The sequence below is a fragment of the Pagrus pagrus genome, assembly GCF_965226575.1.
Source record: "Pagrus pagrus genome assembly, chromosome: 2".
Taxonomy (NCBI): domain Eukaryota; kingdom Metazoa; phylum Chordata; class Actinopteri; order Spariformes; family Sparidae; genus Pagrus; species Pagrus pagrus.
Window position 1 is genome coordinate 11248265 of NC_140186.1, and position 72089 is coordinate 11320353.

The 72089-nt window shown below is 42.7% G+C and overlaps 1 protein-coding gene across 1 annotated transcript; it reads right to left on the reverse strand.

The window, feature by feature from the left end:
- Window positions 1-10036: 10036 nt before the first annotated feature.
- hhip (hedgehog interacting protein) lies at window positions 10037-44635 on the reverse strand. The gene is made up of 13 exons (XM_084366581.1): window positions 44328-44635; window positions 40151-40343; window positions 34728-34875; window positions 33036-33237; window positions 26655-26806; window positions 25155-25328; window positions 24889-25032; window positions 24503-24621; window positions 23130-23253; window positions 22179-22324; window positions 20959-21040; window positions 12020-12168; window positions 10037-11862 (listed from the first exon to the last, which is right to left on the reverse strand). The coding sequence occupies exons 1-13, from the start codon at window positions 44610-44612 to the stop codon at window positions 11666-11668; spliced, it is 2115 nt and encodes a 704-aa protein (XP_084222707.1). The 5' UTR covers window positions 44613-44635; the 3' UTR covers window positions 10037-11665.
- Window positions 44636-72089: the final 27454 nt, after the last annotated feature.

Genomic DNA, 72089 nt, shown 5'->3' on the forward strand with positions numbered 1-72089 from the left:
ACTGACTCGATTTATTTATGATTCATTTTGTAGAGTGCGCTCTGAAGCTGGACTTGGAGTTATGGGGATGCATTTGTATGATTGTGTGTGGCTTTGACGGACTGTTGCAATTTGTTGTTATACCAGAGCCATAAACAATCAGGTTTTTTTTGTTTACAAAGCGTGGCTTTGCCTTTTTTGTTGCTGATTCATTAGACAAGTTAAGAGGGGGGTTTTTTATTCTTGTTTTGACTGTTGACTCATTAAAAAGCTTTAATTAATCAAGCTTCAAATCTTGAAGGACTGGTTCTACATTTTGAGAAATGAAGTATTTGCTTTCTTGCAGAGAGTTTGTTTCTTGGCAGTTTCTCATGCTTGAAGGCTACATTAAAAATGCAGGTGGTTAACTTATATTAGCATAACGACTGGAAGTGGAGCGAGCCTGGCTTTGTTAAATGTATCTCCACCAACAGTGTTTACAGGTCTTGGGGAGTACTACTACATATCTGAAAAAAGTAGTATAAAGGCTTTTATGGCTCCAGATGAAGCTCCATGAAATCTGATAAATCTTTTTCGTTCATGGAGACATTACAGAGAAAAGAGGGGGGAGAAGAGATAGAACTGGAGTCTCTGGTGAGTGCCAAATAGTGAGAGTTTACCTGAATTTAAACATACACACACTCAGTGTGTGCTGTAGCTGGCCAAAGTTAGCTGACAGCTAAAAAAATAGAGAGAAGTTAAAAATGTAGAGAAGTTAAAGTGGTTGATTTGCATATACAGTGGGATGATTGTCCTGGAAGATCTGAACGAGAGGTGTGTGTTCGTCTCCAAGTGTCAGATTTACAAAAATAGGGCCAAAATGCAGAAGCAGGCAGATTCACCACAAAAAGTGAAAGCTGAAAACCAGTCTAAATAATCCAAGATCCAAAAGGAGATAAGCAAAAGGCAGGTAAAAAAAAAAAGCTGGCAAATGAAAAGAATCCAGACAACAGTAAAACAAAAACGGAGAACAACCATAAATCCAAGGGGAAAACACAGGAATTCAGGATAAAGGAAAGATGAGAACAGGAGTGACGTGAGGACAAGAACTAGACTGACAGACGAACAAAGAGTGAGGAAACAACACAGACTTATATACAAACTAGACTGAGGAGGGAATGAGGTGCAGGTGGAGTGAGGCGGAGGAACACAGTTGAGGGAAATAAACGGAAAAACACTAGAAACAGGGAAAAGGGGATGATAGGCTTCAAAAAGCTGGAAAAACACTGGACGAAGGGAAGGGCTAATGGGGAAGATGCAGTGCAGGTGTGGAGGGAGAGCAGACTGGGAAGAACTCAGGTAACAGGGCGGGGCTAATTAAACAGATACAAGCCAAGTGTGGAGGGAAAATAAGGCTGGTGAGGAGCACAAGAAAACTGAGCACTGGAAAAAAGGGCAAAAGACACCACAAAACTCAGAAATGATTTAAAACACACATACCATGAAACTGAAATGACAGGACCATGAAATCCATGCATGTGTGTTCAAACACGATCCACTCTCAAAGTGTGCGTGTCTGTGTGTCTGCTATCACTTGTGCAAGACCCCAACCTCTTTGCTAGTGGTGTGTGATAAACTGTTTGGCCCACACAGCGCAGCAGAACGGGCCGTGCCTGTACAGATAACAAGGCGGCAGGCATCTGGCAGAATTCACTGGCCTGGACACACAGACACACGGACAGAGGGCTGATGCAAGCTATGGCCCCACTTCAGTCAGAGGAAACCACATCTTTGCAAGCACAGAAAACCAACTGTACTTTACTTTCTTTTCCTTTCGCTGTTCTTTTTTCTCTTTCTCGCAGGGCAGGAAAGTTCTGGAGGGTGGTCAGTGTTTGAAGAGCAAATATGTCCGAGGACATGGTCGTCAGACACAGAGGTTATAATAGTTTTCTATGCTGCCGTAGTCAGGTGCCTGTGAACATCAGTGGACACTTAAAGTCAACTTTCTAGACCTTTTTTGGCTGTGCTTGGTCTCTTTGGTTGACACACACTCTGGCAGGGACACACACAAACACACACACACTGTTTGACCCCGGTGTTAGCCCGAGTGTTAGCAGTAAGGCTGCGGCGGATGTCCCACTGTTGACTCTGAATGATGTAAGCTCGAGATGAGCCCAGCAGATTAAGAGTGAAGGCAAACAAAAGACCCTGCCAAGATGAGCCACAGTGTATACAGATTAATATAACAATACAGCCACACGAGCGCTGCCGTAAACCATTTGCATAACTCTTTTTAATGTGTTTCGGAAAATTTCCTTGCTTTGCTTTGAGGGGATACCCCCACATGGAAACTTATACCTAGGTGGTCCATTCCAGCCGACATCAGTTGTTTACCTAGCCCGGCCGAGGATCACAGAGAGGGGAAGCAGACAAAGAGCGATGTGTTGTCTTTGACAGCCGCATGAACATTCATTATAGATCACACACACACACACACACACACACACAGTGATATATGCAAAGTTGCACATGCACTCTAAGGACCTTCATGCTACTGTACATACACTCACAGTAGCACATTTCACTCATACTCATATCCTCATATTTTTGTTTTGTTTTTGCTTTTACCCTCAATCAGGATACTTTGTTTCGGTGGCTGTCAACACTCTGAAGAGGCAGCTGTAAGCTGAACAAATCAGATTCACGATAATTTGGTCACAATAAACAAATGTGATTGCTTTCCGGCTATTACCACTATAAAGATTCAGGTTGACAAAATGTATTCAGAAGGCAAAATATGCATGTTAAGTACAAGATGAACACATAAGAAAAAGAAGTGACGCTCAGAGAGACGGAGCACAATTAAGTCCCACCCAGAAGACAAGGACAAAGAAGACAAATGTGGAAACCGTGAATAGGCATCAGCAGGAAGAACACCTGCTACAATGCATTTTGTATATTTTAGGTCGCACTTTACTCTAGGGTACACTAATAAAATGTAACAAGCCGAACTTTACAGAACAGTTTTTTTTTTGTTGTAATCTGTTGCAAATTAACCGTCTTTACTTCCTACCTGTCAGACTCTTATTAGTCTTTGCATTACAACAAAACTGTACCACAAAATAAAATGAAAAACATCTTTATTTAATACCTGTTAGACACCCTACTTTGGGTACAGCCGTGTTTGTTTATTGTCTAATAAAGAACATATTATTTCTCGTTTTTGTCTAATTTGTCGGCTTATTACATCTTACTAGTGTGCTAATATAATATTAATGTGCTGCGTCTCTTGAGCAAACTCATCAAGCAGATCCAAAATATGAAGACGCCTGTCTTCCTCTTGAGTTCACTGTTAATATTGGGGCAGAGCCTTGTATCTTTTTAGTCTGTAACAGTTCAGACAGCTTGGTCAAGGTTGAGCAATTGACAATTACACAACACTAATGGACTGATTAAAAACATGAATCAAAAGAAACATCCAGTACATAAGATACTGTTATCTAATACTTGTTTTATTGCTGGTGTCAGTTCCTCACACACACATAAACACACATACCTCAGGTTTTCTTTCCTAATCCTCTCCCGTCAGTGTTGTGTGGTTACATTTTGCTTCTTCTGCGGTTACAAGACATCACACTCCCCTCATTTTTATACCACCACTACCCCTCACCCCCGTCAGTCTTACCTGTCGCCCAACACTCAGTGCTGCTCTCAGCCCTCTGTGGGGGTTTAGCATGTGTTAACATGACAGATTGAGCCCCAGTGGGATCCTTAATTGCATCATTTCATGGATGCGAGTCAGTGCTGTGGTCCGGGAGAGTAAACAAGCTCTGAATCCAGGAGCAAAGAGAGAGGAAGGAGAGGGGGAGTGATGGAATGAAGAGTGAATGGAGAGATGGAATACAGGAAGAAAAGAGGAAGTGCTTCAGGATGGGATATTGGTGTAAATAACTGAGGTATTGAGATGAAATGAACAAGTGTGAAATATGAGATAGTGGAGGTGTGAGGACGGCAAAAAAAAGTCTCTTACAAAGCTGACAAAAATCAACAGCCTCGCATAAAACCACCCAAACTCCTCTAAGGTGGTCGGCGAGGGAGGTTTGTTTTGTTATGTGATAAGCTGAGAGTTAACTGAGGCACAGGGAGAAGGCAGCAGCAGCAGCAGCAGCAGCAGCAGGAGGCTGGTTGGAAAGTGTGTCTTCATTAGTAAGTGATTGGGGCCAGGGAATATGAGATTTCAGCTGCCTCGGCCGTGCGTTTCAGTAGTGCTCACTGAGTCAGCCTGGAGTAAACACATGAGGTCACAGAATACACTAAGCAATTAGGGGTGTGACAAAACCAGATAAACAACTGTGGTATTGACATGCACACAGGAAAAAAACACAGGTACAGACTCGCTGAAACAGCCACCACACATGTTTACACAGTCTAGATCCAATATTCTCACATAAATCAATATGTTGGGTCCTGAGGGGGCACATTTTATATTCAAGAGACTGTTTCCAATGTGGAAAAAGGCCAATGTTAATGCGAAACATGAATCAGTGTTACTCCCCAGCTAGGATCCTTCCCTGACAAGACATCATGACTTCATCCCACTCAGCCAAATGTACAACATACTGTACATTCAACAGTGATGTCCACAGTTTTGTGGTATGGTGGTGAAGTGGTAATGTACGGTTAGATCACAGTGGAAACAGTTATTCATGATGCATGGAGTGTCAAACAAGACTTCAAGGGATATCACAGTCACAGTGAATATCAGCAGATGTTTCCAGAAAAGTGTCATGGATGGACATGGGTGGTTTGAGAAAAAATGAGAGTTGACAGTTAGAATAATGAATTGTATTGTGGGTTTGATGAAGGAGCAGTGCCAAAAAAAACAGGCCAATTGAGAAAAAAGTAGCCTGTCCTCATCAGAAAAACAACCATATAGGCTGACTATGAAAGCAGCTTATTACAACCTATATTTATGTTTTTTGTTAGGCGGTGTCCTCTAGTGGCTGTAAAGGAGGAAGTGAGGGGAAGTCGTATAAAGAGCAAAAAGTCCATATAGAGAAGAGGTTGGGGATGGACAATCAGGTCAGGACTTTGATTCAGGAGACTGCTGTTTGTGTCCAGAAGTCAACGGTGAGTTATTTTAGCTGAAGTAGTGAAGGTCATGTATAAAATGTACTGTAGGTATGTTTGTCCTGAAGTAACAGACGTGACATAATTATTTGAACCCAAACCACAATGTTTTCCTGAACCTAACCAAGTTTTTTTCTGCCTAAACCTAACCTAGTAGGTTTTTTTGCCCAAACCTAACCAAACTGCGAGCGTGCAGCAATGTTTTCCTAAACCTAACCAAGAAGCTTTAGTGCCTAAACCTAACCAAACTGGGAGTGTACAACAATGTTTTCTTAAACCTAACCAAGAAGCTTTAGTGCCTAAACCTAACCAAACTGGGAGTGTACAACAATGTTTTCTTAAACCTAGCCAAGAGGCTTTAGTGCCTAAAGCTAACCAAACTGTAAGCATATGACAAACACCTGAAACGCCTGTCACGGTAAACTGCTACGATCATGTTGTTTGGGGAACGGTGATATATGTAATTTTTGGAGACACTGGCAACTGACCTATTCTGTCATTTTGGTATAATGATGTGTTGGAAAAACGACTTATTTGTATGTGTAGTTAGAGAAAGCAGTTGACAACATGATGGTCTGCATTTTAACGTCACTTTGTTCTATCAGCTTTATTAAAGGGACCAGTCCTTTTAGTGCAAATGGAAATTTGTTTATATGCAAACCTTGAAAATGCTAATAAGCAATTAGATCATTAAAGCACATTTCTCACAGCAACTCCAGACCTTTCAAGTTTCCATGTACGGCTGGTTAGAATAATATATGTTTTTTCCACTGCATAAGTCGTCATACTGTACCTGCACTGGCACTGTGTTATGTTTTGCCTCCACGTGCACACTGTAGTTTGTACTTATAAAACTCACAGTCACGAGGGAACCTAAATATTCACTTAATGCTTATTTTTAGAGAATGCTGGTGAGTTTACAGTCCTCTCCTACACACAGTGCTGAACCCGGACAGGACTGCCATGAAAAAAAAAGGGTGCGGATACTGGTGGCTACAACATCAAGTCAGCAAAATGTAGTGAAAATGTAAAACACCTCATGATAGCCACGTTTAAAGTAAAAGGAGTCCTTAAAGAAAATCTGTGTTTCATAACTTGGGTCTGATTTTTATGATTTTATGATCCTAATTGTAATGACTGTTTGCACTAACAACTTAATTACTGAGAAAATATGTTTGTTTGTTTTTATTTAAAGAAAGAGAGTAGTACAAACCTGCGTGCGTAGATGAGAAGTTAGCTATGACTCCCATGATGGATTTAGGTAAATGTAGAAAACTGAAGTATCTGTCACTTACAGTATTCTGTGCAGATATTTGACTTCACCGACATCACTGATACTCTGTAGATGGGTACCAATGATGTTTTGGACAGTTTTAGTCACTCGCTGCAGATGTTTCCTGTCCTGGGCCAAGTTTCTATTGCAACAGAATTTAGCTTTATTAAGTTTCGTCAGGAAGTAGAGCCTTTTCTGTGTTTGTTTTTTTAATTTAATTATAAAAAAATAATGTGATGTGAGATGACGATAATAGGTTGTCTGTGCTGCTGATTCCCAGGAGCTTAAAATGTTTATGCGACTGACGATGATGTTGTCATCCACATACTTCACAATAGAGCTCTCTTAATGTCAGGGAGTGCAGTCATGAGTGTACAGTGTGAACAGGAGGGGGCTGAGCACACAGCCCTGGGGGGCTTAGTTTTGCACTAAAGTAGAGGAGGTGTGACTGCCAATCCCAGCAGTCTGGGGTCTGTTTGTGAGTAGGTCCAATATCCAATTGCAGAGTGTTGTACTCAAGCCCAGAGAGTGAAGTTTCCCAATCAGCTTCATGGATTATATTGTATTGAATGCTGAGCTGAAGTCAACAAACAGCCCCTGATGTAGCTGTTTTTATCGTCAAGGTGTGTGAAGACTGAGCGGGGGGCAGTGGATATGGCATCCTCTGTGGATCTGTTGGTTCTGAATGCATACTGGTGAGGCAAGGGTCCAGGCTGCCAAGTATGTTATCTTTGACGTGTTGGAGAACCAGTTTCTCAGGATAGAGTTGAGTGCCACGGGGCGATAGTCGTTAAGACAAGACATGGCAGAGACTTCTTACGTACATGGAAGGATGGTGTCTGTCTTGAAGCTGGTTTAAACAGTCTCCTGTGAGAGTGAGATGTTAAAAATGTCAGTAATAACGTCACTTGTAAAAAATGTTCGCATGTAGAAATGTGAAATTTTGATTCCACATTTCACAAAGGCACATTTTCGTAAGGGTCAGTCATTGTATAAACCCTCCAATCACGTATGTCACAACCTATATCTTACAATAAGCCATCAACATAAACAGTTGGCACTGCAGTCAATAATTAAAACATTGATGTGAGCATCAGACATCATTTCTAAAGCACGAGGCGGTGATAGCCCCACAGGACATAATAAATTACCACAGAATAGAAACACAAGTAAATGCAGCATAATGAATTGTTCACTTTCTTCTGGATGAGGAGAAAAGGAATGACGTATTTCTTAATCACGGGGCTATTGTTTCTTCCTGTTTTGTCCTGTCTCCTCCTGTTACCCTATAAGTATTGCTTGTGCTGACTCTTTCACTCATGTATACAATATTATAGCATGCACTTCCAGCCATCTCAGTCCTACAAATATTTGGTATACAGGCTCCTCATGTTTATTCAAAGTACTGGGTTACACTGTTTGGGAAAGATAGCCAGACAAGGGCCCTTTGGGAAGGAAAAAGAAAACTATTCCAAATGAAAAGTAATGATTCATGCCACAGATAGTGTATAAACTCAAATATACGCTGGACCTCGCAGCACTATTGGACAGTTCCACTTTATGCAATTTTGATTGGATCCGAGCAGTGCATAGACAACTTAGTATTGCATTACTCTAAATATGGCAGTGTGTGCACTTGTGTGTATGTGTGAGTGAGACCAGAGTGAGGTGGGTGGTCTCCACTCACTATCATTATACAACACAAAGCTTCATTGGTATTTTGAGAAGGAAATTAATATTGCCATCAGCAGTGGCTCTTGCGTGTGTGCCTCCATGCATGGACGTGTTTGTGTACTTCCGAAAAACAGAGTGGAGAATTTCCACTTCAAATGAGGAATTTTCAGGCTGAACTTTGGCATTGCTCAAAGTGACGCTGCGTGACGACATAGCAGCCATCTCCGCTCTCTCCTCACCGTCAACTCTGCGGGCAGCTTTTCCATTCGAGCAGGAGTGAAGGGAAAACCCTGGGCCTCTAGCCACATTGGCCCAAGTTTAACTTAAACATTTTCTCAACATCCTTCTCTTTACTCTTTTTACCTGGCCAGAGGTCAAACCATCGGTGGAAATGTTGCAGCTGACTTACCAGAAATGAGACAATTCCCAGCATGGGGCCCTTACCAGAGACAAGGTTCTAATACATTTAATTGCCATTGGATTAAAAAAATAATAATGTTGTTACTAAAATCTTGTAGTAGAGAAATGTAAGTATCTTTTCTGTCTTTTTGCAATTTCTATACTGTCATTCTAATAGTGAGAATATGCAGTAGGAACAGACAAAACACATGTAGAGAAAGAGATGTGTCCAACAACTGAACCTGGCTGGAAAAATTTAACATTTAGATTTTATTGGAGGCGTCTCAAAAGAGTAGTTTGACATTTTGGGAAATATACTTCAACGGCTTTCTTGCAGAGACTTAGAGGAGGGGACCAACACCACTCTCACATCTGTATGACAAGTATGAAGCTACAGATAGAAGCCAGTTCACAAATTAATAGGTTATATTACATAGTGTACTATTATTTGTAAAATAAAAAGGGTGTTTATGAGCCAGAAGAGCATCCCCCATTTAGTCTTCATGCTAAACTAACTGTCTGCTGGCTGAACAGTAGCCTCATGTTTAACAGAAGCATAGAGGAATGGTATCAATCTCTGCGAGAAATAGTGAAGTATTCCTTTATGGACTTATTTTTATTGTTGACTTTAAAGTCGAGTTCATTCTTCACCTTGAAAACAGCAACTGAGAAAACGATCTCACCATTTGCTGTTCTGGTGTTTAGATCATATCGTGTGATCTTCCTCAGTAGACGTACCTCCTCCAGCCAACGATCGCCAACATGAACAGGTGCATTTCCACGACAACTGGGAAACCTGATACGCTAACAGAAATTTCTCTTTCCAATAATAACAATTAATCCGGTACTTATAGTACACTGAAAACCTCCAAACTTCATTAGGTGATCTAAAGTGTTTTCATATATTACTGACTACCAAAAACAAAAGGGAAACAAATAGTTCAGACATGCTATAAATTTTAATAGACATATTGATATTTCTGTAGAGAAACAAAGTTATCCCTAGTTTTATTTACAATACAGGAATAAAAAAAAATTGTCACATACAGTACAATGGTAAAAACAACATAGAGAACTTAAATAATTATTTTATTTGTGTAACTACTTAAATAATGAAAATGGTTATTCTATTCACACCACGCCGTCTCAGCAGCTACAATGCAACTTTCACATTAAGTGCTAAAAAAAAATTATAATTTTCCATTTTACAGCATGAATTCCATTTTGACCAGGTAGAGTTGATTTATTTCAGCAAACACAAGCGAGGCGGGAGATGAACAACAACTACATCTTTACGGACACTGGACTTCAATCAACCATGATACGTGGAGACGTGTTTTTTCAAAATAAAAGTTGGGGAGAGAGCAAAACTGCAACCGTTTGCTTTTGAAACTGTTCAGCACAATGACTGATGGTTCTGTCAAGACTCAATTTATTTGAGGAAAATTTAAATGGGAAAAGATGTAATGAGGAATTCTCAAGAAGGTATTAGTTTCAGAGAATATGGTCATGCTTGTATGTGAGCTGCATCTGTCTGTCTGGCATCTGAAAAGACAAAATACATTAATGCGACTCCAGACATTCCCGGTCTGTGTTTGGCTGTTTTCCGACTACATGTAGGAGTCAGATGCTTATTAGAGTGTAACACTCAATCTTATCTCCATTAGACAGATCTTTAGGTTAATCTTAAGTCTGCTCTCCACAGATAAGATCTGCCTCTGACTGTGAACTGCTTCCACAGTGACTTGGTGGCCTGACGGGGATCTTTGATCATCTCACAACAGAGACACATTTCTGACAGTCGTAATGAAACCACATGTCAGGGGGGAAAAGAATTAGAAGGACTGCTCCGAATTACTCTATGCAGGCACAGGCATGCATTACTTTTATGCACCTCGCGTCTTTCTTAACAGAGGAAAAAGCTGCATATATATAAGTACAAGAACATGAAATGACATGAACTGACAAGCTTAGTGTAAAACTGCTTTCTATAAACACCATTCTCTCCCATATATTATTACGCTTAAAAAAATAAACCCTCCTCTATGATAACAATAGTATGCTATAGTTTTTTTTGTTTTTTGCAATGCTAAGTAGTACTTAGGTAAGCTCTATTGGAAATATACATCACCGCTTCGCAATCTCTTCCCTTTGTAGTTTTTGAGTTCAGGTTCAGTGTGTGACGCAATGAAAGGAGTTTGTTAGACCATACCTGTGGTAGCGTGGTATGTACTGTATGTGTGAGTGTGAAACTACTCTCATTGCGATTTTTTTAAAGACAAATTCATTTTGAATAATAAAGTGAATGAAACAAAAAATGAATACAGTGCATGGGAGCCGATAACTCCGTTCAGATTGTATGAAAAACTGGCTTTGAATGTTCTCACTCGGTCGTTCTGTTGTCGATCCATTCTGTACATTGGTAGCAAGTGAGTGTTGCAAAACAAAGTATACATACCGTATACTGTTATAGTTTTTTTATGACAATGTGCCCACAAACTAAATACAACATCATAAGTGAGACGACATCTCTCTTGTATTAGTGCCTTTAGAATAGAATAGCACAAAGCACTGCAGGCTCTATGTGACTCTCATTGACTTCTCAGCTTTTGATAACCGAGGCAGAGGTGCAGAGTGTTCCTTCAAAGTCTGTGTGTAGACAATTATTTAGCTGGATCTTGAGCCACTCCACTCTTTACAATTTTGAATCCTTAAAGAACCCCTGTACGATCAATTGTCTCCGCTGAGATGCCTCAAACTCCATTTTTGAGGGGTCTTGAGTAAGGCGACAGATGGCCCCTGAAAAGATCCAAAGTCTTGAGTTAATATGGTCTGTTCCTGTGGAGTTCCTGTTCCTGCGGAGTGTGCGAGTCTTTTTTCTGAACTTCAGAGAAAATGTCTTAGTGGAACTTCCATAACTTGGCCATGCTTGTCAATCATCTCGCTGCTGTCTGCAGGTCAGTGAACACGGCTTGGATGCCAGGCCTGGTGCTCAAGAGCAAGTAGCTTATAGGCGAAAGAGGAAGAGTTTGTTGATGAGGATGATAAGCAGTCTGACGGGATCCTGTGTGTGTATTGTACGTGTGTGTGTATGTATGTACATGCCTGCGTGGGTGTGAGGGAGATTAAGAGGCCATATTAAGGACACCTCGTTAGAGTCTGCTGGTGGTGGTAGGTAGATTTGTGTCAACTTGAGGATGACAGCGGGGAGCAGCCCCCCTCTGCGCACCCCTATACGATATAGCTGGTCAGGTCCAGGAGGTACGAGGTCATGTCAATGATGTGGTCCAGTATGCCGTCTTTCTCCTGGTCGTTGGGCATACCCCCCTCGCTCTTCTCACACTGGGCCCCAGAGTAGCCGTTCTTACACAGGCACTTGTTGGGCTCCATACACACTCCTCCGTTGCGGCAGGCTGGTTCACATTTGGCTGCAGAGGAGAGGAGAGAGAAAAAAAATGATGTCAAAAGTAGTAACAAGAAAAGACAGGACACAGGAGATCAAATACGTTTTTGATGACATTTCTGGAAAGGAAAAACACATTTTGTCCAGGTGATAATACTGAAAATCTTCTAAACGTCACTCACCAACTCGGCAGAGGGGTCCCTCCCAGCCGGGGCTGCAGCAGCACTTGCCAGTAGGAGTGCAGTGTCCGTTCTTACAGTGTCTGGAACAAGCTGTCATCAGCAGCTCCGGAGGCTCCACCTGACGCTGGCACTCCTTAGGGGCATGAGGCCTGCAACAGATGTCAGAAAGAGGGAAAGTCAATATGTGGGGGACACAAGCATCACATGGCATGCTAGCAAATAACAGAAAGTCAGGCTAAGCATTTACTTATGTGAATGTTCGCCTCGTGTCATCCAAAGTCACACCCCAAGTTCGGAAAAACATTTTGAAAATATCAGTTTTAGAACTTTGTTTGACAGTTTCATTGACATGATTTTAAATACTGGCAGTAACACACAAAATAGTTGGGATATAATTAATGTAAATAAATCTGGAGGTGGTTATCTGTTGTAAAATATGTCTATGGTCATAGGGTTAAAGGTGTAATATGTAGAACAAGGTCAGACTTTGAAGGTAGTACCAAAAACATAGGGGGCAGCATATCTTCAGAGCACCTGACAACTGCTGCTCTTCACTAGCTATGCCGGGCTGTAGCTAGCTATCGTTAGCTAATTATGGCACAGTTAGCCATGGAGCCAGTGGCCCTAGAGTTTGGACGGGGACCTCAGATCACAGGGGGAGTCACCATGGGGGACGGGGCCCAGCTCAACTGGATTTGGCCGCCTGATGTGAGAGTGATCATCACGGCTGGACACCGGATTGGACCGAACACAGCCCCTGAGGCCGTTGAGGGTCAGTTTGAAAACAGGCTATATCTATATCTTACAAATTGCTCCTTTAAGTCGTGCCCTCGTTGTTTTAAATTGTGTTACATATTGAGCTAACATCCAATAATAATGACAGAGTAATACAAGTTGGACCCTGTGTCATGCCACTCCTTGCTGTTTTGAATCTTAAAGAACAATCACCTCTCTCTTTTATGAGCAACCGATGATAATAACAACTGTACGGAAATAGTTATAGATGTAAACAAGGTCGCATTGGTTATGTAAAGGTGTGTAGTTATACTGCAAATCAATGTTTGGATGATTTCATGCCACGAGACTAGATTTGTTTAACTTCTACCTACTTTCCAGAGTTTTGGCGTGTTACACTGCACAGCTAATCAGCTCTGTATTTGTTCTGTGTCTCAGCTGCTGTGCCAAGTGGAGAAATTAGCAGGGTTGGTCCGCAGGTTGTTTGATTGGAAAAGAAATGGATGTGTTCCTTCATCTGTCTGTGTTTAGGCACACTACGTTAAATGTTTAGAAGTTGGAGCCCTTTGAGTGAGAAGTCACACCCACCAACACACATCAGCTGCTGCGTGCCAGATCAAAGTTTCCACTAGGTTTCGTGCAAAAATCCATTCATAACTTTTAAAAAATATCGTGCTCACAGGCAAACAGAAAGAAAGGACAGGGCAAAAACAAAACACTTGTCCAACTCTTATTGGCCAAGGTACACGGTAATACTATACTATGATTTGTGGATGTACTGTATGACACAAACACTTCATTTTGATTTACCATGATAGCTGAAGCCATTTGTTTAGTGGAAAACAAGAAGTATCAACAAATCTGCCCTCAGATGTTGTGTCTATGATGTCGACCGGTGATTTTTCTTTGGCATTTTTCTGTATATTGTCGATTCAAAGCGGGTCCACTTTGAATCTACTCTCTAAGATGGATTTTACTGCATGGCAGAGACAATTACTGCGTCAAGTGTGGCGCCTTTATTGTTTTGATTTATGTTTTTCCTTAAATTCTCCACACTTGAAGAGCAAAACAACATTAAGGGTTAACACGGGGCTCCCGCAGATACAAACACGATTTGGAAAAATGCAGACACACACAAACACAAACATCTCCACACCATATGCGTGAAGTCTGAACACCACAGAAACATATTGTGAGCGTTCCATATTAAGACAAACATCCAGACACGCACATCAGCAAATGGGCTGAAACAGAATTATTTCATATCACGCTCAACAAATCTGGAAATAATACAGCGAGTGCGTAATCAAGTTCAAATGTGAAGCGTCTGTTAGCGTCTGTTGCCCACTGGCCCACACACACACTAATACACATTTGTCTGTGTGTGCTTTTGTGAAAGAGAGAGAGAGAGAAAGGGAGAAATGTAGATGTGTAAACAGAGAGGTAAAAAGCTACTGAGACAACACTATTTGCTGGACACTGAAGGCCACGCACACGCACACTTTAACACGCAGGCACGTTAAGTGGACCCCTGTGGACTGACGCTGGTATGAGCGCTGAGAGGATCGAGTAGTGAGGTCAGAGTGTGTGTATGTTCTGCTCGGTCCATGAGAGAACAGGCCTCATCAATCATGACTGGAGAGCAAATGGTCAAACAGCAGTACAAACCAAAACTAGATGGAGTTCAGGACCTTTAAAGCCCCCCCTCCAGTCAGTGTTTCTTCCTGTCTAATGGTCGACCGTCCTCCTCGAACAGAGAATGGGGGCGTGGTTAACAGCCATACGTAGTTATTACCATCGCAACCACACTGACGTTCTAGCAAGATCGATATCACTGACGATAGCATTGACATTAGCGTCGCTGTCAACAGAAGTTCTTCTTGTGTATTGAGGAGCTACAGAGTTTATTCATGGTCAAACTGTAACTGTACATTTACAACCACTAGTCACCTTCTCTGCCAAACACCGATCTGCTCTCAACACAGTCACATAGCTATCTCTTCTTCTCTTGCTCGACCACTCACACACTACGCACTGCCCTGTTTCTTAAAGGAGCCACGCTGCTTTTATAGCCCCTATCGAAGGAGGACGTATGACTCCCAGATTCTACTGTAGTTATATAACATTATTCCCTATGAGCAACAGCTGGAATAAGTTATTATTTGTTAGTGTGGCACATCAACATTGCCAGGAAAAATATGAAATATGAAATATAAAAAGGTTGCTACCCTCAGGGGTCGGATTTACTAATCGATTAAACGTTTTTATTATAACTTTATTCATTTAAACATTATGTATTGACATAATTTGCATTGAAATGTCACGCCAAATGTTACTTTATAAAAGACAAGCGACCGTTACTAACAGGCTAACTGTCTAGTCTAAGATGTAATATACGCAATATTTTGCAATTATTCTGCAAAATTTGGATTGATTTTGATTGTTATCTGAGTGTTTTCTTACTTTTAGATTAGTCGATGAATCTCAAATTAAACTTCGGTTTAACTGACAGGGAAATGACTCTTTAGGAAGATCACTGCTGTGCATTTCCTCGTACAACTGTTGCTATGAGGAAACGTTGAGTCTCACCTGTTCCGACCTTCACTTGTCAGGTAGCTATTACATTTTGTTGACTGTACAGGACTGAGTGTGTGGGAAGATACGCGAGTAAAAATCTGCCAGTTAGTGGATAAATGACTGCAACTACAATGTTGTGTGAAGATAATTGTATTTATTTGACTGTGCGAGTGTTTACTCAGCAGTGTGAAAAATGTGTTGCAAATGTTCTGACAGACACACTGACTGATGGCAGTGTGCAGTGACAATACTGTGACTGTGTGTGTGTGCGCGCGCGTTAAAGTTGCTTTAAATTTGGAGGATGGAGGGCAGGGGGGGTTGATTCCCATGCTCCCATCAGCACCCAACTCCAGACTCCATCCGCACTGGCTTTTGTTGTCGCAGGCTGCATGTAGTTAAAAAAGAGCGAAGGAGGGAAGCAAACAGAAAGAGAGGGAGAGAGAGAAAGAGTAAGAGTCCCTGGAGGATTGGGGGGGGGTCTGTAGCTAACACTGTTAATAGCAGGCAGGGGTCAGCAGCGCTACTAAACAGTCTGTACGACTGCCAGGGTGGCTGTGAAAACAGCACCTGCTGGTAGCGCCACTTGACAAAGGCAGCTGGGTCAACAGCCACTGTGGGAATTTATCAACTTTGGGAGGGGTGGTGTATGTGTGAGAGCGAGTGAGCGAGTGGGAGAAGGGCGACAGTGCTCACACATGAGGTGGTTACATGGAGAGAGAGAGAGAGATGATGATGATGATGATGATGACAACGAAAATCAGAACGCATAAAACACAGATCGGGTCATAAATAAAATGAAAATGGAGTGGAAAGAGAGCAAGATGTGCTCGCTGCTGCAAAGATAATGCAGAGAAGAAGCCAGATGAATGCAGGTTAAGACTGTGGTTTTGTGTCCTTACACCAGGGGAAGCTGAACATTAACATATCTTAACACTGACATCCATTCAGGTCTGCGCCATCAGAGCCGTGTGGATGCTCTGCCTCAGATTTGTTCCTGATCTGTTTGATTATTATGTTTGCCAGTGTGTGTGTGTGTGTGTGTGTGTGTGTGTGTGTGTGTGTGTGTGTTTAGCTTGTTGGCTCGCAGGGCCTGTTTGATTGACACGAGGTATATGTGAGAAAAGGGCTGTGGAGTGGTGTACATTGTGCGCCCTAACAATGGCTTAATCAAACGGCCCAGTGTGGTCTCTTTTGCTGTTTTGTCATCCGACTCCATTGTTTGGGGGCTTCTTTTGTAGCTTCATTCCTTGTTTTAATTGTGCAAGAAATTTACTGTGTATTGTAGGAGCCAGGGCTATTCAGTGCGACTGGCAAGCAGCTTTGTCAAGGGGAGGACCATAGCAGAGATGTAGGAAGATTTAGGAGGGATAGGAAAATAAAGAAAAGGCTTCTTTTTGCAGCGTGCTGGGAGCTAGCGTACACCACACGCTCACACAGGCTCACAGATGTGCATGTTCGCGTGTACCCACCACCCACACAGTTTATATCTGTACATACAAAACACAGAGAGGCACACATAAGGATAAATATATCCACAAACGAGCACCCGCAGTCTCCCTCCCCTGTACATGCAGTGATTTGTGACTTCCATGGCTAATGCAGTTCATAAAGGAGGTCCCAGGACCCTATTTGAAGTTCACTGTGTCTTTTTAAGGTCTCTGCTCGCTGTAATTCAATCAGTCCAGCCTGCAGCTGACAAAACCTGAACGTGTGAAAAGTCCTCCGGAGTATTGCTTTCCCTTCTCCTCTGTGCAGGAACGGAGGCAAATTGCATTTTACACCAGAAATCAGCAGGAGGTCTGGCTCTATATGTTTCAATTAAGCTGTTGCCAGTGGCAAACTTTAAGAGCGAGGTCGATTCTGTCCAAGTTCATGGTTGGAGCACAACATGTCCCTATTGAATTATGATATAATAAACATGTAAATTTACAGTACAACTCCCATGGCGTATTGTATATACACAGAGGGGCTGAAACAAATCCCTGTCTTGTGCTGTATCGTAATATCTTTGTTTGTTAGTATGTTTCATTTCTCAAAAAGAAAAGGGGTCTGTCTAGTATTATTTGTTCCTGGCACAAATATAATGCTCTCTCTGTGTAAATAATTATGTTATCAAATGCAGACTCAGTGGGACTGAGAAGTAGCCAAACTTGCCCATGAATACCTGCCTACAGTATATATGTGCATAGTAAAGCCCAGCAAAATGAAATTTCACTCAGTGAAAGGGCTGCAGCTTTGATTTGATTGTTGTCGAGCAAAATAAAACACAAAAACTTCATTATTATAGTTTGCCTCGATCAGATGTGACATTATGTACATTTTTAATCATTTAAAATCATATTTATATAAGATGTAATAAAAAAAGTCGATTTTTTAAAATAATTCCTAAATCAATTCTTTGATTCCTGAATCAGTAACAATTGCTTAGTCCCTTAGCTCATTGCTAACATATAATCAGAATTACCATTAACATGCTAAGAAAATTAGCATAGCGTTCGTAATTATTATATCCTAACAAGTGATCCATTTTACTTGACATGCTGAACATGAAACGTCATGTGTGCTCATGCTTGCAGGCTTATACAGTATTTCACACTGACCAACTACAGCAACCTCAAAAGGGTTAAAACTCATATTCAAAAATCTCAATGGATTTAAAAATACAGCTACTAGTAGGTAAGTAGGAAGAGACATTGCATGCCACGAGAGGGCGGCACAAATACAGTTTATATATTCGCATATTCTATGTTATTTATTATTCTTAAAGCACTAGCTTAATGAGAAGAAATGTAAATGTAGCAGTTCACTTCATCTTCATCAGTTCACTTTTATATGCAGTATAGCAATGATGCTGCTGCAATAAAAGACTGACTGATGTGTGACTTGTTTTTGGAAATATGACTCAAGATATACAGTCTGTAGAAGTATGTGATTAAACTTTTTCCTATGGCCTAGTGTCAAAATAAACAAACACAAATCACAATAAGTCCTAAAATTGATTTGCAATACTTAAGAATCAGCACCCATGTTTCACGATATCATATCATCCTGGCCCTAATTTATATGCGTCTAGTTTCTTTTTTAGCTTGTTTCAAAAAGGACCCAAGTTTATTTAGTGGCATCTATCGGTGAGATCACAGATTGCAACCTGTGCTTGGTTTGTCCGTTCTGGGCTACTGTAGAAACATGGCGGGCTCAAGAGGACCTGCTCCCCCTACAAACATAAAATGCTCATTTTAAGGTAACAAAAACACAAAAATGCTTAGTTTCAGGTAATTATAATCTAGAATGTCAACATAATCATTAATATTATATTCCATTTCTGCCAATAGATCCCCCCAAATCCTACACACTGCACCTTTAACACCTTTTTTTAAGTCTTACGTAAGGTAGTTTGAATTACGAGACAAATAAACTTGTCTTTTCTTGCTTTTGTTAAAATCTAAGTGCATTGATGCCCATTCTTATGATGTACAGTTCTCCACTTAAAGGATTTCAACTGGAGACAGATAGTGTATATGATTGAAAGTATTTCTATCTGGCTGCTATACCACAAACAAGCCATGCCGTTCCCTATGTCTGTCCGTCTCTCTCACTCACATACACCCTCACACCACACACATTCAGCATGTTTCAAAATGCATGGTGGCCTATTTATTATTGGAGGGGTACTCCAACTGACAAACAAATACCTAGAAATGAAGTCATCTGGCCAGGACATGTTTACACAAACACTGCTGAGGGATTTTATGGCTGATGTTTCCCTGTAAGCCTTCACCGCTCTCCCTAACAGTTCCTCTTTTCCCCCCTCTATGTTCCCAAACACACAGTTGATCAAAACACAGCAAGTAGATGCTATACTGGACCACAGAAACCACCATACTCTAAAACAAACCTCTAAATGTGAGGGCTTTAGGGTCCAGATGTCTTTGCAGTATGGAAAAGAAAAAAAGGGGGGGGGCGGGGGACCACCGGACTTGATAACGCGTTGAGGTCAGACACGTTAGCTACCCCATTTACTCCCCCCGTCACCCCCTCTCCATCCTCCCTGAAACAAGATCATAATAACGAAGGCAGAGTGTATTAGGAGTCTGGACTCCAACACCACAGGGTCCACGCAGACTAAACAAGTCCACTTGACGGTGGAAAGAATTGTTCTTTGGGAGAAATGCATCCAGCGGCCACGCCAGAAAACATAAATAAGGAGCAAGCCACCAGGGCCCCTTTGAAACATCTGTGTTGTAATTAATTGCACTAATGCCTGGGTGGCACTGTCGTCACCCAGGAATAATCAGCTGCGGATATGTTTCTATTGCGATTCTGAGGCATGCAAATTCTCTCTGTCTGCCTCTCTTACTTTATCTGCCTCTCTTAATCAAATCTGACTTTGCCTAAAGAAATATTATTCGTTTGGGACTTTTCCTGTGCGTTCAGTTCGTTTACGGTTGGACACGATACACTTACGGACCTGAGCAGATGGGCCTAACCCTGCAGGATCTCAGTCTCTCGACTTCCTGCACAAGTCCTGATAAGACGATAGGTAAAAACACGGTGCGGTTCAGCTTGAGACTCAATATGCAATTGGTTTGAATTACAAAGTCTGCTTATGTTTGCAGTTATTTCCTAACTGCCAGCGTGATACATCAGACGCAAATGCTTACACATCTGTATCATCCGTATCATGAGGGATGCTTTCATGCCCTGTCTGCATATTTTCTCGTCTCGAGTGACAAATGTTTATCGCATGTACTCGGCTTTGCGGGAACAGTTTATAGATCCGTCCTGATCGGAACAATTTCTGATACTGTGTTGCATATGGTAGGGATTAAGAGACAGTGACACGCACACACATTTGAATTATGAAGTCGTACTCACGCGCATGTTCCCAACACATTCCAGTTGTTTAACATCAACTAATTAAGCATCAGACTGCACGGAAATGGACTGGACGGAACCGCTCACAGTGAAGTTCATGTGAATGATGAATAAAATGTGCGCGGGGTTGTATGCACAAACACGTGTGCTTAAAAAAGTATGTAGAGGTTTCTGAGCATGACAACAGGTGCCTTTGTGTTTTCCTTGCTCTCAGCAGAATAATCCCTGCTGTCAAATGCTCTGAGAATAACCAGCAGGCAACAACACAGCCAGCTAGTCAGTGCCGCTGTTAGCAATACTTTACACTAACATTTTGAAATGCAGTGATTATTCTCCAGTTACTGCTCTGCATTTGTTTTGGCCAAGGCAGGCGGTCATGATGTGACATGATGTGAAGTTCTATTCGCTGTGATAATTGTTAATTGTGTGTGTAGGGGACGTGTATGAGTGTCGAAGATTTGAGGAGGAAAATGAGCGAGAAAAGACGTCACTGCAGTGAAATGTGGTTAACTATAGATCCGTGGTTTCATGAGTCGGTTGCTGGATCTTGTTTGATATACTCTATGTGGAAAAACAAAAACCAGCATGCAATTAGGGATTGTGGGCTTGTTTGTCCCGTTAGATGGCATGTAAAAGTACAGAGGGATCACTTGCTTATTGAACCGAGACCTGACTGTATGCCACCCAAGTCTACAAACATATGACGGCTAAAAAGAGGCTCAGTGAAAAAGAAATGTGCTTCATATTTGTACCTTTTGGGGTCTACCAGCTTGTAGAGTTTTCCACTGTGTGACTGCGCCATGCTTTTACTGCTTGCCAGGATGTAGACCTCACCTGCAAAAGAGGAACAGTCAGATGAAATTGGCCATCTACACTATTTGCATGACATACTTTATATATGCAGCAAAAGTCCCAATGCTTCGCAAAAATAAGAAGAGGAGACAAGCAGACAAGAGAGGATGAGAGGAGAAGACACGAGGAGATGAAGACAATGAGTGTAGCTAAAGCTTCTGCATTGCCGCACTTGCCAAAGGACTTTAAGAAAGAGTTTAACGGGACAATTGGATACTCATGACTGGGAACCAGGCGGATAATTTAATGAGGAACAAGCCCGCAAGAAAATTCCATAAGGGGACAAATTGTAAACATGTGTCTGTGGGGCCCATAGTTTGGGACACAAGCCCACCCCCCTCTATGATTCTTGCACCACTTGCAAATCATGATCAAATGCAGGAATCTTTAAATACCTCGTCAAATAATAACTCCAAGACCTGGCAAGAGCCGTGATCAAACATTTCTGATGCGATCGCGTCCTCGTTTTAATCAGAAACACCAGAGCTGACAGCTAATAATTCCGAGAGTCTGGTGGGGGTCCAACTGGTAAAAATGTTCTGTATCATATTAGTCTGCTCACCTCAGCTCACCCTCCCCTTATCTTTACGCTGCAGTCCCCCAGGTAAACAGTAACACATCTCCCCACTCATGCAAAACATCGCCTAGTAGGTGGCCCAATACATAGCTCATAAGTGGGTCTTTGGAGTATCATTGCTATCTTATGGAAATGACAATTAATCCAGGAGGAAGCACGCACTATTTAATATCCTGTTGGGAGTGAGCCATGGAGGTAGAGTAAGTGGGGTATTACTTGCCCTGTAGTTTAGAGTTTTACTTCTTGTTGGCTGGGTGTTGCAATATTCCCAGATTTTCAGTCGTGTTTTTATTCATTACCATGTGTGCACGCAAAAAATTAAGTTTTCCATAGTTTTGACATCCGTCATTTGAAATCAACAAGCATTTATGCGTTCATGTAAAACCCTAAAGTGATTTCAGAAAGATATGAAGACGTGTGAAACATAGCTGTCATTCATGCGGATATAGAGAGGAAGAACAAAACAAAGGGAGGGAGAAAAGAAAGCTAGATTGAATGGCAGCAGAACAGTGTTGGTTTCTTATCATTCATTGCTCTACTAACCCAGTTCATCCTCTCCAAAACCCAAGATGTGCCCCACAAGCATAGAGCCACAGGAGCCAGCTGAGCCAAGACACAGAGCTTTCTCCTGCCACTGTTCACCACTTCCTGATGTTGACAATGTAGATTTCTGGAGGATCCGCAGGTTGCTGAGACAAACATAGCACACAGAGTAGGTCAGTTACTACAGTCATGTAGACTTTTACGATACTGCGCATAATAAAAAACAATGCAACTCATTTGCAGCCGTTGAGATCTGGAAACAGCTTTTACTCCTAGTAATATAGTTCAATGACCCATCTTCCTTTTCCACCCAGCGTCTCACATGGTGTCATTTAAGACCTCGGCTTTTAGTTTCAAAACAAACATCATGCCGGAGCCTTCACTTAGCCACAACAGTGTGCCCTCAAATTGTAATGAGGCACAGAATTAACCGACCACACATTGTTTTAAACACAGTGCCAACTCCTGATAGTGTACTCCCCCCCCGCTATTTACTTCCTTTGTTTACTCAAGCGTCAGTGTTTGACATCAGCAAAGTGGGATAAATTACAAACCAAAGAAAAGTGTGTGTGAACAGTACAGGGCAGGATGTCTAATCTCAGTTTACACTGAATGGGCCGTGCTGTAGTGGTGACAGTAACATGAAACTTGTTTTCCCCCATGTGGAAGGAACTTTGTGTTTACTTTGGCACATAACGCAAGGTGCATCATGTGCCAATGCAAGGGACAGATTGTCAGTGTGAGAATAGACAAAGAGTTATGTTGATCCACATCAGACTGAAGATGTTTCTGCCAGCTCATCCATCAACAGGGTAAAGCCACTACATAGTCCTTCAAATAAGAATGTCTGTCATCGAGTCTGCAGGGAGTCGATCGAGATCTCAACATGTGGCAGCTTCATTTTTCAGTTTGATTGAGATCAGAAGTCTTCAAGTCCTTTGTCATGCTTACCCATTTTTATCTCCAAACACATAACTGCCATAAAGTCTTCTAGACTGGCAGCCTCTGTAGATGAAGCCCCCCACGGGTGGTGCTCCTCCACTGGTCTGCAGGTCATACACAGAGGGCTCATTTTCTATGGAGGAGAGAGGAGGCAAAGGTCTGATTTAGGCACCGCTGCCTGCATGCATCACCGGTAAACAATCAGTCAGCATTCACAAATTCAATCTGCATCCTTCAGTGGTTATAATCTATTGAGTTATTCAATGAATTGTTACAATTCATGCTTGGAATAAGTGCTATTTTGTTTGGGCTGAAAGACGAACCATGCTTGCTTAATTCTGTCTGTTAGATATAATAGTAATGTGGTTCCTTCTAGGGAAACCCGCTTCCATGAGAAAAAAGAGCAAAGGGTGAATCCTGATTTAAGTTGGACAGCAATATATTGGAATTTCCTTCGGCAGCCACTTCAGACTTTAATGTGTCTTTATCAAAACTGGAAGAGAATGTATTAATCTTTTATTCATAAGTGTGGTGTTGAGGCAACATGGCATGTTTTCTGGATTACAGTTGTCTTGGCAAAGGGAAATATGAATGGAGGTTTGCTGCCTTTAAAAATTTATGATCCGAGACCTGGTGTGCTCATTTCCAAGCTGCAATCACTTTAGAGGTTGGCTGAAGTGGCTAAATCAGGCACCTAGCCAGGTGAGAGCTGGTCTGTGACAAGAACTGGCACTTTGAATTGGAGTGAGAGATACAAGGTTGAAGGATTAATTTGTGCTGCCAAAGCATCACCAGTCCAATGCAGTTTGGAACAATTCAGTCATTTGTTTTGTTGTGAACAGAAGAAAGCTGAGCATTGTCAAGGTGCTGCTGTTATTGATTATTTTCTCGATGTGAGAAGAACTAGGCTCCTCTCTGCTTGTTTTCAGCTATGTCGAACCATCATCTCGACGGTTATTGTTGGTGACAGCTTTAAATCTTACTTGTGGAAACAACTTCACATTCACTTGGCAAATCTACACTCCACAAGGGATGAATCTTTGTAGACCACATCATTTTTACATTTAACCTTCACTGTCTCTCCACTCACCCTAGTGTGTTTTCTGAACTCGTTGCCAAAACACCGTGCTCTTACAAAATGAAAGACATTCGTAAAAACAGATGTAATTTTCAGCAGAATAAATATGAAAGGTTATCCAAGAGGTTAAGGTATTTTCATGTCTTTCTCCAGACGTAATGCCATCTAACAAAACTCGGGCAAAGGTTGCGCTTAGTTGTTTTTATCGAGGGCTCTATTAACATTGCAAAATGATGAACTCCAAAGTTCAAAAAGGTAAATATCCTGAACATCTTTGGAAATTCTCATGGAAATTGTAGCTCACCGTAATCTTTCCCCTTCGTAATCTCCAGTATTCTTCCTGCTGATGCATTTTTGCCACTGGCATCTGTACAGAGGATCAGGAAACTCCCATTGTCCATCTGAAGCCGATCCACTGCACACCTAAAGTTAGAAAAACCAGATGAGTTCAGGAGAAACAGAAATAATGTCTTGACCCAAACCAACTACAAGGTGGTAAACTGGTATAAGAACAGTAAGAATTTCTTAAACTCTTAAACAGCAGTAATAAAACAGCACATGTGAAAAATTGCATCATTTCTTGACTGAACAAAAAAACTTTGAATCAGCCGAGTTTTGAGCAGGGGACCTCTCTTGCCAGGAACATCTCTTAAGTTCTTCAGTATGATTCTCATCTAGTGTTTCACTCACCTGCCTGGGTCATGTAATCCATGGGCAAAGATTTCAGGTGGCTGGTTGGTGCTGTTGAAGTAAGGGTTGTTCCGCGGTATGGAATAAGGTGATGTGCAGCAGTCCGTGTCCACATCTACCCTCAGGACAGACCCTGTGAAATCACTGCATTCAAACACACAAACAAAATACACCTTCACGATGGTAGGAGCTAGGAAAGGATTCAATCTTGGGACACACATGCCAGCACTCGATCATTTGTACTATTCTAGGACCTCGGATCTCACCTTAGTCCATCCATCTCCTCCATATCATCCAGGGTGATCATGCCGTCCCCCAGGATGATGTGCAACAGACCGTCGGGGCTAAAGAGAAGCTGACCGCCAAGGTGCTTCCTGTGCAGCTCTGCCACTTCCATCAGGACCCTCACAGTCCGGGTGTCCACCTGGTTTGGGTTTTTTCTAAAGAGAAACATAACATTTTTATACCTACATGCTTCCCTGGAGTCTCATATATATATATTTAAAACTCCACATTGTATTAGGGTCTTGGTGGTGGTGGTGATTTATTTTGAAACATGCTGCGTAAGACATGATTTTGTAAATGAGTGCGCACTCTGATTGTGTCCAATTACTTGGGAGAATAATTGCGTTGGTGGCCGAAATGATACAAAGACATGGATAAGAGACGCTGAAAGTTGACAAGCCAAACAAAATTCAACATTGAATGACCTTAAATTGTTTGCTGTCTGGAGACATTTAGTCAAAATCTAATGCATTGTCTCATTCAGGCGAAGACAGTGGGTGGAGATGAAACACAGACTTCAAAATGTTGCACAATTTCTAGTGCAAAGTGAAGATTTGGCTTCACAGTATCAGCAACAAATATTTCATGATGTGCTATTTTGGGTAGTCCTGCAATTTTTAAAAAGCAGCTTGCCAGAGAAAAAAAAAAATGACTCTCTTACACAACCATCAAATACTTTAACCGTCATTTCTCTATTGGACCCTCAAATTAAGGACTATACGCCGCAGTCACCAAGACTGCACGCCAAGACTATAATTAAGATTAGATCATTAAGTCAAACATACAACTGTGATTATGCAAATTAAAATGTAACACTTAAACGCAGTCGTGAGAGAAGATCGTTGTCTTAATCACAGGTGTGTGATTAAGAATGTTGCAAATGAACGCCCAATCATATATTCAGCAAAACACAGCAGGCATTAGGTGGGACGTTTGACCTACTTTCTAAATCCCCATGAGACAGAAATACTTAATTTTTTAATTGCACCTTTAGAAAAATTACCCTGTGCGCCCTTGAAGCTTTCGTACTTACCGTGGTTGCAATGGTGTCTGACAAAAATGTGTCGAATCAGTATTGTTAGCCACTTTTATCCTCCAGTGTTTGGTGATCAGGACTCTTTCATAACATTCATAACAACATAATAGGTTTCAATTTTGTGCTTTTCTAACACTTACTAGCTTACCATTTTTACAAATCTTCATCATCGTGAAATAAACTGAGAGCGTGTACTGACAAGCAGATTGTGGGAATATTCATCAACTGTTGTATATCACCTTTTTCAGTCTTCATGCCTTGAAATATTTAAGGTTAAATAGGCCGATGGAAAATGCATGTTCAGGTTATATTGATCCTCATTTGGTGACGGATGAGTCGGTTTAATATTGTGTGTAGACTGTGAGGCAGCTCAGGTTTTCGGTTTCCTTTCAGACACTGAATGACCCATATTTAAGGTAGATTTGGCACACACTTCTCCCATTACCTCGAAACGGTGTATTCAACCACACGGAGAATGTGGTCGTGTGGTCCGATGGCCCAGCGCTCTTGGTTGGTGGTGTAGGAGACGTAGAGCTTGCCATTCTTCTTGTAATTGGGGTGGAATGCCAGGCTTAGCAGGCCCCTTTCATCTCCACCCTGCAGTCAGATGAGAAACACAAAAGATCCAGGAGTTAATTATGTCCCTCCTTGGCTTCTGCTCGGCTGTGTGGGGTTGGAATCACCCCCCTCGGCCATCTTCATCATCACCAAGACCACGACATGCAACCCCTGCAACCCATCACTCCCCCCCCAGCTCCTTTAATTCTTCAACCTCTCTAATCCCCTTTTTTATTTATCCATCACATTCCCTTTCACACCCCTGCTATTCTCCCATTCTCTCTTTTTCTACCCTCGCCTGTTTCACTTCACACCTTCACCAACCTCCTTGAATATACCATTACCAACCATTATAAAGCATTTGACTCTGGGTAGAGCTGCACCTCCTCTACAACCCCCCGCCTTCGCCCAGTCTTCTCTGCAGCCTGGTTATGTGCGCTCGTCCACAGGGTCGGGGGGCCCCTGTGACGCCCAGGCCCTCCCGGTGGCCTCCATTGTGCAGTGATTTGTGTGTGTAATCTATGGGGGATATCCGTGAATGCTACGCTGAGTGGCTGAAAGAATTTATTAGCTCACTCACAGTTCATAGAGAGCACAAAAGTGCAGAGTGCTTCAGTCCTTGCTTTTTGCTCCCCGTCCTCCCGCTCCTTCCCGGTTTACAAAGTCCATGCAAAATTCGAGGCTTGGGGGGGGATGGGGTGGGGGGGGGGCAGAGAGCTGCCAACTCCCACTGTCTTGGCAACATGTTTAGAAAACATCCAAATTGCTTGTGTAATATGTAAACCTTTGTCTCACCCCGGAGGCAGCTACATCAGTTGTCACTACCCTGGTGGTCCTCCCATCATAGTTAGCTGTAATAATCAGCTACAGTGTTTCATTCCCCAGGCAAGGCAAGCCAGGTCGGCCTTTTTTTTTTTTTTTATGTTGTACTCTCCCTCACTATTTCTCCTTGACAAAAGAATGAACAGAATGCTAGGCTTAGGTGTGAAGAATGTTTATAAAGTGGTCCCTGTGTGATTGTATCCCTCTGAAACAGCTTGATTCTTTTGTCTTTCACTGAGAAATAAAAAAACAAAAAATGGCAAAAGTGAGCATCATGCAGAGACGTTGTCCTACTCATGGCAAACAAGCAAGTATTTTGTCTACAGTTAACACAGCTGTCTCATTCTTAAGATATTGCTACACAAAATAGTACAAGAAAATAGGAATTCAGGAGGAAATATATGTCTTGGTTTGGACATAAGTGGCAGGCTCTGGATAGGTGTAATCTTTGTCAGGGCCAAGGAACACACATCATAAATTGGTGTACTGGATCCCGTAGTTCTGTTTGGACGGCATTAGACCCGGCCCAGTCAAACACAGCAGTGACACAGGCCACATGCGAATGCAAAAGAGATGACTCTTTGCAAAGGAATGTACTTGGAGTACCACTGAGCAACAACAGAGACCCACATGATAAGCCACAAGGGTTCAATCAATCTGAATATAAAGTGAAATGTTGTGAAAGTTGACAAATAAATCTCCACCCAAAAAGGCAGAGTTCCTCCGCAAAAAAATTTATGAGCACTACTAAATGTCAGATCATTGAAGTCAAATAAAAAAGGAGTTATGTGGGAGTGGATGCAGCACACTGTACAGCTGGATGTTAGTCGGACCAGAGGTGAATGCACTTTTGCCAAAGAATGTCAAAAAGTTGCATCTTGGGGAAGGAAATTCTTGACCTCACCTTGAAAAAGCTGGATCCATATGTTGGACCCAGGGATGCGTTGAACCGCATCCCGAAAATAAACTCACCATAGGGAGCGGGTCAAAGACCACAAATCCAAAGAGGTCTAGATCCGGAGCCAAAGGGGGACCACCAAGATACACAGTGGTTAAATGGGCTGAAATATTAGCTCCCTTGCTAATGACTAGCTCCTTCAGCAGCAGGCGAACAGCAGTGCTGGCACCAGAGCCATAAGAAACAAACACTGCATTAGAAAGCCTTTCACTGCAGAGCCAATCCAAGGAGACAACTTGATTAAAAGAAGACAGAGTGCCAACCTGTGGCTCCTGGGCATTGATCACGGTAAAACTGCTGCCAGAGCTGCAGTAGGTAAGATACTCTTGGCACGGCTCAAAAACTAATATACTGTACAAACAAGCTCATTTAGAGGACGTACAAACTGTGGGTTTCACATATTGTCAGCTGCAAAGGGAATTTTCAGGTGGTTTGGGTTTTTACATCGTGGGTTTAAAAGCTATACTTAGACTGAGGAATTTTGCTCTGCCTTGTGTCATAGTAGTGTTGTACTGTAGTACTCGAGATCGGCATTCGACAGAATTTTTACTCTCAGACACAGAGGACTCTTTTATTTCAAGACGAGTCGAGACCACAAATGTGGGGACGTTACTAGACACCAACTCCAAGACAGTGAACACAGGAGACAGGAGAAGAAGCTGTGGCTGTCTGGGAGGAGATGTCAGCCAAATCTTCTGTTATGAAATTTGGCTACCTAAACCACGAGGATGTTCATCTGCAAAACAGCGTTGAAAAAAGAAAACGCACAGCGGCATTTGAATTCTTCAACGTAACGCTTACTGAGATGACTGGGACGACATCGAACTATAACGGGACCTTGCAAAGGAAGCATAAAGAAAGGTAAGCTTAAGTGAAGCTAGCTAGGTCTTGCCTCGGTCTCGACACCCTGTGGTCTTGGTCGCAAACTCTTAACTTCACATAAATAGTAATTAATAGTAATTTACTGTCGTAACTTCTTAACACCGGATGTTACTGCTGCTGATTACAAAGCCTGCCATCGCCAAGCCCCTTTCAAATTATTCAAATGACTCTGCAGTGTCAACTTGAAACACATTCCCTCCATTTTTCCCTTGAACATCTTTGTGCTTTTTATGACTGCCATCATTCTTCCACAGCCAGGCAGGGGGTTCTGATTGAATCTCTCATGAGGAATTATCTCTTCATTTTTCACAAACACCTGCCTCTGCATTCCTCTTTTCCCTCCAATTCTCCTCTCTGGGGGCTCCGGCTTTGGCACTGTCAGAGTGTTGGCGTCATTCCACAGAAAGCTGGGAAAGTGAGGTGCAGGGATGAGGAGCGGTTGTTATCTCACATCTCACGGTGCATTACATGGAATGCTGGTCCTGTCTGAGCGGCGGAGGCAGCGACACACACAACGCTACGATTCCCAATTCTGCAGGGGCAGCTGTCTTTGAGTACGAGTGACGCACGTGTTGGCTCATGCATTGTTACCCCGGACCTTTTGATCCTTCCTCGCCGGCTCGTGGGCATTCCTCCACCGAAAGACATTCCACATGAGTTGATTGGAGCAAAACAATGTCTACGCCCTTCACTCAAAGACTACCTGATGCATCTACACTCCCTCCTCCCTCCGTCCCTCCCTCACACAGACACTTCCTGGTAGTATTCTCTGCTTTTCTCTTGTGCAGCGAGAATCTAATCTCCTCTGCAACTCCTCCACCTGTTGATACATAAATCCTGACAAGCGCACAGAAATCCCATGATACATTAATCCTCCCACCAACCAAGAATAAGATATCATCCATCATGTGGGCCATAAAGCTCATAGAATAGAGCATTTTTTTTGTCTGACTGCTCTACTTGTTAACATACATCTTTCACTAGAAGGCATCCCACTGTTTGAGGATAATTGTGAGATCAGTATGAGTTTGACCCTGCCTTTGCTTCTAGTCAGAGTAAATAGTGAAGATGAGGCCACTTATTCTAGTCTGTATGAGAGCAGCCCCGAGCCTCCAATGGCCGCTGAGAATAGAGCAGCTGTCAGCGGAGCAGGGACAGAAAGAATAACATGCTGTGACTTATTTGTTTTAACAGTGAAATATTTTATTGCAGCCCCCCTCGCCCCTGTTACACAGGCTAATGCATGTCAGTGGACTGTCAAGCTCTGGGTTGCTGCTCACAGATGTCTTCATTTATAAAACTCACTGTCACTAACACACACACACACACACACACACACACACACACACACACACTCTCAATTGCCCTTTCTGAAGCTTTGCTCAATTGTAGTTGTTCTTATGTTAAATTGTATCATCATTTTTTCATTTATGTCATTCTTGAAAGCTCAAGTCACAAAAAATAATATTGTGATTATGTTGACATATGATTCACGATTAGTGGGAATGATCATGATTTTGATAGATACTTGGGGTCAATGAAACATTTTGATTATTTTTCGATTAGCTGTGCAGAATGAAAATGGTGGTGCTACCGTGTCCTCAAACATTTTGGGTGGCTCAAATTATCCTTAAATTGGCTATTTACACAGGAACTCCTGGGCCGGAGTGACCGGGCAGGCTACAGAAACTAGGAGTACGGCGGAGATGATTGCGTCATAAGCACGTTGACAGTGTTTGTGTAATTTCTCTCGCCGCCTGAAGGGGAAGACAAACGTTGCAAACTGCAGGTTTAAATCTCAAGTGTCCGAGTCAAAAAACAGCTACATGCACCAATTCCGTACCACATCCTGTAACAGGGCCCTGTCCAATCAGGAGGTTTGTCCACAATTCACTATAATGCTAGAGGTGTGTGAATGTGAGCTAATTGTGGAGAGACCACTGCGACGATGACATGTGTAGTGTGTGGGTGAATGTGTGTGTGTGTGGTAGGTGGGTGATTGGGGGGCTGCTGGAGTATAGAGATTGAATTTCAGGAGAAGAACACCCACGGCGCAGCTAGGAGCCCACACCACCACAGCACAGCATTGTTTCTGTGCAGTTCAGCTTAATTGGCACCGGGGGGATCCATGGAAGGAGGGGGATAGAAGACCAGAAGGAAGCACAGAACATTACAATCAAAGCATGTGCGTGGAGCTGATGATAAACCCGTTATCTGCCGTGTCTCCTGGGGGCCTGGGTTCCTCTCTCTGTATAAAGGCACCTTCATCCTGTTGATGCTGCCAGTAAACACCTTAGCCCTCCCCTGGTTCTGTTCACCCTGTGTGGCTGGGAGCCCGTTCTGGCAGCTAACATCACAGAATAGGACTCCTGGGGTCTGCGGGGGATCGAGCCACGTCTAATTGTCATAATGATCACTTTATCCACAACCAGTTTGGATTGAATGATGATAAGGAGGCACAGCAGAGCGGTGACAGTATCCCGTAGGGGGCAGTTGCATATTCAATTGCTATGCTCTGTTTGACTCCTTATAAGCAAAGGGTCTTGTCAGTGGAGGAGCGGGAGGCATGCATGATAGATAAACTTCCTGTCTGGGAGTGTGCCCCCACAAACATCCCAGCATCCCCATCTCGTGCGATCGAAACAATTCCTGAACAATTCTCAAATTCAAAATCTGAGATGCAGTGAGGATTACGGATAAAAAAAACAAATATCAGGACACGAGAGACATTACTCTGAAGATAAGTGTCTTTGCAAATGAGATGGAGAAATTTTAAAACTACAGTATAGATCGTCTTGCAAACAATTTATGTCTAAGTCTTGCAATACTTCCAATGCAACACAGCACCATACCACAACACACAAATTGTTGAAGTCTGCAAAAGTTTTATTCATGTGCACCTTAATTTATTTTTTCCCGACTTGCCTGCGTTTACTTTCCTCAGACAAGGCGCAAAGCCAAACAGAAGTAGAACACATGTTAACTTGCCCCGTGACACCCCGATATCCTATCATGTCCCCTCTTGGCAGCAAGCAACAAGATATCACAGACATCTGATAAAGACGAAGTTGATAAAGAATGCTGACAAGGCTACAAGAGTTGTTTAACCAATCGCCATATACAGTATTGGGTAAATCACCATGTGGGATATTACAACCCTTATAGAAACAATATGGGAGAGATTATGAAAGCCATTAACTCATCTTGTGAGAATTGGCAGAAAATTAGCAGTGAGCACAATGTGTGCTGTATGTACAGTTAATTAGCAGATAATAGTGTAATGATTAGCCCCGATCACATTTGATGAATGACTGCTTGTTTGGTGTAATTATATAATTAAATACTAATAGTGAGCAGGCAGCGCTTTCAAGGGATTTATCTTGGCCGGAGACGTTCCTCACACGTTTACATAGGTGCAAACAGTTGTGTTGGAAAGAACTGTGTTAAAGCTCTACCACATTACTCCCATACTCTGGAACTGTAGCAGGCAATATTTCATACTCCATTAGCCAAGTTCCTTCTCATTTTCTCTGTCCCGTTTGCATCTGTGTTACCTCTGTAATCCTTCCAACACTGTTAGCACTATGAAGGCAGGCTCACTCATACCTTCAGGCCACTCTGCACCAGCTTGTGGATGTCCAGGAAAGGCTCCTTGATTAACTCGAGGTCATGGTTGAGTATCCTGACAATCCCCTCCCTTTCCAGGACAAAGAGCCGCTGGGATCCATCCCCGCAGTGCACCACGGCCACCGGCTGCCTGAGACCACTCAACACCTCCTGGGCGCAGTAGCAGTTGTGTTTGTGTTTCCTGGGTAACAGGGGAGATACAAAAGGTCAGAGGCTGATGGTGGCGGTGAATAATCCAGTTAGAGGGTAGAGGGGGCATGATAGACTTTAAAGTATTTGGAAGGCATGACAATAGTTTCACCTAGAATGATTTTTATGACATTCACAATTATTTGGTGGAGAATTTTGTATGTTTTGTGAATGCTTTACTTGTTATTTTACTTTCATTATACATTTTTAAGCAAGAGACACAATACAATGTGCAGCAAAAATCCAGTTTTATCACTGTGTGTAACAACTACTGTGCGGTATGAAGACTTCCTGTTGTATGACTCCTTCTACAGCCATCTGAGGCAGCAGGTACACAGTGATTTCAATCTGCAGTCTCTGATTTGAGTAACAAAGTCAGACTTCATACCCCGCATCCACCAGTTCTCTTGATCAAAGCTTACGCAAAGTGATGGTTTATGACATGAACGTCATCATCAGGGTTGCAAATTATGATATTTTAAAGATGCGGTGGACACATATCTGATTCAAAGCCATAACATATGGGAGCTAATACTTCTTTCTCCCTTCTACATCACTGAACTCCCTCACAACCATCTTTCCCCACCAATCCTCTCTCTTGGTTTTTACTTCTTAAGTCAAAAACACCACTAACTAACACACTAACACGCCAACTCTCCCACACACCCACTGGTAATGTATAATGATGGATTATTTATTGTTCTATCCTGTTTTCTATGTGCTCCAATGGTGAGCTGCATGCCACTGGCCATGAAAATACCACAGAGTGTACCAGCACTCCCTAAGCATTGCATGAGGAACAGAGGAGCATTTGAGCTCCACAGCTTGACTCCCCAGACAAAGGCAATAATGTTAGCCAACAACTGTAACATTTTGGCCCATTCTCCCGGCCTCTAACGTAAGAGAGTCCTGCTCACTGTCATTTATCTGATAACTATCAGAGGATAAGGAGCAGGAGCGACAAATGAGACCCCGAAGTTATTTGACTGAATGTTGGTTGCTGTAATTCAGGTGCACATGCTGCTTGGCCTTCTTGCCTCAGGGAAAACAGAGATGAAAGGCATCCCCCCATGGACAAAAGGGCAAAGCCCTCTGTGATGTACAGACCTTTGCAGTGAGGGAGGCAACCAGAATGACGCAGGATAAGCATTTTCATTATGTGAGCAAAGCTGAGCAAATGCAGTCTGGACAAACTTTAGGATTAGAGGAGAGATGGCATAGCATTTCTGTCTGAGAGTATGGTCCATGTCAAAATGGACTAGTGAACCCAGAACATGTGACCGAGGCTACGCCTGTTTCAATTACGACATAAAAATCACAGCTGAATGTCATGAATCTGAAGTTCTAATGAAGCCTGAAAAGAAAAGTTCACTTGGCTGAAACACATTAAGAAGAAGCCAAAGCTTATTCAAAACAATACGTACATCTTCCATAATGTCATTCAAATGGATGAAAAACCATGGTAAAAGTCAAGCTACAAACCTAGTGCTGATATCTTCAATTTTTTCATCTCCCAAGTAGTTGGAATCTTGCCCTTGTGGTTGCCTTCGTTGAAAATCTGGAAAGCACAGACTGGCATCTCTCCTCCCATAGTATTGGCAGAACTCATCCACATCGGCTTGGAACAGTTCTAGCAAACACGACAGATACAGAGAAAGGGTCAAGCACTTACTGTAGTTACTTCACGACTTCATTCCCTGGGCTCATGTAGACGTCTAAACCGAGAAAATCCAAAGAACTTTCTCCTAACATTGCGTTTCACTTTTTAAGTTTTGTGTGTGCGCACATGTCTGTAATGTATGTGGCTTTACCATATGTGTATACATGCATGAGTATGTGCAGGACAAGACAAAACAGTAAGAGAGAAAGAGAGAAAGGATGTGATGTGCTCGTGTGCTGGGGAGGGTTGGAGTTATGCTTGATGAGCCAAACCAAATCCTGGCTAGACTGGGCTGAAATGAACAAGTGAAGAGAAACTGGGCCAAACCAAATGGATCACAGATTAGACAGAGTTCTGCAGTGAACTATACCTCCTCCACAGAGCAAAAAGACTGCATTCTCAATTTAAGTTTACACTGTCATTTTCTTTTATTTGAGGAATTATGTTTTGTGCAAAAGCCTTAATGGATTCCTATAGAAAAGGGCTGAGTGTTGTTTAAGTATGATCAGTAGCACAGTAATCAATGACAATAAAGAATTTGGAATACACCCAATACAAGATCAGGTGTCATCAGGGCAGTAATATTCTCTCTATGGCACAAAGATATCTTCCATCAGCTTGCTCGTTGGTGATTTAGGGTTGGCTAGGGTTGTTTAGTGGCATCCCCAAAGAAGTGCTCTTGAGAAAGATGCTATACCAAAAAAAAAATTACACATATGTTACCCTAGAATATAAGCTCAACAGTCAGTTTCAACAGAGATGTTAGATACAAAGCAATGGGTGTCTTCTGTACTATTACTCAAAGTATTGAACTCAATATCTTGTTCAAAATCTTGTCAAACCTTAGTGTTCGGTAAAGAAATGTATTGCCAGGCAGTCTTTTTAAAATTCTGATTAACAACGTATGCAAAGAAAAAACTTGCCACATAGCAAACTTAGCATAGCATACAATAATTTAAAAAGTAACAGACCCCCCTGTCGCAGCATCACAAAAATCACAGACACTGACCTCTAAAATAAAGTTATATTCAGCTCATCCAGCTGTTCCAGAAGCTCTGCACACACAACCTTAACAAACCCAGACACAATCCCAACCAAACTATCAACAAAAACACTACATTGCTTATCAGAAAAAAGGAAACAATTGGTCAAACACTGAAGCAGAAAGACAAAACTGTGAATATTAATTTAAAAGAACAGGTCACAAAAGAACCAAGTCTCTGCAGTAGACGATACACAATATCAGAACTCAGCATGTGGAAAGATTTGTCCCCGTACAAAACTATGTTCATCTAATGAATTGCCGCTATTGTAAGTCCTGCAATTCTTGGGGATCTTCTTTAATGACCTGAGCACTTGTTTTTCCTTTCAAACAGGTGTGATTGGTTTGTATTAGTGGGCAACACATGGGCACAGCATGAGAAATGAAACAAATATGGCATGCAATACCAGATAAACAAAAATGTTTTCAGGTAGAGAGATATTCTTGGCTTGCATTTCAAAACAAAGACAGGATGTTCACGACATGCTTACCGAGTTGTGTGATGGCAACTTTCGGCCACAAATCTGACCAAAACCTTTCAATTTGTTTTCAGATTCCATCTCAACGCTTCTATTACTAGATATCGGTGCGGATTTGGTCACTGTATTCTAATAGAGAAGCTGGGAGATCAATTTGCCGTCTCCGGCCTGGCTCTCGAATGGTTTAAGTCTGATTAAAATTATGGAGTACCTCAGGGCTCTGTTTGTGACCTTCTGCATTTCTCTTAAAGTTCACCTCTTGGCAAAAACATAGGCAGTAATGGAATGGTTTTTCCACTGTTACGCTGATGATACTCAGCTGTGTGTGCCTGTAAAAGATGATCGCACCCGATTTATTAACACAGTTCTGAACTCGAAGCCTGCTTGTCAGCTGTGAATAACTGGATGTCACTTCATTTCCAGCTCCTAAATACTGATAACACTAGCATGCTGGGCACTGGTCCCGCTGGACATAGACAACACTGACTCTTACTCGAGACGATCAGACAGTCTGACTCTGTTGAGGCCTTTAAATCTGAACCCACAAATCTTGCCGTTTTAACTTCCAGTTAGTTGCAGTTTTTTTTATTACTCAGCCCCAATGAATCTATTAAGCCGAGTACTAAACGTCCATGTCCCTCTGTTGTTTGTTGTCCCCTATCATTTGTTGTAAGTAAAATTGAGTTGACTTTGCTCGACTTACTGATTGTATTCTTCTAATCTAGTTTATGGATTAAAAGGTTAATCTATCATATTCCTTATTTCCCTGGCCTGCTGGTTTACCTAAAAGGTTTCAGTGCCAGAGCAAAAAGTGATCTGCATGAAGTAACACACATCTACGCTTCCAGCCTGAGCAGTCACAACATTATTCCCAGCAAAAAGCAAAGTGTGCAGTCGGTCTCAGAGGCCCTTCGCGACCTAAAAACAATCTTGCCAATATTGTTTCCTTTAGGCAATCCCTCCGAGGACGGAGGAGAACAAATACACCAGTGATAAAAACACAAACAGGACTCTCCCTGTCCCTGCTTTCATCTCCCTCTCCTGCCACACACCGACCACAAGCGCTGACCGCACCAAATACTGGAGGTGATAGGATATCCCCTGAAACATCTAAACACAACATGAAGATCAAACACGTAGAAACACACTCACACACACACAGTTCTGGCAATACCACCCACCCACTTGTGTCTGCAGTTATCTTAACCATGCTGGTTGCGGACCTCGGCTGCAGGGTGGGGGGATGAGTGAAGAGGGGAGGAAGTTAGAAGAGAAGAGGAGTACGGGGAAGGTGGGAGGCATCCAGGCAGAAGTGAGAGTCGAGGCAGTAAATGTCTTTATGGAAAAATGGGGGCTAAGTACACAGCCTAATCAAGGGGCGGCAGGAAATTTCATGGGAGAGAGATGACAGTTATGGATGCTGTAAAGGCTACCGTTTCATTTTAATACCTTAGCAAAACTTAAGGGCATATCATATTGTCCGGTCATGTTTGTGGTTATATTCACTGTTACTGCCTCGCATAATACAATTCAGAGCCACAATACTCAAAAATATTATAAAATACCAACAAAGTGTTTGTCAAAGCAATGCAGTTAACTTTCTGGAAGCAATAGCATTCAATCTAATTCATCTTTTTTTTCGTAGTAGGTTGTGAATTTTTATTGTAAGACATTTCCAAATCTGGAAATGATTGAAAAAAAGAATGAACTAAGTAAAAGAGAAGAGGAAGCGCATATGAGAGAAATAAGACAAGAGAGAAAGAGAGAGAGAGGGGGAGAGAGAAAAGGGGGATAAAGATAGAGGGAGAGAAAGAGAGAGAGAAAGCAAGAGACAGAACTCTGTCCATATTCCCGGCTCCCCAGCGCTAAAGTTATACTTCCATCTGGTTATCTTCCAAGGCAACCTGGGTGGCCCACCCCAAGTACTTGACATCTTGATGCACTTCAGCAGTTTTACATACACACAACCTTTGTAGAAAAATAAATGTGTCATTCGTCACCACATATGCTGATCTGTGGAGGGCTGGGGGGGGGAGGCAAGCGGGGAGGAGTGCAACGGTGGACGCAGGGAGGGGGGATTCTTGTCTGGATTCCTCTCTCGTGCTTTTTTGGTTTGACTCTCTGAGCCCATATGTCTGTCAGCTCGTGTGCAGGTGATATACCTCCAGACAAGTCCTCTTCTTCGCTCCTGGCTCTATGCTCTGTGGAGCCCCACTCGCCAACCTCAATCGTAGTTCAAGTGTTGTACAAGATACGCCAGCAGGCCATTAGATGCAGACGAGGATGGACCCAGATGGAATGTATGTGTTTGATATTTGACTTGAGCTGCAGCGTATCATGTGGGTGGGTTGCAGACAAGTGTGTTTGAAACTGTTCTCTGTTTGCAAATCTCAGCAGATCTAATCAGTTTGTGGCGACAGAGATTGGAAGAAGACTTGGCTGGAGGAGTAAAGACAGTCAAAAAGTGTTTGATCATGTTTGGTATGCACTCTGAAGGCACAGGTACCTGTGATCTTGCATCCCTTCAAAGGAAATTCTTCTGAAGACCAAATGCTTTCAGGGGGCAGAAGGGTTCCTATCATTTAGCATTACCGTATCCACGAGGAAAACTGTTGTATCAATGAGTTTTTTCCCTGTCCTGTGGTTTTGGCCATCTTGTAGTAGAGCTCATGGACAGAACTGACAGAGGCCGGTAAAGACACACTTGAACTATGTTTAGATTTATGTGATGTGAACTTACTACTCAAATGAAAACATCCTGGTGGCAGAGCATGACACAGAGGATTATAAGTGGCAGTTTATGTCTGAGGAAGGCAAGGTGCCGGGCAGTCATGTCTAGACCACAGCTAGGGTGCTTATGCATCCCGAATACAGAATCAACCCCGGGAGTCGAGTCTGGTAAGCAGAATCCAGGAACGGGTCATAAAATAGTTCATTTTGTTCCAGCCCTGTTTTCTGGTACACTGGTCAGGCTGAACTTGCTTTTGTCAGTCCATGTGAGATATTTGTTTTCACACCCACCTTTGCGAATCAAATATTTTCCATTCACATGTCAGGAAATGCCTTCAAATCTGTGTATTGTTACTACGCTCGAGATCTTCAAAAAGTCATTTTTTTGTAAACGTAAAATAAACATGCATGATCGATATGAACCAAACACAGACAAGAGAACAAAACATTACGCAGCAATGTTATAATATTGTCATATATTAATATAATATTGCTCTGCTCTTTGTAAGACCAAATGTGCAAGATCAGTCTGCAGACTAATCAGCAAACTGCTGTATATATTGTGCGTGGCAAGTAATTTTACTGATGCATTAAAGTGCAACAGTAAAGAAAGGAGGGAGGCAGCGAGCGAGCAAACGGGTGAGACAAGCTCAGCAACAAATGGAGGTGAGGTCAGATGAGGTAAGAGCTGGATAAATAAATATTCACAGACCAGACTACTGACGCACCACTTCTTGCATAAGTCCAAAAATCTGCCAGTTCTACATGTGCAGCCCGAGTCTCAATGAGAAATGAGGCCTGCTGTGAATTTTAATTCATCACAATCACACGTGTCCGTTTGCTTTCAAATGTACGGGAGACTGAACTGAGCAAGCAAAACACATGCGTACATCACTTACTCTGTTCATGTGTTTGCTTGGGTATCACCAGGTAACCACACACACGGGCTGTAATTCAAGTCACACTCATGGTCATTATTATCTGCGTAAATTACCTGGTATGTGCCCCCTGCAGGTGTAGTAGAACTCGCGGCAGAAGTCCTGGCAGAGCCGTGGCAGGTCTGGCTCCCTGTGTGGCATCTTATCCATGTCCAAGGAGTGGAACAACACCTGGGCATTGGGGGAGCAGCGAGCACACTTGATCTCCTCCAGGAGACGTCCACATTCTGTGTTGTTGGTGGAGAAAATCTGGAGACCACACGCAACAAGAGCCAATGATTAAAAATGGTGGGCTGTAAACTTTTACTTCTTTCTTCACTTTGCACTGGCGAGCCACCTTGTAGCTTAGGATAAGCTGGACGTTTGGTGATATAACATCATAAACACTACGCTACGGAGCAGGGAAAGTTTAGATTGCAGGGTGCATTTTTAAATCTTCGTTATCGTAAATTCTTGACAACTTAAGACGCTGTCTGAAATTATCAACAACTAACTATACGAGATGATTTGTTGGCAAATGATCTCGTGAGTCCAGATTGCCTTTTTAAGGCAAATACTAGCCTGTTAAAGTTTTTAACAAACTTTTGTTTCCTTACTTTGTTAGACGTACATACATCACCCCATGTAACGTGTGAAATTGAGAAAATGAAAAGTGGTTTTGATTAAATGTTTAAATCATTCCTATAATAAAACACAGACATGTCTAAGCACTTTCCAGCCCTCAACAGACCTTCCCATTAAACAACCCTAAATTAGATAATCTTACCCCAGTTACCACACGCAAAGTCAGTGATCTCTACTTCACACAAATGCTCTAAAGCTACAACTTACTTACAAGTTATAACTGTATGTTAACATCTTCCTCCCATATGACACAGCGGGATACTCTGTCAACAGCATGAAGCAATACAAGATGTCATAAATCCATTACCTCACATGCCACATCATGCGTTAAATGTCATTGTCATCATGGAGTCTGTTTATATTCTACATGATGTGCAGATCTGACATGTGGTTAGTTTGGATAGTTATGGTTCGGGCTGGTATCATGCTGACAAAGCTTGCACACACAGTAATTTAATTTTTTTCAAAGCATCATCTGTAGAATGAAGAATGAGGAGGGAGACAGACGGTCACTTGCATAGTGTGAAAGTCTGCAGCATCTCTACCACGATCTGCATGAACGTTCACACCATTCACGCTGCAAAGACACTCCAAATTCTCACTGGTACCGGTGGTATAGCCTCTTTCCTCGTCTTCCCACTGAAACGTTTCTTTTTGTTTACAATCTCATGTACTCAAACTGAATTGGGAATCCTAAAGCTGCATTACACTGGTGTTTTCACATTTCTATCCTATCCTCGCAACATTTTCTGTGACATCCACTTCTGTAGCCTTCGAGAACAATTTGTTAAACATTGAGGTTGGAACACCCTGTCTGTTTGGAGAAATAAACAGAGAAATCATCTCATTCACTGCCTACTTACCCAAGTTCATAAACAGTTAAAGTCAAATTACAATTCCCATGTCTGACAGATCTCGGGGGCATGAAATGAATGAAGTCAAATAAGAGCCTCAAAGCCTGACTTTAGGGTCATTACGCAAAAGTACACAAAGAGTTAATCCAAAAGAAATTAGCAGGATTATTTACATAACAAATTAGCTGTAATAAAACACAATGTAATCTGTTTTAGGTCAAGAGCCGTGCTGCTTGGGCAGTCAGGCAGGCAGGCAGGCAGGCAGGCAGGCTGGTAGTGCTTTGCTCTGTGTGAGGTCCATGTGTAAACACCAATTTAGAGATAGACAGGCACATCATTCCCACTCTGGTATCAACAAATTAGCAGTCTGTCGAAGTCAATTAGAGCAGCAGACCCAAGGCCAACATATGGATGCCTTACACTTCGCTCGGACTGCAGAACAAACTGCAACGGAGGGAAAGATTTTCTATTCAGTTATTCAGAGCTGTGTTTGCACAACAGGTGGCAAAACCTTGACGGTCTACCTGAAAAATGTTCGGCGAATCTCTCACGGCAAAGGGCAGTACAGACGAACTGAGGAGGGAAAATAAATCCTAGCCTGTTGGAGGGTCCATAGAAGAACTCTGATCTGAATCCCCCTTTTGTTCTATATATTATCTAATTTCCTAATTGACGTTTTCCCCAAAAAGGGAGCTCCAGGCTGGCTATGACCCTGTATGTGTGGTGTGTTCCTCTGTCTCCGTGCCCTGTTCACTCATGCCATGTAGTATTGTGGGCATGCCTGCCCTCCTGCTCTAAATTGCCCATTGATTCTGTGTGCCATGGGCTGGCACGAGGTCCACGGAGAGTAGCATTTGTGTGCTCTCAGCCATGCCCTGTGTCCATATGTTGCTGGGACGGGCTCCAAAGTTGCCATCATCCAAACCAGAACAAGTGGACCTTTGTTTGTTGTCTTTTGCTGAATCTCAGCGAGTACGTTCCTCAAAAGCAGGGAGAAAATGGCAATGAGGCTCAGCTGTTGCACTTTTGCTGAGGACACGCTAAAGCAGGTCAAGAACAGAGCCATAATAAGCAAACACGGCGCTATAATAGCTAAGAAAATAAAATTGTCATTAATGCATCCCCTGGCTATTTCAGACGTTCACATTTCATTTTGTGAAGTTGGCATCCCACCAAGCTGCGATGCACTGCTTCATATGGGAGAACAGCTGTTACAGGATTACTTCTTTCAACGATAGGCATCAGCATAATGGCCTTTGCCAATGAAATTGCCGGAACAAACATGTTAATATACAATGCCACACTTGGAAAGGGGGAAAAAAAAAATCACTCGTCTTCAGTGACACTCTGCAAACCTCATATGGTTGGAGACACCGAGAGAGCACTGATGTAGGCAACACTAAGCTTAAAGAAAACACTCGTCCCACTGGGAATAGGTGTAAGTTGGTTGGCAGGGGGGTATGGTGAAGGACACACACCCTCTCAAAGGCATTAACACTTGGACTGGGCCGACGATTGGGGGGGGAGAGTGATGTTCTCCAGCTTCTCCCATTAGCGAAACCAACAAACACAATGGTGTTGTTGTTATTCTTTTGCCATAATCAGAAAGGGCTCCGTGTGTGGGCAGTGTAGTGGGGAGGAGGAGAAGTCGAGTTCGTCCTATTCACTCCCCCCCCCCCCCCCCCCCCCCCACACCCCTCTTATTTGCATGACTTGAGCAAATTAAATGATGCAATATGGCTTTTTGTCGCAACACAAAGTGAGATACCACCCAGCCACTGAATGATTCGAGGAGTGGTTTACATGAGAATGGCCCGGTGTGGATCCAACGGAATCCGCTACAAGTTTGGCGCATACAGTCGCCTTTTTTTCCCCTTTCTCCTGCCATTCCCCCACGGAAACCGAGCGGAGGTTTAAAAGCACGTCTTTACACGACATTACGACACGTTTCTTTTCTTTTCTTTCTTTTTTTTTTTTAACACCACTTCGGTCGATACCATAACGGACAGGAGTGCGTTATGGTATCGCGTAAAAAACGAGAGCCCGGCACATTTATGGAACTTTTCCCCAAAACGTCAGGCGAACACATTCCTGTGCGTAAACGCTGCGAACAAATGGCTGTTAAACAAGCTCCTACCTTGTCGGATAGCAAACAGCTGAACGGTTTATCTAGTAAACCCCCTTTTTCTGCTGACAGTTGCGGCGAGAAGTAACGTAAAACGGCGAGTGATTACCATGGTAACGCCGAAGCGCAATGGACGGCGGAATTTGCACCAGATTGCGTAAAGCAGGAAAACCCGGTAAACAAATGGAAACGTCACCTCGAAAACCGTGAAAATTCACTCCAATTCAGACAGATGCGCGTAAAATAAACACACACACCCATACAGGAAAGCCTTTAGGAGCTGCTTATAGAATGATATAAACACAAACCATCATAAAATAACAGTAAGATGGCTCAACGTGTAACGTTATAGGACACACATCGGGATTTTTCAAGCCCAACCTGATAGGTAACATAAAAAAACACAATGTATGGTGAGCCCTCCTACTATTAAGTATCATAAACGCATTAAATGCCTCTGTAGGAATGTTAAAATAAGACCTCACCCAGGGCAATTCCCCCCCACATTTCAGCAGCAGAATGACAATACACACGGGCTGTAAACGCATCTCCTGAGGGCGTTTTAGCAGTAAAAACCCTCAGTCCCTTAATTTGCAGAAAACGCAACGTGGTGGCTGTACATTAACCTACCCTGGCATCCCTGCGGTGCAGGATCTGATAGGCGGCTCTCCTGGTGGGACAGCAGGACACACGGGGGTACAACCTGTGGCAAACTTCTCCGCTGCTGCTGCCGTCAAGCAACACTTTTCGCTCCCTTTTCTTCAGCCGCTTGGGCAAGCTTCCGTCGTAACATCTTCTCCGCCTGGGGCTGAGTTCTCCCCTCTCGCCGAATTTTGCGTCTCCACATTCCCACACGTTGACCGCGATGGCCAGGACGAGCACGAATTGCAAATGCTTCATAGTTAAAAAAATCATAAAAATCAACAAAAAAATGTGTTTTTAAAAAAAATATATATATATAAAAATAAGATATTCCCACTTTTTTTTTTTTTTTTCTTTCTTTCAAAAGAGTGGGGTTAACCTGCAATGTAATATATACGCATATAGTTTTATTTTGGCCGTATTTCTCCAAGCAGAAGCCAGTTCACTACAAAAACAAAAAAAAATCACAAATATGCAGTGTGTCAGAGCAGGTGTCCTACATTTGACTCACTGCTCTGAAGAAAGGTGTTTACAATAAATTAATAGTTGCTTCTGCTTATATAGCACAACTCAGACATAGCAAGAAAATAATAATAAAATAAAAGCAAAAACAATAACACAATTTATCCTGATGAACACAAAAAGTCAAAACCTTGCCCCCCCACCACAAAAAAAGAAAAACACCGTGAACTGCAAAAAGAGCCGTGTCGTTCCTTTAAGATGTAATTCCTTTTTTAGCACTGCACGGCGGTTTGTGCATGCACGGGGTCACAAAAAAAAACACATAAGACATAAAAGTTGTCTCTCACTAAAGTCCTCAGACCGCTCACATGTTTTCCCGTGCTCTTTCCTCCTTCTTTTTAACCAGCGCGCGAGAAGAGGAGCGAGCACGGTGACGTATGACTTCGCGGGGGCGCGCATGTGGCCACAGTCGCGTCCACATCGAGGTAAACAGTTACCTGGTAAGAGCGGAGGACGGAGGGTGGAGGGAGAGGGAGGCTCACTGTCGGGCTCGATCGACCGAAGAAGTGAGGAAAATCACGACTCAAGTCTCCTCCGGGCTCGAACGTGCGATGTAAACAAAAAATAAGCACTTTTAATTTGATTGGTGAATGATAATAGTCCTGAAAATGACTCATTATTTCCCTGCCCGATCCATGTAGTGTATGAGCAGCCTATAGCTCGTTCTCCTCTGTGCTGCTGCAGGCGCATAACCTCCATTTCCAAACCATCTAAACCTCATTCTCTGCTTTTAATTTCTTTTTGGCAACTTCAGATGTCTTTCATGTTCAGTAGTGGATCATAACTAAGTACAGATACCCCCAAACAGTAGATTTTTTGAAGATAAAATATGATGCCTTGTTATGAATTAACAGTATATAAAGTAGTATGTTTAAATTGGTTTCCTCTTGTTTATGCCCAACAGACATAAAATATATAATAACATTACACATTGAGTACTTTTATGTTTGATGTGAACATTTTTCTCATAACATATGTGTACCTTTCCTCATAATAGATTTTGAATGCATGATTTTTATGTTATATTGCCACTTTTACACCTCACTTGACCCATGTACATGACCATTAAAGGAAAAGTCCGCCCAAAAATAATGTTTTGTAGTCTACAAAACATTTCTGTTGCAGTGTTCTCCTAAACAACGGAAGTAGACAGGGACTTGTTTTTTGAAATGTTCAAAAACAACCGAAAGAACAAACAAACAAACAAACAAAAAGGTTCCGTACAGCTCATCCAGTGTATTCCGATTCTACGGAAGCCCCAAGGTGCCAAATTGGATTATGCTGGACAAGCTGTTGTTATTTATTTATTTATTTCAGTTGTTCCTTTAAAAACAAGTCTCCATCTATTTCAGTCGTCCAATCGGCCATGAGGGTGTGTAGACAAACACTGAATTTTCATTGTTTGGTGAACTTGTCCTTTAATGACCATGCACATGAGCCAAGTCTTAAAAATATTTGACCAGTCATTCCAAACTTTTTTTTTTTTTTCTGCTCTCGAATAACTGAGAGAGGCATGCACATGTCTGCAAGACACTGACATTATGAAAATGGAGAATATGTTACATCACAAACTGTGTCATGGGTGTTTGACTTTGTTTCTAAATGTGGTCTAAAAGGTTTATTCTGGTAGCCGCAGGATGAAGAATTACATGTGTTAGGTAGTGGAAAATCGGCCGCAACGTGAATCAATCACTGTGACCTGGTGCCCGACAATTTGTTGCCGTACAGTGGTAAATACTGTAACTGTAAGGCATCTTAATTTGGCCCCTGATAATACCGGACCAAATGTGGGACAAATCCTCTTTCATTCCCCTCTTCAGAAACGTCTCATGATAGCGATCCGAAAGGGAATGTCCAACCATGGCAATTACTGGCGAAACAACACCCACCCCCCCTTTTTTTGGATACACAGAGAATCTGAAATCAGTTACATTAGCGGCACCTGTTCTTACTTGGGGGTCTCCGGCACTCACCAGAGCCCCAGCTCAGCTTATCTACAGGAATCTGGAGCGGGAGGAATCCAGGAGGGGTTGGTTTGATTGTGGGCAATTATGGAAATGACTGTGTGTGCTATGAAGCCGTGGCAGACCATGCCAGATATGACCCCCCACCCTCTGCATTCTTTACGTTACCCAACTGGAGACATTTCAGGACCAAGTATAGCCAAAGCGCTACTGCAGTATTCGGGATGTAAAGGAGGGATGGAACGTGGAGCGTATGAAGGGAAGGAATCTGCCACCACCACCACCACCACTAGCACCACCAACACTAGAGCTCCTTGCAGAGAAAAAGAATATAACTGCATTGTCGAGCAGCGTGAAAACATGTGGGATGCAGCTGTGGAGCAGAGAAGAGTACATCTGTTGGGAGAGATAGACCATTAGAGAGAATCACAGTTCGACAGACCGCAGTTCTAAGCTGACGGAGTCCTCGTGAAGCACAGGCTCAGAGCACACACACACACACACACACACACACACACACACGTGCATACACATGAAGAATAAGCAAACAGCCATATAAAGTGTCCTCTATTGCAACATTTGCTCTCCACATTTTTCAAAAGTCATTTGGTTTTATTACAGTTATTGCATCACATGTCAGGTGCAGAGGCGGAGCTCGCTTTGCTATAATTGGCTCATTAAGATCATGCTCGAAATGCAATATCTCAATAAATAAATATTAACACAACAATTCCCTGAAAAGATATCACCTGCTTGGCCCTTTTTTATTTCTGCAGGGTCAGTCGGGGAATTCTCATACACTCAGCGTCTGACCCTGAGAGAGGATATCCCAGAGGATGATGGTTAGGTTTGCGTGTGACCACATAAGGATCAACAACATGAGTCTGGAGCTCTGCAAGCTCTCATTGCCGCCTCCACTGTTTCCCCCGACCGAGGTGATGTTGAAAGTTTACTCTGTTCTCTCTGTCCGTTCTGTTCCTGCATTGTTTGCTTCATAAGTCAGCGTCGTAATCACGAGCATACACAACAGGACTGATGACAGAACTCCATTTGTGCTTTTTCAATTTTTCCATTCCAAGCTGGCGAAACCACTAGCTCACACCTCATAGTTCATAAGTCCACCTCAAGTTGTCTCCGCATGTTGTTAGAGGTGGCCAACACTTAGCTGCGAGTCCAGCGTAATTCATCTGTGGAGCCACATGGAAGGAAGGGCTTTAAGCCATTATTTGACACAGTAATAATCTATAACCACGAACACAACTGAGCATCTTTTCCAAATAACTGTACACATTTGAATCATACTATTGTAAACTCTTGTTTACGATTTTTGCATGTTTAAAGCAGAAATTAGGCCTCTGTCTTGACAATTCTGTTTTGTTTTGTTTTGGTTTGGTTTGTATCAACTACAGATGGTACTCATCCTCAGGTGCAAACTTTTAATGTGTTATACTTAATACATACTGTCCATTGTTGCAGCACCTATATTGTCTGAAGACCCTGTTAAGTGCCCGTCTCTTTAAGCCCCCCCTCCTGAAAAGCCTGGTTTGCTCTGATTGATCAGTTCTCACAAGTCTGAGCAGGCACCAACCACCTTGTTTCCGCATCAGCTCCACCGGTGTTTTTGCAGCCACAGCCATGCTGGGGGCCTGGCTGAGAGCGGGAACTGTATAGTTGCGACATCACAACCTTACAGAATTTCTGATGGCTCATATGAAGGCATAATGACTTTGGTCATCTCCAGTTCCTTCCTCTGGCATGACGTTCACATTTGTGAGTGAAATGTCTCAACAACCATTGGATGGATTGCCATGAACACGCATTTATATTCCCTCTGACTAACTTTTTACTTTCTTCAGTTTGTCGGAAATATCACTTAATTACCAATTACCTTAAAAAACGAATGGCATTATCATTAGCCTCAGCTGTACTTTGCGTTTAATCCTAATTAGCAAATATTAGCATGCTAACATGCCAAACTAAAATGGTGAACATGGGTAAACAGTACACACACAACAGTAAACAGTTAAAGGATAAGTTCACCCAAAACAGAAAATTCAGTTGTTATCCAATCAGCCTAAAGCTGGAAAGTCAGGTGAAGTTTCGTAGTCCACAAAACATTTCTGGAGCTTCAAAGCAAAACATTGTTTTTGCATTCTCCTAAACAAGATGGCCATGAGATTCCAAAATTAATTTGAAAAGACAATATTTACACCCATGATGCGCAGTCGATGCTCCCACTTCAGTGCGCTTTTAGCTCAGCAGCTACAATGAAGATTTCGGTTATCCTAAAGAACGTCTTTTCAAATCAATTTGGGATCTCTGGGGCTTCCAAAGACCTGGATTACACCGGGCCATTTTATGTTTTGGGGTTTTTTTTGTTTTTGTTTTTGTTTTTTTGTTTATTTTATACATTTTAAAACAAGACCCCATCTTCTTCAGTTGTTAAGGAGAATGCTGTGACGCTGTTTTGACGTGCAGCTCCATAAATGATTTGTGGACTACGAAACTTCACCCGACTTTCCATCAGCATGGGCGTGAGTAGATTATGACTGAATTTTCATTTTTCATTGAACTTACCCTTTATCCTTGTCATTGTGAGCATCCTGATGTTAGCATTTAGTTAAAAGCACCGCTACGCATGGCTGTAGACTCCTGTTTGGAGTTTGACACTTAAAAGCAACATTATGTAAAAATCTGTATTTTGTGTGATTTGTGGCCCCCCACCAGAAAACATCTTCTCAGTTTCACGTATTGTGATCCTACCCTCTCGCTGAAGTTACATAGTGCTGAAACAAGAGATAAAAGGGACCCTATTACAAGACCAGTACCATCAAAATGATGTTGAAGCTGTTATTTTAGGATAAAATTGTTACATAATGTTACTTTAGACCTTTTTAAACCTGCATTATGTATCCCCCTCTACCATATAATTTGAGCACTGTACACGCAAGTAGCATTGTAGGGTCAAAGTATCCAAATTCTTCTAACAGCCCAGTTTTACGGTGCAGAAAATCACATTACATTATGGCATTTTTCTCGACTCTACAACTAACATGAAATCATTAACGTCAGCCCACTGCAAGCAGCCATTCAACTATGTGTGTACTTTTCTTCCATGGCCTCCATCCCTCACCTTGCAGCACACAGCAGCATTGTGTTACTCTCACACCTTCTTTAATGGCCCAGCTTTGGCAATCGCAAGCCCTAAGGCATACAGAGCTCGGAAAGTGTTCACAATGTCATTAATAGTCCTGACAACAGCTTAATGAGCCTCTGCCATCTGTTTATGAAAGCTTCAGGGAAAAGCGAGCGAGAAACAAGAAAATCAGATCCAGTAGCGATTTCCAGCTGTGCGCGCGCGTCTGATTTCCACTTGAACATTTCTAAACACATGAGGACATTTTAAGTGTAGTGACTTATGCAGCGTCATCTACTGTGAGTCAGTGACTGAGCCTGGGCTGTCTGCCCGGTATCAACAGCCTCTAAATCACTGGCTTCAACCATCGGACCACACTACCTCGCCTTTAGCTTCCTCGCCCCTCCTTCCTCTGTACCACCCTGGAGTGTCCTTAGGCCTTGTTTGGCTAAAGTATACACATGGCATGAGTAACTGAAGCCACCCAGGGCTCCCTGGCGCGATGGCACGAGGCACATACCGGGTTGCACAAGTCGAGAAGATGAAGTGTCCCGTCACTGTTTACGCGGTACTCAATGCCTGACGCGTACAAATACACACAAATACAATGACATAGCCCGAGGGAGGTAAATAGAGCGGCGTTGAATTGCATTGCTCCGTACAGGAAACTGATCAGTCATTTGCTTCAAATAGATGCATTTCCAGATGTGTAGGCACGGCGGCTCCGGTTGCTTAAAAGTGGTCAGGGGTCTCAAATCTCTCACTTCACTTTGATCATGTCTTTTCTAATTTTAAAGCAAACGGAAGGGAAGGATTGAAGTGACCATTGCTCGCTCCTTTTCAGTACTTGGCTAATTTCCTCTGTAGTCTGCTTTGAAAGGGACTATTTCCATTTCCTCCTTGTTGCAGTTTCTTTGGTCCTCTCTGAACCCTATAATAGAGAATGGCGCAATCCCTGAAGGCAAATAAGAGGTTAATGTGCAGATTGATGACTCTTTGTGGCCACTTGTTTGTAAATGTTTCCATCAGGGGTTAAAAGATCCCAAAGCGGTACCATGTCAGGCACCGTACATATGTGTGCAAGTTGCAGATTCATTACAGCCGAGAAAATGAATTTGGTTGGATGGGATGGTGGCGGGCGGGCAGGCGGGCGAGTGGTGGTAAGTGTAGTCTGGTGTGGGCAGCAATGATGGTGGTCCCTGACTGTCGATGCTCTCTCCCTTGTTTCCCTCCCTTTACTCCCTCATTCCCAGTACCCCGCCGTCCTCAGCCCATCTGTTCCTGCTTGGCCTCTCAGGCTCTCCATCAGGTAGGCCTGAGCTATTGAGTGCTCCTCTCATCTCATGGCGTCCGACTAAGCCAGGCAGAGGAGTGTGTGTGCATATGGACACCTGCAAGACTGTTTTTTTTTTTTTAATAAATGTACTGTCTAAGACGTTTGATTAATGAGGGCCCACCAATGTCATTAGCTGGCTATCAGCTTGCCTTTGGGCCGATCAGCTCTAGTGGAAATATTTGGCGTTAAGTAGAACAGTGAGTCCTCGCTGTACTCGTGTTATTGTTTCAAATACAGACAGGTAAGAAGAACAGGTGATATTGAGCGGCATGACAGTCTAATGCCAAATCTTTTGTAGATTTGCTCGTTAAGAGATTATTTTGACACTGTTTCAAATCTAAGCAGTATCACGCCTTTTCTAAGCAATTCTGCCTTTATTAGGAATCATACCAGTAAGTTTATGCACCAAATTCACGCTTGCTTAGTGGATATGGAAGGCATCAATTCTCACTCTAAACCTGAACATTTCATCCGAGGAGACTTGCCTGCAGTGTTTCTTTACTGCCACATTCTGTATATTGAACTTTTATCATTCAAACAAAACGTCTAGCAGAGGCATACAGGCCAAATTAATCAATTCCACCCTTATTTAGATTAAGCAAAAGGAAAGTATTTTATCCATTCCTTCCATTATTTGGAAAAGTAGCTCTCAGGGTGGTCCCCAGCATGAGCTTGGAGGGATGATTGGTGCGATAGTGCAAGGCTGCACAAGTTCCCTCAAAAGTGGACATTATATGGTTTTCTCAGGGCTTGTGGTCAATTGTGAAATCCCGGTTTACACAGTTTTTTTTGCGTCTGGATCGTTTTACAACAGAAGGAAAAGAGGCGAATGGAACAAGCGCTCCCAAGAAGTCGGCAAGGTGTGGTGTGGAATCCAGTTTTGAGACTTTTTCCTTTCATCCCCCCACACAAAGGTCATTGTTTGGGAACCCACTGTGTCTTATTGTCCCGGGGTATTGTTTTGAGGTCTCTTTTCAGAGTAATATTTCCATATCTGGCCCTTGTTCTTTTATATCAAAAAGCTAAAGTGAAAACTTCCCCTTTGTCTGGGGTCTGATTACCAAGCGTGAGTCATTTTTATAACGTGCCAGCTTCTCCTGTCAGGATGTTTTTGTTCTAATCCCTTTCAGTAAGTCCAAGGTGCGTCTGCTAGCAAACACTGCCCAGTTATTACAGTATACATTTTCATATTGCCACCCTAAACGTAACTCAAGCTGTGGTCTCCTTTGTGTTATTGGTTCATACCAGCCATGGAAGGTATTTGATGGTAGCTTTGAGGCAACAGCTTGAAAACTGTAATGTGCCAGATTTGCTACTGCTTTTGTTAGCCTCACTTGCTCTAAACTCAGTGTGACATCAACATGTTTCATTATTTATGTCCAGGTGGATTTCCTCCTCACCCCTGCTATTACTCTTTATGTATCACCTAACATTTTAATAGCTACAAAGTCTGAGAATTGTTCATGCACAACTGCATGTTAGTCAGATGTGTTTTTGCCTCCTCAAGGCCTTAAGGTTCTCATTAGCAGAGTGAGCGTTGTGTCAGAAGGTGGTCTCCATGTTGGCCCCAGTGATGGCAGGTTTGAGTCAGACTCTACGTCTTTCACGGCACAAGAAAACAGGTTGCTGGAAAAAAGTTTCAAAAAATTAGGAAATAACAGAATAAGCTGTACATGCACTGCAATAACCTGATTAATGTAAAACTGTTTGCTGCATGCAGGAATGAGGTTTCTACCCAAGATATATATGATAGATATTAAGAAGATATTAATGTAGGAATTTTGCATTAAAATGTCTAAAAATGCTTTTGTCATATATTTTCTTGAGTTGGAAACTTACATTATCCCAAATTTTTACAACATTGTTCAAACCCAGAGAAATCCACTCATTTACTCAGAGTAACGGGGCACTTCATTTGGTCGCCCGTCACTACTTGCAGGACAGGGAAGTCGGTGAACGAGGCCAAATGTAACGTGAATAAAACTGTATAACATTCCCTCGTCCCTGAACATTTATGCTTGAGTCACGTGGGATGGATTTTCATCAATAGTGGTTGCTAAATGGTGTGTTCACCACTGGCGAAGCAAGTTAGATCGCAGGAACATTTGTGTTTATTTGCCTTACTCCCACCAGATTACTTTACTGTATATTAGCCCTAAGATAACATTAGCGAGCAACCGCACGCACAGAGGATGTGTGTTTTGAAAATCGGGTCAACCTGTCACTAAACTCAGGACTCACCAGAGTCTCCGGTTCTGTCTCTTTTTTTCCCCTCTTGTCTCTGTGACATTACGTTCATGGAGTAAAGTACATTTCCCCTTCCAGCTCCAGTCGCCAGTGCACATTAAAACACCCAATGTCAGGTTGATAAACGGGAGTGAAGATAAATCCACTTTTTAATCCCAAACGTTAAAAACTGATAGAGAACATCCCAAATGAGGAGAACAGGCTCTTAAGTGAAAGCACAAAGTTTTTACTCCCTGCAAATCAGCAGTAGATTACTAATTTACTGATTTATTGAGACTCATCTGTTTTAGTGTTTATTTTGGTTTTAATTATGTCGGACACAAGGCTGAACAGCTACTAGTAACAGTTTCTTTTCACTGCTGCAATCCTGTAAGAACAATACTAGAAGTCGTTTGTCATGTTAAAGGGTACATTCACTCTAAATAAGTGTAAAAAATAACCAAGAAATTGTGTTTCTTAAGCAGGAGTCTAGCTGTTTTACCAGGCTGTCTCTGATATCTCATTTACGCAGCTTAAAAAAAATAATTGAATGCAGAAATCTGACATCAACCCTATTCTGAAAGTGCATGTGAACGCACTCTGTGTGATTGAGCAGTTGCGTCCTCGGCCTTGGACCTTTCTCAGCAGGGTTCATCTGAGACTGATGGGGTCACTGCCCTGTCTGCCACTGTATGTCCCCCTCCCATTCCTCAAACCCTCCGTCACACTGACACTTGAACAGACAAGCTGTCTCTCATATGGTCTAAAAAACCTGCAGATGTCCACCATACATGTGCGCAAACCCCCATCCACGCAAGAGCTCGCAACACGCAAACAGTTGCAGGCCTATTACCATTAAACACTCAAAAACATAAACACTGCCTCATTATCATCATACTCCCCTCATAGCCATTTAAAGCAGACAACAAATTAACGAAAGTCAGTGACCATAAACACAGGCTACATGTTTGTACTTTCTTGTGGGAAAGATCGCTTTGTAAATAATTTGAGAAACAAAGGATAAATCAAGGCAATTTAAAAACCCAAGTTTATCTTCAGCTAATTGCAAAGATAGAGAACAGAACTTTCCTGGTGCAGTCCCCACTGCGCTGCATTCCACATGCTGATAGCAGTATTGGACCACCAAGGACTTTAAGTATACTTACATGACTCGGGATGTACTAAGTCTCTGATAAAATGTTTCCCTCCGCAGCTTATCCATCCTCGCCCTGTCAGAGAGGCCGTGTTTTCTATGTAAGGCAGCGTTTTTTATTTTACGAGTCAATAAGCAGAAGTGGCCTGAAAGAGGTGAACTCTGTAGCCAAATTTAAAAAACGGACAATCTCCTGAGTAAGGTCAAAGTGTGCCAGACCGCCTCAAAGCAGGTTGTGGTGATGTTAGATGGGCTTCACAAGGATGAATGGTAGCCTCCTTTTCCGCTTCCTCTTTTAGATTAATTTCATCATCCCATCTCCGTTTCTTTACCAGTAAGCTGTAGATGCCAAACAAAATTGTAGCAACCACCTGAAAATCCATGATATTAAGTAGCTGGCAACCAACAACCATTTCACAGTGCAATACTAAACATCCCCAAAGACGGTGATCATTTTAACTGTGCTGTATGTAACAGGAACGAACAGTAGCCAATCAGAGACTAAACTAACTAAAACTGAGCTGAAATTCTTACATATACCTCCACACTTTAAACGTCTTCAGCTAAAGACACACCTTCAAGCGGGTTGCCATGTTGCAGCCTTGCTGACGTTTGAGTCAAATCCAGGCTAATCCATGCACAATTGCATGGAAAACTGCTGGCATTGCAGTTGACTCTTAGTCTGGTTTTAATAACTGTAGTGAACACCACCAATGAAATCTCATTCAGCTACTTTGTATTTAGATGGTGATTGTTGTACTGATGTCTCAAAAAACAAAAGTATCTGCATGGCGAGATACAAAAATGGGGGTAAAAAAGTAGATGAAATATTTTTTTGTGTAAATTCAGTGAACCATTCCTTCAATTTAGGGATCTGTTTCAAACCCACCTGGTACAAGTAGTGTACATAATTGTGAACAGCAGTACTGTTAGTCAGGTGGTGGCCTGCATGAACAGGTGTTTGACGTTGATGCTCACAGATGTGCCGTTTGTGCTAATTTTCTGTAAAAGGCTGACTTTTTCATTGAGCCTTTGGCGGAGGAATATAAAGAAGGAAATGGAGGGTCTTGCCAACTTTAGACCACAACTGAGAATCAGTATTCCTTCGACACAATGTCTTTGATTAGTTGGTGTTGTTATGATTTTAGAGGCCAAGACATAGAAGCCATATGGCATGTTTTTTATTAAGATGCTAAATGAACTGAGCCTTTATGTTCTCGTGGTGCACTCAGCCCACCAAAAGAGCTCTGTGTGTTCTGATATCCAGGGGATGCTGGTGAGATAAACCAGAAAGCATATTAGAGGATAGATTGATCATAAATCATTTGTGCACCGCTGTGCAACATTCAGATGCATTTCAACACTTGTCCTTCCTTGGGAAAGTGGATTTTTTCCTACCAGTCTTTCACAACCTGTGGCTCGCCTGCTGTTTCAAGGAGAAGGAGACTGCCAAGTATCACTGCGTACTCCAAATATTTGTGTGGTCAACTGGACAGTGCTGTTGCGGTTGGATCCCATCAGTGATGTTCAAACACTCTTGTACTTGCTTCATGTTTTATACAGTGCTGTTCAAGTGTTGTGCATTTATTTTGTTATTCAACAGATAAAATGTGGCCGTTTTTCAAGGGACGAGATGTCTTCGGGGAGTTTCTGTTGATTCCTGTTGTCTTGTTCCAACTGAGCAGCAACAGCATTTGGTACACATTACAACACTTAAAATGAGGAATACATTTGGGTTTTATTGCCTCATAAATCGAAATAACAACAGTGCTGAACATCTATAGATATTAGATCAGTTTGTGGATTGATACCAGTGACTGATTACTTTTGGGACGTGCTGAGATCTTAAGCTTTTAGAAGTCACTTTTGAATCTGTGATAATGTATTGTGTTTGTGGCGAAAACACTCTGCACATTATGATTTGTGGAAGCCTTTTCTCCATCAACCCATTCATGAATCTTTCTTAGTTTGCATCACAAACTACTTAACTTTCACTTGTAACTTGTAACAATCTAATTAAGTTGTGCCAATTACTGTATAACCGTACAGGTTGAAAGGGAGGCCGGGGTTGCAGATTGACGTTGCAGTAGACTTCCACAAATGTGTTTGTAGTAGCCTCTGACAGAGGTTAGAAAAGTCGATGGCAGTTTTGCCTTTAGGGCAGGGATGCCCAAACTTTTTTCCCTTGGAGGGCAAAAAATGTATTGGTGGGATGCAAAATGGCACAAGGATCCCAAGTTACCTTCATTGACTGACTTCTTCTTCTTTGCAAAGTGTTACACCACCCTTCATGGTCAGATTATGAAAAATAATTAATCATTTGTAGGGATCTATCTTTTAGGAGTGTGTGCTAAATCACAAGATACAGACACATTGGGATTCACTCTAAATATCCAGTGGTGCTAAAAATTCCCCCTGTCTTATGTATCGGTTCTACAGTTGTATTGTCTATTTAGCTGACGTTGGGTGGCTACCACAAACATTATCTGGTGTTCAAAATAGTATCTGGCATTATGGCTATCCACAGTCACAGTATACAAACTTCTATCATTGTTGTAACACAGCTCAGTTACTGTAAGCTCCGTGTTGATTCAACACTGCTGTGGACCTCCGGTGTAGACGGAAACGTAACTCGAGAGCGTAACACAAACTTGAACACATAAAAAATCGAGGAAAAAATCATCACATTTATTGGACACGGCGAGGTCTCCAAGATCAACTGCAATATGCTGGACATCCTTAAATCACTGCGCCTGCAGCCTCATTAGCAACCAGCAGAGGAGAGGAAGCCATATTTTAGCAAATGTTTGCATATCCAAGTGTGACAACTTCACCAGTGGCCAAACAGAGAGGTGTCATGTGTTTGTACCTGTCTTTGTTGAATGCTTAGCAACCAGCGGTTTAGTCATTTATGACTCTTGTAGATCCACACGACTAAATAATTTTCCATCATAACATACAGTCGAAAGGATCTCCTTCACACTTTGCACTGCTAATGGACTGCAAAACATTAGTTTACTGTTACTGTGCAACATTAACATAAGAAATATGTCTGACTTTATGGTGCCATTTGTGTTTTAAATCATGCATTTAGAGAGAATGTATTGTGCTCCAGCCGTGAAGGGTTGTTTGTAAAATTGCACAAAATACTGTCACTGTTGGGGTCCTTCTCAGCCGACAACTTTGGAGCTGCTAGACGGACACTATTTTGGGGGTTTACTGTGCTTGCAGTCACCTTGTCGATCTTTCTAGTCACTTTATATCCTTAGACTGGCCTTTTCACGTCTAATTTGTGAAAGAATTTGAAGAATTGTTTTGTTTGCGGTGCTTTTCTGCTCATGAGAGCAGAGCCCCTTGGCATCATTTAAAGCATGACTTTACAGCTCGAAATGTGTATTTTCTTTTTCTGTGGTGTCAGAATGATAGTCAGTTTGCAGTCAGTACAATTTGACATTTCAAGTCAACAAAATATCACACAGCATTTTAAAGACAAATACTGTATTGACACATGGATACATAAAGGAGGCAGTGCGGTATACAGATTATGCCAATGATAATTGTTTAGCAGGTTGTTTGGACTGGCTGTGTGTCACAGTGTAGAGTCCTGGCTAAATATTTACTGGGTGCTGGGGGGGTTAGAAGGCATATTTGGCCGAGCTCGAGTCTCTGGTTCAGGAGCAAGGAGACAGAGGAGGGGGGGCGAGATGCTGAAGTCACCGCCACCGACTGATGTCGTTAGCGAGCCAGTGACGTTCACTCCTGACCCTTTTACCATTTAGGGTGCCCTGGACTGATATGAGTGTTATTGACCCAGAGGCCATGCGTGGCATGTTTGGGGTCTGCAGAATATATCCCAAGCTTTAACCTATACAACGCAGCCAATTATAGCTGCGAAAGGCCAAACAATACAATCCATCAGTCAGGTTTCTCGGGTAAACAGGAATGGGCGGCCCAAGTCGGGGTGTAAACTCCAAATCCCTGAGAAGCTAAGGGTCAGTGGAGCTGTTTGATTGTCTAATTGGGGGTTGGACTCTGCGTGAGTGTGTGTGTCTGAGAAAACGAGAGAATGAGAGATAAAAAAAAAAAAAAAAGGAGAGTAAGGGAAACTGTGCATGTGTTTGTGTGTACTTGTGTGTGGGTGTGTGCATCACTGCGCAAACACTATGGGTCTGGAGGCACCGAGACACCTAATGAATGTGTGTTTGTCCTTCAGACCCCACACACCTCTGTTTATTTGAACATGGGATAGTGTTCCTGAGCTGTTTTATCCTCCCTGTGTTTGCCACTTAACACGTGCACCGCAGGGTTGGCCTGTGCAGCAGTGTGCACCACATTTTTTAAAAAAAGAGTAAAATATCAGTCGGCCTGACAATAATGATAGACAAACAAACTTTATCTTGTAGTTTGTGGATACAGTGTTCTCTTCATTATTGTTCAGTCTTCATTATGAAGCAGGGTGATAATCCAAACAGCTCCAGCGCAGACGGTGCCAAAGGCAATGGGCCAACGGAAGATTGGCGGTCGGTTTAGTGTCAATGATGTGGTGATGTGGGTCAGGGATAGCAGCAGCAGCGATCATTGCACAGTGGCTAAGAGCCCAGCCAGACCACCGGGGAGGAGGCCTTCACCTCTTTCCTCAGCCATCAATCACTCACGTACGTATAAGCAAAGATAGATACAAGCAAACACAACCAGACACTCATCCTTACAGCACACCATTATGTTTAATTTACACCTACTTTCAGCCAGAATTACCCTCAATGTAAAGATGTTGTAATTTACACTATGCTGTTTATTATTCATGCCAGATCTTTGGTTTCCCAAGCTTTGATTGATGCAGCATATGCACAATGTGTATTTTTGTTAATGTTCTCTTTATTTTTTAAAGAGGACAGTCTTTTTTTGCTCAGTCCCTTAAAATTGTCACGGAGGGAACCCTCAAGGCTTTGGTGTGCTCGAAAATGACTAGCGTAGCCGGTGTAGAGAGGAGCAAGCAGCAATAACCAGACAAATTGGGCTTTCAAAAAGTGACATGAGTAGTTTTGTTAAATCCTGGCTACTTTCTCACTTCTACACACCTGCCAAATGCTACATGAAGTGTGGCTGATGTCAGATAGACATCAGCTATCAGCCATATTTTAAGAAATTTAAAAAAACAAGACCAGGCCCAAAAACATACCCTGCTTTATCATCTATTTTAAACTAAATGAACATCATGCTGTATTGAACGGACTTGAAACTTGCAACTGAGACCATGAATTAATTCAATGTTTACTGAGATTATAAATCAAGTAAAAAGTATGGCCATTTTCTCATAAGCTTACATACAATCAAACATCTTTTTGAAACCAGTGGAGTTGCCCCCTAATGGCCATTAGAAGGAATGCAGTTTGGTGGCACTTCCACACTGGCTTCACTTTTCAGACCCGAACGCTACATCCACATTTAGACAGCCGATGAGGAGGAGGTGATTTTAGATTTTAGATGCTTTTTGACAAGGGCTTTGGTTGAGGCATAACGATGTCTTAAATCCCCAGGGTCAAACAAGGACTCAATAAACACTGACCTCCAGCTTTATGCTCAAAGATAAGGATGTTTATGTCTCTTACTTCAGGCCTGAATCTCTTTAATGTTCTGTGCCATATCTAGCCTACTTAGGAAAGTGGCAAACTAAAAAAACGATCGGTGGATTGGAAGAAAACCTTTCAAAGTGACCAGTTTTAACCCTGAATTGTGTGTTCAAGATCACAAGAAGAAGCTGGTCAGCACAGACAGTATATCAGAATAAATACTCACAACAAATCTCTGTTTTTTGGTCTTGGTTTAAAAAATACATTTCAGACTTATTTGTATCTTTGTTCCTGGTGTTCCATATTTCCATGAGGATTCCCTCTGCACCGAACCTGCTCAGCATTATGTCAGTAATGGTGAAGTGTGTCTTGACCTACGAGACCTCAGAGTGTCCTCCGTGGAGGCCTGCGGCTCATCTGGTGTTAGCTGTTTCATGCCGGTATCATAACTGACAGTTATTAATGTTTATGGTTATCCGCATGAAATTCACCCTGAAAGTGGTGTTGAAAGGGAAGAGAAGAGTGTCTGGAGGTGTTAAAGAATTTGTGAAAGTTTGATATTTATAGCATGTTGCTCTCCGATTCCTAGGAATGAAATCAACAAAGGGTTTGTAAATCCTAATATGTCACCTAGACAGAGAAATAAAGTTCTGAGTTTTTCTTATCCTTAAATTCACACACTTACACCACACACATATAGATATGTATGTACCACTACACACACTCACTCTCTCTCTCTCTCTCACACACACACACACACACACACACACACACACACACAGAGGCTGCCCTGATGTAGCACCTCTTTAATTCACACCACCACTTGCTATTCTTCGCTGGTGGTGTGATAGTATTCGCTGAGAGTCGTTCCTCCTGAGTCTTTCAGTTGTCCCAAACACTCTACTTCAGCGCAGGGCCTTATTGCCCACCCAAAGAGGTTATAGGGATTCTCGACTGCCCTCTCTCTCCCTAAGTGGGTGGTCCTCTGGGGTATGGCTGAGGCACAGGTGGAGCATTGTAGGGGTGCTCACAAAAATAACCCCCCTCGCGCCTCACCAACAACCCCCCTCCCCACCCGTTTTATGCCACGCCTGCTCTACGGAAAGGTGGACTAAATTTTGCAGAACCCTCCATTAGACCGGTAAGACACTAAACACTGACAGTGAAATGTTGACACACACAACTTGTGTGTTAGCCATTCTGGGAAAAAGCTGAGTAAATTAAACACTCATGTACAATACAGCATTTTCTAGTCCTTTGATTTTAAACCAAGTGTCGCTTTCAGAAAAAGTAAAATATAATTCCTGATGAACTTTTTTATCACATAGGCCGCGGGCAACAAACTTGAGTTCTGTCAAAAAAAAAAAAAAAAGAAATTAAATCCCCCCCTCCCCTACTAAAAATATTCCCATGCTCTGGTTTTGTAAATAATTACAGTTCTGCAGAATGTGTTTTATAAAGTTTACATGGTAGGTTCAGTGCACCCTATCTGTTGTTTGGAACCCTGCAAACCACCAGCAAGATGTTGACATATGGCAGCTCTGGTGTAGTGCACAAGGCATGGATTACTTGGGACCATAATAAACAGGAGCATAAAGAGGGATCTGTGCAGAGGGGGTGCCCTGAGAGGGGTGACTCTCTTCGGACCTCCTTGTCCTAATATCACTGTGTCTGTCTCCAGCCTTCTGAAAAGCCCTCCGGGGCGGCAGGGATGCTGGACGTAATCACTCCCATCCTGTACAATCGGACCGTGTGACTAGGTCGGTAGGAGGCTGCCAGACACCTGCTCATATGCGTTAACAGAGTGATTTATTGTGAAAGGATGATGAAGTTAGACACAGAACATGTGTGTTGATAACCATACAAGCCTTGAAATGACAGAACATCAACAATGTAAAAGGGAAATAATGAAAAATGGGCTTTTTAACCCTGTCATGCAGCTGACACATAAACTCATAATAGAGACATATTTGTGTAAGAATACAGCAGGTGCTCCTCATAGTGAAATTGCAATGCAGTGCGCACAAAGACTTGGCTGTGTTCTTCATCCACCTGCACTTAGGTAAAGAGATGCCAGAATTTCTGATTCAATGAACCATTTATACAAGGTCGAGTAACATAGTAGTCTGCACACTCTCCACCTGTACACCACTGCGACATGAAAAGCTCGTTCACGTTTTGTGGAGCTTCTCACTGCAGAAAAGCAGAGTTAAGACGAGGTTGCCAAACACGCGGCGACAGGTACTTCAGACAATGACGGGATCGCAGAGGAATCAGCCAACTTCATGTGAGGCTAAGTAGCCATTATCAGAGTTCCTATCCTCTTACGTCTCTCATAACTTCCTGCTCAGATCTTTGCGAGCGCCAGATGGTTACATTGGCCACTGGGGATAGCAAGAAGCCCAGAAAGACAGTTTTACAATGTGCAATTACGGGACAGATAAACTAAGCGCTCAACAAAGCAAGGCATTCCCAGATCCCTGGCTTCTTGACTTTGATAAGGAACAAGCTGCATTCCTTGGCCAATTTACTGTCTTCAGAATTAAAATACCAGCGCTAATGAACAGCTTGAATGCAAGATCTGTGTCTCAGAGCACTGTAGATATACTGTAAAGCATGCCTCCGCGATCCAAGTGTGGAGCCATCAATGTGTGCTTAAAAATCTTCGCAAAGCACTCAAAGCTGCCTGATTTGTTTTGGGTTTGGTCGCATGCCAATTGATGCTAAAGGGGATAGAGTTTCTTAACCAATGAGCAGGGCTCCACATATTGCTACACTCAAGAGTTCAGCCTGTTTTGTTCCACATTAACATTTCACAGAGAGATCAGGCGCCTGCCCTCTGTGCTTTACCCCAGGGAGCAAGAATCCCCCACAAACTGACACTGATACAATCTCCAGGTAATGGCTGCCTGCCTGCCTGCAAGCCAGAGGGTGTCTGAGGATATACTGTGTGTGTGTGTGTGTGTGTGTGTGTGTGTGTGTGTATGACTCCAGGAGGTACCCAGCACCACTGGTGTGGTCACAGGGCCAAAGTTCACTCAGAAATGTGTGGCCTGAGGTCGAGAGGTGCTATGGCCTCCGTTAACGGCGAGGGTAGAGTTTCAACCTCCACCCTCACCCTCTCCTCTTTCTCCAGGCTGCTCTGCCACTTACATTTCTCACCATGACACGCGTGACGACCCCCACCTTTTAGTCAGGTGACGGAGGTGAAGAAATGGCAGACAACAGAGCAGGACAGCGGGGTGTTAAAAAACAGAATTAGACAACAGCGGTTTGGCAGGTTAGATCTGTTGATGTCATCAGGACAAAAGGATTGTTAGATTGTTGGAAAGGTTTTCCGATCGACTTTTATGTGGGAGCGAAGTGTTGATGGTGCAATGGTGTAAATACAAGGTTCACATATGTAATGACTGGTCTCTGCACTTAGAGTGAAGCACTGGTGATAGGGGGGCGGAGTGGCTGAGATAGAGACAACACTCACTCTATTACAAGACACTGTACCATAATTTTGAAGCTGTTATTTTAAGGTTAAAAAGTTACATAATGTTGCTTTAGATTGACATTGACATTCTAGTTTACTACTTTTCTTAAATGTGCACTGTGGAGTTTTTCTTATATTCAGCATTCCTCACCAAAATGCACTATGTGTATCTTGCAAACCTATAATTGCAGTTGCGTACGTAACATAGGTACGTTTGTAACTGAAGTTACTGTATATTAATAACGCGGTTATTTTAACCCAAACCATGATGTTTTTCTAAACCTAACCAAGTAGTTCTCTTGCCTAAGCGACAAAGGTTCGGTATGCCTGTGCTGTTAATAGTGGTCAAAATCTCCACAGGGTACCTTTACACCTGCAATAACTGATTTTGGCCACTTGAGGAGCACAACATTCTGAGCACAGGCCATCGAAACCTTACAAAATTGTTATCTCGATCGTGATAGCAGACAGTTACCGATTTAGACACCTAGCAGTCACTCTCCTTTAAGCTCAGTTTTGATCTCCACCAAATCCTGAGAGAAATAATCACTCTTTATCTGCTCAGTTCTCCACTATGTTCACCAGCTAGTTGCTGACATTTTTGCCCGTTGTTTGGTGCTCAGAAGCTAGCCTGCAGTAGGCTGGCCTGAGCTTGTTTTTGCTAAAACAATCAAAACAATTAACGAAATGATGCTGAAAAGCTCCATAGTGCTTAAGGGTTTTAAAAATTAAAATCAGAATAGAGTCGGGCAATGACTATCTTTGCGTCCGTCAGTACAAGCAACCCCTTTTGAATTAAAATTAGCTTTTAAGTCAAGGATGTGAACACTTCCTCTTCCACCTCTGGGGTAAAGACATTCAGCTTTTGTTTCCCTGATGGACAAATTAACATAGAAGGGTGACTCTGAAGTGTCCACAAACAGGAGCTTTGCCCCGTCTAAAATCACAGAGACAGTTTTAGTAGTGCTCTGCTCGAGTAATTTATGGTATTAAGTGGTGCATCTTGCAAATACGGGGACACACACACACACGCACATTCTCAGCCGGCCCTGTTTAAGTGTTCCCCAGACAGTATGTGATCCTCAGACAGGACAGTGCTTCCTCCTCTCGTACTCAGGTCTTGTCTGAAGGATCAGTCTGGCGAGGTCATCCAGACAGAGACAGAGAGGGAGAGAGGATCTCTCTCCTTTATGATGCTCCTGAGCCCGGTCACAAAAATGCCGTGTTTTTTCAGTTCCGTCTGAACTGATGTTACTAGCAAATGTTGTTGACATCTTTTTCAGATTCTCCAGCGTGTTTTTGGGCTTTAGCTTCAGTTTCCCCCTCACTCTGTCTGTTTATCTCCACCTAGCTGTACATGTACCTGTTCCTTCTCTGTGTCTCTGTTAATTCTATACATTTTATCGTCTCTTCGACGTTGTGTCCTATGCAACGTTCTCCCTCTTGTTTTTTATGCCTTTGAAGTTTTGCCTCCTCGCCTCCCTCTGTCTCGCTTCCTCTGTCTCTGTCTCACTGCTGGTGTTTTTCTGAAAAATAACAAGGTCTGGGGCTGTGCGTGTGCATGTGTTTTGCGCTGGCTGCATAGACTGGATGGGCTGGCTGCACTGGGCTGGCTTCTTGTGTGGTCCCCCGGCAAACTTTATGATTTATTCAGCTAAAGGCAGAGGAGCACGACCCCCAGTGACCACAGAGAGAGAGCTGCACGTGGGTTTAATGATTTCACCACAAAAATGTCTGCTATGGCTGGGCCTGCATGGAGCTCAGAGCCCCCCCACTGGCTGAATGGTGGGGAGGAGGGGGGCTTGAAAAGAGAGCTCGGCTGACCGGCCTGAGTCAATACAAACGCTTACCACTACACATCTACTTGGAGGGATTACAAGGGAAGAAGAGGACGGACAGAAAGCTACATCCGATTGGCATGTTCCAAATGTTTTAAACTCCCGTCTTTCAACAAATGCTCAGTGATTCCTGTATGCGTGTTGTTATTCTTTATCACGCATTCTGCTATTTTTCTTTCTCCATCCCGGCACCCCCTGCCCCCCCTCTGATTCTTGTAGCCAGTGGGAGATTTCAGAGGCATTATTGAAATGTGGACACTGAGGATGATGTAACCAAGCTTTCAAGAACAGGGAGAGGGGCAGAAATAATAGGGGGGGGAGACAAGGTTGGGGTGGGGTGGTGGTTGAGGGGGGAGGTATTTGGCATATTTTTCTCTGCTGGTGTCCAGGTCTGCTGGCTCAAGAGAGTGACTGCTGAGGGCTTGGATCTGGATGCTACGCTTGGTGCTGCTTCTCTCTCTGTCTGTTTGGCTACAACTCCCCCAGAACAAGATGATGTCATTCAAAGGGATTTGTGAGCATTCTTGATAAAGAGACAAAATCACGGGGGTAAGCCTAATTATGCTGCCAGAGTGTGAACAGGTCAGGGAGCTACACCACTCCTCGTTTTTGAAACACGTCGGCCCGCTTCAGCTCGCTTCTTCTCCCTCGTGTTTAAAAAAAAAAAATACCCACAAAATGTGTTTATTTATTTCATTTATTTTGACACGCGAAAGTCACCTTAGAAGAAGCTGTGAATAATCAAATTAATGATGGCTGCATTCCATTGAGCTACTTCAGTGTCAGTGGTATTCTGCATGCTGGCTCACAGCTCACTGAGACACTCGAACAGAACAGAAACATCGTTAATGTTATTAGTAACACCTGCGCTTTCACTGCAGCGAAAAGGATGCAGTCGATTGAAGTGTTTTGCCTGTTTTGATACAGAGCTGAGCCTAAATGTCAGGTCACGCAACCACCTATCTGCAATGCTGCATCATAGCTGTGCTGTCGATTGCACTTTCAGTCGCCACTGAGGGGATCTCTCTGTCAAAGTCTCTTTTATCGTGCGTTGGTATATAATTTATTCCATGCAATGTTCTTTTTTTTGGACCCTGAGTCTGTAAGAAAGTTTAATTTTGAATTAAATTGATTTTTTGGTCACTCGGGGGCAAAGGAACAATGTAAAAACACAACATCTGACCTATTATCCCCCTGAAAAATTGTTTTTGTGAAAGTATGAGCAAGCAATTACCTATTTATTTATTTTACATAGAGCAAACACAGAGCAACATTAGCTTATCATATTTTGGACTCATGTTTCTGGCCATCCGATGAATGTTAAGTCCAATATTCATTCTCCTTTCAGCTCTGTTTTGGTCTCCTCCAACTCCAGAGAAAATTGGTCCTCCCCCAGAAAAATTTGAGTTTGTTTGTAAGTTGATCGTAGCTCTATGCAGCACTATTGCCCAAGCAAAATGTTCCTTTGGACCAATAAAGTGCATCTTGTCTTTTTCTGCATTTGGTGACTTTTAAAGAATGAACATTTTAAGTACACAGCAAAAGCAGTTTTATTTTAAATCATTTTCATTGAACTTGAGCCTTTGTGAATCTCTGGCTTTAATTAATATCCATCACTTTTCATTGATTCATTAGTATTTTAGACCTCTAGACTCTTGATGGTGACTGACATCAGTGCGAATCGATAGAATCGACAGAAGCGGCAGATTTTACAGGATGCATGGCCCTTTCCTTTTAAACTGTCGGAAAACAGGAACTGTTGGAAACAGGAATGCCCTCCCTCACCGAGGAGGACAAGGTGCAACGGTACAGCAGAATACACTCTGTACAGTGCCAGAAACATGTTGTGAAAACTAAAACGGGTGAATGTGTTAAAATTCCCCCTTAGTGGGAGAAATAGGAGAACTGTGACCCTGGGAGGAAACCGGGATAGGGCAATGAAAAACGAGTCTCCCAGGAAAACTATGGTACTAGATGTTTGATGTATTTTACTAGCTACATTTTCTAACTTTGCCTGACTGCTATTTGGTGCTGGGCGGGAAGCATAGGCTACATTTGGTTTATCATTGCTCTAGCAGAGTCACGGGCTGTAAAACCCAGACAATGAGCTACAGGGAGTAGTGATTGGAATTGCAGCTCTTTGGAGGGAGCCAGATCTTATGGTTCAGTTACTTTCATCATTTTGTTTTCTTCTTTGTCAGTTGGGGGGGAGTTACTAGGCTAATTTGCAAAATACTCGTTTTGCTCGTGTGGACTAGGTTTAGCGGCACTAAATGACCCGTATTACCAAAGCTAAAGTCAATGTTCTGCATTGTAAACACAAGATGACACCAGATCCCACCTCTTTACTTTGTATAAGTAATACTTTGAATACTACTGAATTTACCCTCTGTATAAAATGTGTTGGCATGCCTTGAATGTAATTCACGTGACACTTAAAGCAACAAAATGTAACTTTCTGGAGAAAGATAGTTGATTGTTGAGTCTCTTCCCCAGGTTGTCGAATACTGACACTTTGGGTTGGGGTCCAACCCGAGCTGCCAATCCAAAGTGTATGTGACGATCACTTATCGTTCTCCAGGAAGTTGCATTTTGTTGCTTTAATATTCTCGCTGTTCACGTAAAGTGGAGTTGATTGAGGGTAGGCAGTGAAAATTGGGGCACAATGATAAAAAAAGAACGGATCTCACCAAATACGACTTGGTTGCCTTTGAAAAGAATCGGATTGTTTGTGAACGTGATATCACTAAAAAGGAGCTTTAAAGACCTCAAAGATCACACAGTTAATAAACGAAATAGCTTCCTCCATTTTTTACTCTCTGTTCTCTCAAAGTCAGCGGTGTCATGGCAGCTTGCTGTTCATTGATGGCTCAAATTTGCAAGTCTAAGTTAAATGAACTTCGTCCCTGCTTTCCATTGGAATTGATTGAATTTGACACAACATTTCACCATTTAAAGCACTTTAAAGATTTGTTTATGCATGGAAAACTCTACTAAGTGCTTCCCGCTACGGACAGAAGCTCTCGCAGGGTCGTATCACTTACATCACAGCAGGTTTCGGTCTGTGTTTGCATGGATGCCTCCCGAGCGTCTCTGCATGCGTGTCAGAGGGTGAAGCGGTATCAAAACCAGTCATCATTACAAGCTCATTCCACAACCCCAGGAGGGATTACACAACGGTCAGTGCGTAGTGGGTGTGACACAGGCTTCTCCGTCAACCCCCGGCTCAGGGCTCACAGTGAGTAATGAGTCCACCCAGCAGAACCTCAGCACACGCCCAGGGCCCAAGGAAATGTATGTGCTCACCATGTCTGGTATGACAACCCCCCTCCTCGACTAGCCAGGAACAGAAACTCATATCTGCTGCTCTGTCTTTGATCCCTGACAATCCCTCCCACAAAACATATTATGTGGTTTTTATATGGCGAGCTATGTACGGTTTAATGGCTTATTTCCAGTAGCATCTCATAGGTCTACGGTAAACTCACAATGTACACATAGACACACACATACTGTACGTACCTTGTCTTTGTCTGTCCTCTTCTCACTGTTTTTCTATCACACACACACACACACACGCACACACACACACACGCTACCGCTACCAGCTCCAGACATAAATCAATATGACTCAAAATGCAAAGAAAACATTGACCCAAAACATACAGAGATGATGAAGGCATTTATTTGCTCTGCGGGGTCTGCGATGATATGTGAATGGACCATTTTGTTTGCTTAGAAAATGGAGGTGAATTAATTGATGTGCAAGCAGTGTAATTTAATGTCCAGAAGCCTGTTGAGCCCATTATAGTCAACTGGGGATTTCTCCTGGTATAGCTCCTGGGTTAGCCGCTGAACAGACCTCCATAGGAGAAAATGCAGCAAACGTAGGGAGAGAAGTTGGGAGTTACACTTTTCAACTCGTTGCAGTTGTAAGTGGAAAATCCTTGGGGGAAAAAAAAAGAATCCGCGCGATGAGACAGCTCTTGTTCGTCTCCACTTTGTCTCACCTCTCTTGTCGTTGTGGTTTCCTCCTCCCGCCTCCTCGCTTCCTCCTGCTTCCTTGGAAGGATTTGGTAATACCAAGCGGTTCCAAGTGTGACATATCCCCACGCTCCAACTCTCCGACTCTTCCCCCTCCGCTGCCACCCTGTCCCTCTTTAAGGAGCGTTTGTTTTGGGCCTTGTCACCGCCGTGCACTGTGTGGTTCCAGCCACGATGGTGGCGAACCGTCACTTGCTAATTACCACACTCCAGATGAGTCACAGAGGGAGAGGGACCGAGAAAGAGGCGTTCTCCGCTATTTTTGGCCCCTGACATCGGCCCCATAAGAGACTTTCCCCTCCGTGCCTACCCCTCTACGTCCCTCTGATCTCTGGACCTCCTCAACAGATGAAACGAGCCCTTCAAGGAGGGCCTCAGTCACTGGACCCGCTCCTCTCTCTGCTGGCCTGGTGTGAACAGCTGCCTGTTTTGGTTTGTGTCATACACACAAACATTCATACACACAGTGTTTGGGTTTGAAGGCCTCTCTCGGCAGGTCCTCGGTGTCCTATGAGTTATGGCAAATGTTATTATGCTCCCTTTCACATTGCTTTAGCACATGCTGCCAGAGTAGATCGCCGTGTTTTCCAAGAGCGTGGGTCATTTGGCCGCCATCCAGTGTTTGAACAGCTGTAATGAGCACTCAATGTTAATAACTTCACTATGGAGAGAGAGAGAGAGAGAGATTGGCTTAAGATGGAGTCTTCATTAATGAAAGAAGAATTTAGATGGCAACATTTGCTCAGTGTCAGTGATTTTTAGTGCAATTTATTCCACAGCAAATGCTTCTTCCTGGAGGATATGTTAAATGCTTTGCTGAGTTTTATTGTCATGTCTACATTAAACTAATGGTCAGAGGATTCATTTGTTGTTATGAAAATATCCACAGCCACCAGGAATCATCTGACTGGTGGGAGTTCTCCATCTCTTAATGTTTATTGGTTGGAGAATAGAAAAACATCCTAGGGGGGAGAGTGCTTGCCATCACAAATTTCCATTTGTCACTGATGGAAACAAGCACAGTTGTTTCGTTTTCACAAAGACACATGAGGAGCAGTAAAAACTGTACTCACACTGCTTTTAGGCCACCACAGCATGACCCAAATTAGACTTCATGTGCCACTTTGTAATGACTAGCTACGGCCCCAATTTTACCCTTGACAAGATTTAAATAAGGGCACATTTGCTCTGGCATCAGTGGTGTAGGTAGCAGAGCAGCAGGCCGGCTGGCTGGACATGTGCTCCCAGCCAGAGCAATCTATCATTACCAGCGTAATAAGGGGAACTGACTTTTTTTCCTGTCTTACAATTGAGAGCAAAATGAATGCTTCCACACAATAATCACGAGGACTTGCCAGGAGAGAGGTTGCCAGAAATCCACTACTGCTTTCTTTTTCTGCTTTTTATCCCAGTGGGTTAGGAGGGCTCATCGTTGGCTGAACGCTGTCTAATTTAGTGCCGACCTCGACAACTGCTGAGTCCTCCAAGGTCAAATAGCTGCTACTATATTTGGCGTTTTTAATGAGCATGTTAGCATACAGTGTGCTTCTGTTGTTTCCTAGTGGCACCACTGATTTCTCCCCCTAAAATAATGTCACAACCAAGTGAAAACCAAATTAATGTTCAACCCATGATGATGACGGCAATCTGTCAGTTGGTCGATCGCTTTTCCACTTTCAGAGTGAAATATCTCAACGGCCGCTGGATGGATTGCTTTAAAATCAGGTACAGACATCCGTGGTGCCCCGATGATGACTCAAAACAACCCTGACTTTGCATGTAGTGCTGATCTTGACATTCATGGTTTTGAGTGAATTGTCTCTACAACTATTAGATGGATTGCCATGACATCTGGAACATACGGTCGTGTTCCCCACAGGATGAACTGGCCGATCCAAAGTCCCTCCCCCCCTTTAGTTACTGTTGCTGTCGGGCAAGCTTGACATTAATGAACCTGGTGACAACGGTCCCATTTAGTTGGGTGTTTATTAGATTAGATTAATAGACAGCAAGGTCTACTGCACGTGATTGAAGGATGTAGTCACAATGTTTAGTTTTATAACCATGGCAAAACAACGTGGTGCTAGCCCTTGAGTAGAGAGAGTGGCGTCCGTTTACTCAAGTGGACCATTTTTTAAAGCAAAGGTGGATCGTAGAGCCTCTCAATAGTTAGCTGTCAATATGAGCAGCCCAGTACTGTGAATCAATCAGTCAATAAATCATGTATTAACTATCAAAAACTGTACTTCTATCTCGCTGTATTCATGCATTTCAATTGCCCGCTTAGAACTTCCTGGAACAATCTGAAGTCTCTGTGAATCACGTGACAATCAGCATTTTCGACTCTACTCTAAGAGCTCTGGTCACTTGTAATGACTTCACTGATCCCCTGACTTTCCATTTAGCGCCATCGTCAAGTCAAATCTATTACCCTTTTTTTCTCCCTCAGCTCGACTTTTTCTCCTACCTTGGTGTTTGAT

Excerpts from the sequence above, each read along its gene's own strand:
- hhip (XM_084366581.1), bottom strand. The coding sequence starts at position 44,612 with ATGATTTTTTTAACTATGAAGCATTTGCAATTCGTGCTCGTCCTGGCC. Across the intron at positions 25,329-26,654 it reads GTTGAATACACCGTTTCGAG|AAAAAACCCAAACCAGGTGG; the intron begins GTAATGGGAGAA and ends GTTTCTCTTTAG. Across the intron at positions 25,033-25,154 it reads GAGGAGATGGATGGACTAAG|TGATTTCACAGGGTCTGTCC; the intron begins GTGAGATCCGAG and ends GTTTGAATGCAG.